This window comes from Engystomops pustulosus, chromosome 7 (genome assembly GCF_040894005.1).
Source record: "Engystomops pustulosus chromosome 7, aEngPut4.maternal, whole genome shotgun sequence".
In the NCBI taxonomy this organism is placed as follows: Eukaryota; Metazoa; Chordata; class Amphibia; order Anura; family Leptodactylidae; genus Engystomops; species Engystomops pustulosus.
In genome coordinates, this window is record NC_092417.1 from 70,039,728 (window position 1) to 70,100,675 (window position 60,948).

The following is a 60,948-nucleotide window of genomic DNA, read 5'->3' on the forward strand; positions in this document are numbered from 1 at the left end:
CTAATGTACCAATGGGGGGGTATTGGTGCTAATGTACCAATGGGGGGGTATTGGTGCTAATGTACCAATGGGGGGTATTGGTGCTAATGTACCAATGGGGGGGTATTGGTGCTAATGTACCAATGGGGGGGTATTGGTGCTAATGTACCAATGGGGGGGTATTGGTGCTAATGTACCAATGGGGGGGTATTGGTGCTAATGTACCAATGGGGGGGTATTGGTGCTAATGTACCAATGGGGGGGTATTGGTGCTAATGTACCAATGGGGGGGTATTGGTGCTAATGTACCAATGGGGGGGTATTGGTGCTAATGTACCAATGGGGGGGTATTGGTGCTAATGTACCAATGGGGGGGTATTGGTGCTAATGTACCAATGGGGGGGTATTGGTGCTAATGTACCAATGGGGGGGTATTGGTGCTAATGTACCAATGGGGGGGTATTGGTGCTAATGTACCAATGGGGGGGTATTGGTGCTAATGTACCAATGGGGGGGTATTGGTGCTAATGTACCAATGGGGGGGTATTGGTGCTAATGTACCAATGGGGGGGTATTGGTGCTAATGTACCAATGGGGGGGTATTGGTGCTAATGTACCAATGGGGGGGTATTGGTGCTAATGTACCAATGGGGGGGTATTGGTGCTAATGTACCAATGGGGGGGTATTGGTGCTAATGTACCAATGGGGGGGTATTGGTGCTAATGTACCAATGGGGGGGTATTGGTGCTAATGTACCAATGGGGGGGTATTGGTGCTAATGTACCAATGGGGGGGTATTGGTGCTAATGTACCAATGGGGGGGTATTGGTGCTAATGTACCAATGGGGGGGTATTGGTGCTAATGTACCAATGGGGGGGTATTGGTGCTAATGTACCAATGGGGGGGTATTGGTGCTAATGTACCAATGGGGGGGTATTGGTGCTAATGTACCAATGGGGGGGTATTGGTGCTAATGTACCAATGGGGGGGTATTGGTGCTAATGTACCAATGGGGGGGTATTGGTGCTAATGTACCAATGGGGGGGTATTGGTGCTAATGTACCAATGGGGGGGTATTGGTGCTAATGTACCAATGGGGGGGTATTGGTGCTAATGTACCAATGGGGGGGTATTGGTGCTAATGTACCAATGGGGGGGTATTGGTGCTAATGTACCAATGGGGGGGTATTGGTGCTAATGTACCAATGGGGGGGTATTGGTGCTAATGTACCAATGGGGGGGTATTGGTGCTAATGTACCAATGGGGGGGTATTGGTGCTAATGTACCAATGGGGGGGTATTGGTGCTAATGTACCAATGGGGGGGTATTGGTGCTAATGTACCAATGGGGGGGTATTGGTGCTAATGTACCAATGGGGGGGTATTGGTGCTAATGTACCAATGGGGGGGTATTGGTGCTAATGTACCAATGGGGGGTATTGGTGCTAATGTACCAATGGGGGGGTATTGGTGCTAATGTACCAATGGGGGGGTATTGGTGCTAATGTACCAATGGGGGGGTATTGGTGCTAATGTACCAATGGGGGGGTATTGGTGCTAATGTACCAATGGGGGGGTATTGGTGCTAATGTACCAATGGGGGGGTATTGGTGCTAATGTACCAATGGGGGGTATTGGTGCTAATGTACCAATGGGGGGGTATTGGTGCTAATGTACCAATGGGGGGGTATTGGTGCTAATGTACCAATGGGGGGGTATTGGTGCTAATGTACCAATGGGGGGGTATTGGTGCTAATGTACCAATGGGGGGGTATTGGTGCTAATGTACCAATGGGGGGGTATTGGTGCTAATGTACCAATGGGGGGGTATTGGTGCTAATGTACCAATGGGGGGGTATTGGTGCTAATGTACCAATGGGGGGGTATTGGTGCTAATGTACCAATGGGGGGGTATTGGTGCTAATGTACCAATGGGGGGGTATTGGTGCTAATGTACCAATGGGGGGGTATTGGTGCTAATGTACCAATGGGGGGGTATTGGTGCTAATGTACCAATGGGGGGTATTGGTGCTAATGTACCAATGGGGGGGTATTGGTGCTAATGTACCAATGGGGGGGTATTGGTGCTAATGTACCAATGGGGGGGTATTGGTGCTAATGTACCAATGGGGGGGTATTGGTGCTAATGTACCAATGGGGGGGTATTGGTGCTAATGTACCAATGGGGGGGTATTGGTGCTAATGTACCAATGGGGGGGTATTGGTGCTAATGTACCAATGGGGGGGTATTGGTGCTAATGTACCAATGGGGGGGTATTGGTGCTAATGTACCAATGGGGGGGTATTGGTGCTAATGTACCAATGGGGGGGTATTGGTGCTAATGTACCAATGGGGGGGTATTGGTGCTAATGTACCAATGGGGGGGTATTGGTGCTAATGTACCAATGGGGGGTATTGGTGCTAATGTACCAATGGGGGGGTATTGGTGCTAATGTACCAATGGGGGGGTATTGGTGCTAATGTACCAATGGGGGGGTATTGGTGCTAATGTACCAATGGGGGGGTATTGGTGCTAATGTACCAATGGGGGGGTATTGGTGCTAATGTACCAATGGGGGGGTATTGGTGCTAATGTACCAATGGGGGGTATTGGTGCTAATGTACCAATGGGGGGGTATTGGTGCTAATGTACCAATGGGGGGGTATTGGTGCTAATGTACCAATGGGGGGGTATTGGTGCTAATGTACCAATGGGGGGGTATTGGTGCTAATGTACCAATGGGGGGGTATTGGTGCTAATGTACCAATGGGGGGTATTGGTGCTAATGTACCAATGGGGGGGTATTGGTGCTAATGTACCAATGGGGGGGTATTGGTGCTAATGTACCAATGGGGGGGTATTGGTGCTAATGTACCAATGGGGGGGTATTGGTGCTAATGTACCAATGGGGGGGTATTGGTGCTAATGTACCAATGGGGGGGTATTGGTGCTAATGTACCAATGGGGGGGTATTGGTGCTAATGTACCAATGGGGGGTATTGGTGCTAATGTACCAATGGGGGGGTATTGGTGCTAATGTACCAATGGGGGGGTATTGGTGCTAATGTACCAATGGGGGGGTATTGGTGCTAATGTACCAATGGGGGGGTATTGGTGCTAATGTACCAATGGGGGGGTATTGGTGCTAATGTACCAATGGGGGGGTATTGGTGCTAATGTACCAATGGGGGGGTATTGGTGCTAATGTACCAATGGGGGGGTATTGGTGCTAATGTACCAATGGGGGGGTATTGGTGCTAATGTACCAATGGGGGGGTATTGGTGCTAATGTACCAATGGGGGGGTATTGGTGCTAATGTACCAATGGGGGGGTATTGGTGCTAATGTACCAATGGGGGGGTATTGGTGCTAATGTACCAATGGGGGGGTATTGGTGCTAATGTACCAATGGGGGGGTATTGGTGCTAATGTACCAATGGGGGGTATTGGTGCTAATGTACCAATGGGGGGGTATTGGTGCTAATGTACCAATGGGGGGGTATTGGTGCTAATGTACCAATGGGGGGGTATTGGTGCTAATGTACCAATGGGGGGGTATTGGTGCTAATGTACCAATGGGGGGGTATTGGTGCTAATGTACCAATGGGGGGTATTGGTGCTAATGTACCAATGGGGGGGTATTGGTGCTAATGTACCAATGGGGGGTATTGGTGCTAATGTACCAATGGGGGGTATTGGTGCTAATGTACCAATGGGGGGGTATTGGTGCTAATGTACCAATGGGGGGGTATTGGTGCTAATGTACCAATGGGGGGGTATTGGTGCTAATGTACCAATGGGGGGGTATTGGTGCTAATGTACCAATGGGGGGGTATTGGTGCTAATGTACCAATGGGGGGGTATTGGTGCTAATGTACCAATGGGGGGGTATTGGTGCTAATGTACCAATGGGGGGGTATTGGTGCTAATGTACCAATGGGGGGGTATTGGTGCTAATGTACCAATGGGGGGGTATTGGTGCTAATGTACCAATGGGGGGGTATTGGTGCTAATGTACCAATGGGGGGGTATTGGTGCTAATGTACCAATGGGGGGGTATTGGTGCTAATGTACCAATGGGGGGGTATTGGTGCTAATGTACCAATGGGGGGGTATTGGTGCTAATGTACCAATGGGGGGGTATTGGTGCTAATGTACCAATGGGGGGGTATTGGTGCTAATGTACCAATGGGGGGGTATTGGTGCTAATGTACCAATGGGGGGGTATTGGTGCTAATGTACCAATGGGGGGGTATTGGTGCTAATGTACCAATGGGGGGGTATTGGTGCTAATGTACCAATGGGGGGTATTGGTGCTAATGTACCAATGGGGGGGTATTGGTGCTAATGTACCAATGGGGGGTATTGGTGCTAATGTACCAATGGGGGGGTATTGGTGCTAATGTACCAATGGGGGGGTATTGGTGCTAATGTACCAATGGGGGGGTATTGGTGCTAATGTACCAATGGGGGGGTATTGGTGCTAATGTACCAATGGGGGGGTATTGGTGCTAATGTACCAATGGGGGGGTATTGGTGCTAATGTACCAATGGGGGGGTATTGGTGCTAATGTACCAATGGGGGGGTATTGGTGCTAATGTACCAATGGGGGGGTATTGGTGCTAATGTACCAATGGGGGGGTATTGGTGCTAATGTACCAATGGGGGGGTATTGGTGCTAATGTACCAATGGGGGGGTATTGGTGCTAATGTACCAATGGGGGGGTATTGGTGCTAATGTACCAATGGGGGGGTATTGGTGCTAATGTACCAATGGGGGGGTATTGGTGCTAATGTACCAATGGGGGGGTATTGGTGCTAATGTACCAATGGGGGGGTATTGGTGCTAATGTACCAATGGGGGGGTATTGGTGCTAATGTACCAATGGGGGGGTATTGGTGCTAATGTACCAATGGGGGGGTATTGGTGCTAATGTACCAATGGGGGGTATTGGTGCTAATGTACCAATGGGGGGGTATTGGTGCTAATGTACCAATGGGGGGGTATTGGTGCTAATGTACCAATGGGGGGGTATTGGTGCTAATGTACCAATGGGGGGGTATTGGTGCTAATGTACCAATGGGGGGTATTGGTGCTAATGTACCAATGGGGGGGTATTGGTGCTAATGTACCAATGGGGGGGTATTGGTGCTAATGTACCAATGGGGGGGTATTGGTGCTAATGTACCAATGGGGGGGTATTGGTGCTAATGTACCAATGGGGGGGTATTGGTGCTAATGTACCAATGGGGGGGTATTGGTGCTAATGTACCAATGGGGGGGTATTGGTGCTAATGTACCAATGGGGGGTATTGGTGCTAATGTACCAATGGGGGGGTATTGGTGCTAATGTACCAATGGGGGGGTATTGGTGCTAATGTACCAATGGGGGGGTATTGGTGCTAATGTACCAATGGGGGGTATTGGTGCTAATGTACCAATGGGGGGTATTGGTGCTAATGTACCAATGGGGGGGTATTGGTGCTAATGTACCAATGGGGGGGTATTGGTGCTAATGTACCAATGGGGGGGTATTGGTGCTAATGTACCAATGGGGGGGTATTGGTGCTAATGTACCAATGGGGGGGTATTGGTGCTAATGTACCAATGGGGGGGTATTGGTGCTAATGTACCAATGGGGGGGTATTGGTGCTAATGTACCAATGGGGGGGTATTGGTGCTAATGTACCAATGGGGGGGTATTGGTGCTAATGTACCAATGGGGGGGTATTGGTGCTAATGTACCAATGGGGGGGTATTGGTGCTAATGTACCAATGGGGGGGTATTGGTGCTAATGTACCAATGGGGGGGTATTGGTGCTAATGTACCAATGGGGGGGTATTGGTGCTAATGTACCAATGGGGGGTATTGGTGCTAATGTACCAATGGGGGGGTATTGGTGCTAATGTACCAATGGGGGGGTATTGGTGCTAATGTACCAATGGGGGGGTATTGGTGCTAATGTACCAATGGGGGGGTATTGGTGCTAATGTACCAATGGGGGGGTATTGGTGCTAATGTACCAATGGGGGGGTATTGGTGCTAATGTACCAATGGGGGGGTATTGGTGCTAATGTACCAATGGGGGGGTATTGGTGCTAATGTACCAATGGGGGGGTATTGGTGCTAATGTACCAATGGGGGGGTATTGGTGCTAATGTACCAATGGGGGGGTATTGGTGCTAATGTACCAATGGGGGGGTATTGGTGCTAATGTACCAATGGGGGGGTATTGGTGCTAATGTACCAATGGGGGGGTATTGGTGCTAATGTACCAATGGGGGGGTATTGGTGCTAATGTACCAATGGGGGGGGTATTGGTGCTAATGTACCAATGGGGGGGTATTGGTGCTAATGTACCAATGGGGGGGTATTGGTGCTAATGTACCAATGGGGGGGTATTGTGCTAATGTACCAATGGGGGGGTATTGGTGCTAATGTACCAATGGGGGGGTATTGGTGCTAATGTACCAATGGGGGGGTATTGGTGCTAATGTACCAATGGGGGGGTATTGGTGCTAATGTACCAATGGGGGGTATTGGTGCTAATGTACCAATGGGGGGGTATTGGTGCTAATGTACCAATGGGGGGGTATTGGTGCTAATGTACCAATGGGGGGGTATTGGTGCTAATGTACCAATGGGGGGGTATTGGTGCTAATGTACCAATGGGGGGGTATTGGTGCTAATGTACCAATGGGGGGGTATTGGTGCTAATGTACCAATGGGGGGGTATTGGTGCTAATGTACCAATGGGGGGGTATTGGTGCTAATGTACCAATGGGGGGTATTGGTGCTAATGTACCAATGGGGGGTATTGGTGCTAATGTACCAATGGGGGGGTATTGGTGCTAATGTACCAATGGGGGGGTATTGGTGCTAATGTACCAATGGGGGGTATTGGTGCTAATGTACCATGGTGGTGCTAATGTACCAATGGGGGGGTATTGGTGCTAATGTACCAATGGGGGGGTATTGGTGCTAATGTACCAATGGGGGGGTATTGGTGCTAATGTACCAATGGGGGGGTATTGGTGCTAATGTACCAATGGGGGGGTATTGGTGCTAATGTACCAATGGGGGGGTATTGGTGCTAATGTACCAATGGGGGGGTATTGGTGCTAATGTACCAATGGGGGGGTATTGGTGCTAATGTACCAATGGGGGGGTATTGGTGCTAATGTACCAATGGGGGGGTATTGGTGCTAATGTACCAATGGGGGGTATTGGTGCTAATGTACCAATGGGGGGGTATTGGTGCTAATGTACCAATGGGGGGTATTGGTGCTAATGTACCAATGGGGGGGTATTGGTGCTAATGTACCAATGGGGGGGTATTGGTGCTAATGTACCAATGGGGGGGTATTGGTGCTAATGTACCAATGGGGGGGTATTGGTGCTAATGTACCAATGGGGGGGTATTGGTGCTAATGTACCAATGGGGGGGTATTGGTGCTAATGTACCAATGGGGGGGTATTGGTGCTAATGTACCAATGGGGGGGTATTGGTGCTAATGTACCAATGGGGGGGTATTGGTGCTAATGTACCAATGGGGGGGTATTGGTGCTAATGTACCAATGGGGGGGTATTGGTGCTAATGTACCAATGGGGGGGTATTGGTGCTAATGTACCAATGGGGGGGGGTATTGGTGCTAATGTACCAATGGGGGGGTATTGGTGCTAATGTACCAATGGGGGGGGTATTGGTGCTAATGTACCAATGGGGGGGTATTGGTGCTAATGTACCAATGGGGGGGTATTGGTGCTAATGTACCAATGGGGGGTATTGGTGCTAATGTACCAATGGGGGGGTATTGGTGCTAATGTACCAATGGGGGGGTATTGGTGCTAATGTACCAATGGGGGGGTATTGGTGCTAATGTACCAATGGGGGGGTATTGGTGCTAATGTACCAATGGGGGGGTATTGGTGCTAATGTACCAATGGGGGGGTATTGGTGCTAATGTACCAATGGGGGGGTATTGGTGCTAATGTACCAATGGGGGGGTATTGGTGCTAATGTACCAATGGGGGGGTATTGGTGCTAATGTACCAATGGGGGGGCATTGGTGCTAATGTACCAATGGGGGGGCATTGGTGCTAATGTACCAATGGGGGGGCATTGGTGCTAATGTACCAATGGGGGGGCATTGGTGCTAATGTACCAATGGGGGGGTATTGGTGCTAATGTACCAATGGGGGGGTATTGGTGCTAATGTACCAATGGGGGGGTATTGGTGCTAATGTACCAATGGGGGGGTATTGGTGCTAATGTACCAATGGGGAGGGGGGGTTATTGGTGCTAATGTACCAATGGGGGGGGGGGGGTTATTGGTGCTAATGTACCAATGGGGGGGGGGGGGGGTTATTGGTGCTAATGTACCAATGGGGGGGGGGTTATTGGTGCTAATGTACCAATGGGGGGGGGGGTTATTGGTGCTAATGTACCAATGGGGGGGGGGGGTTATTGGTGCTAATGTACCAATGGGGGGGGGGGGGTATTGGTGCTAATGTACCAATGGGGGGGGGTTTATTGGTGCTAATGTACCAATGGGGGGGGGTTTATTGGTGCTAATATACCAATGGGGGGGGGGGTTTATTGGTGCTAATGTACCAATGGGGGGGGGGGTTTATTGGTGCTAATGTACCAATGGGGGGGGGGGGGAGCAACATCATGTGTGTGTGTGTGGGGGGGGGGGGGAGTACCGAGAAGTTCAGATATGTAGGGGAAAACACTCACCGACGGCACAGCTGCACGAAGTGCATTAAGAACCCCGCATGGTGCGCACTCACCCCAATAACGCAGCCGTGGCCCGCGTACATGATAGTGGATGAAGCCACGTTCTCGCTCACTAACCCGCCGGACAGCAGCTTCTGCTCGGTTATCCCGGCCGAGTGGATCTCATTGGCGGGAAACATGAAGCACACGGCGAACACCACGTGTAAACGTCCGCCAAACTCTCCATTGCTGTGAGACGGCGGGAACATGTGCACACTTCCGGCCATGAAGGCGGCCGGGCATCGTGGGAGTTTTTATGTTGACATGGCAACCAATCACAGAACCGCATTCATTTCTTTTGGAAATGAAAACTGATCTGTGATTGGTTCTTATAGACAACAAGGATAGTTTTGTTTTTTTAATGACAGAATGTATAAACTGTACTGTATGTATCCATGTATAAAGAAAAAGACTGCAGATCATCACTGAGTTCAGTCTTTAATAAGAGAATTGTTTTAAATAAAGGAGCCTAATCTGCTCCAAGTCTATTATAATATGGTCAGACCACTTGGACTGGTCAGTGTGAACATGATCTCTTGATGGTGCTCTGGCAATACTTGCATACTTGAAAAAATGCATCTTATTTGCATGTTGGCTTTTTTAATGGGTTTTTGGTTAAAGTGTCTTAATTTGGCATTTTTGTCTGTGTTTTTTGGAGAGGCGTTTTTATTTCGGTCGTCAAAGCAGTTGAAAACGCATGTGTTTGTGGTCTCCGTTTTGAAACGCATGCGATTACATGCACAAAGCATAGAAAAAAAGATCACTGGTCTTTTACAAAGTCCAAGAGACACAGCTGAATGCAATTAATAAACATCAAGCAATGCATTTGAACATTTGAAAAACCGCATAAGGCTGGCGCCACACGTAGCGCTTTGTCTGCGCTCGCAAACGCAGCCAAAGTCGCGCCCATCGGAGCGGGCCTCGGCCCGATCGCATCGGCGTTTCTATGGAAACGCCTACCCTCGGGAACGAGCCGCCGGTGTTTTGCTTTAATTTAACGCGAAACACCGGCGGCTCGTTCCCGATCGCAGGCGTTTCCCTGGAAACGCATGTGCGTTCGGGCCGAGGACCTTCCCCTGTGCGCTAGCGTCGCGTTTTGACGGACGCCTAGCGGTACGCGTGACCGCGGCCTAAGTGTCAAGTCACACGTGGCGTTTTTAGATTGTTTTTAGGTAGTGCGTTTTCAGATCGTTAAAACACGCATTGGTTTTTTTTAAATGCATGTGTTTTTTTGAAAACGCAGCCGTTTTTGTTCGGAAAACCAAACCAAATTCGGAAAACCAGACAAAAACAGATGCGTTTTCAAAAAACGGATGCCTTTTTTAACGATTTAACTAAAACCAACTAAAAATGTAACTTAAAAAGGCCGTTTTTGGGCCGTTTTTAAGCAGTCCGTTAAAATCCGCATGCGGTTTTTTTTAATGCATCCATTGATCACCTTTCCTCAGCTGTTGTATATGCGTTTCAAACGCAATGAAAACGCGGGTCAAAACACAACGTATGAACGCGCCCGTACAATGAGCGGTGGCTCACTGTAATGAATGATATGCAAAAACACCATATACTGCAATACAGTAGCATTGCAGTATATGGTAGGAACAATCGAACCATCTAGGGTTAATGTACCCTAGAGGGTCTAAAAAATTGTGAAAAACAACAAGAAAAAAAAAAAAATGTAGAAAATTAATAAAATATTCAAAATTCAAATCACGCCCTTTTCCCTAGAACTGATCTAAAATATAATAAACAGTAAAAAAAAATCACAGACACATTAGGTATCGCCGCGTCCCAAAATGCCCAATCTATCAAAATATATAACGGTTATGACCGGCGGTGACCTCCGAAACGGGAAATGTCGCCAAATGTCTGAAATGCGACTTTTACACCTTTTAACATGACATAAAAAAATTTAATGAAAAGTGATCAAAATGTTGCACAGTCCTCAAAATGGTAGCAATGAAAACGTCGGCTCATTTCTCAAAAAATGACACCTCCCCCAGCTCCGTAAACCAAAATTAAACATTCGTTTAATTTTTGAAAATGTATTAAAACGCAATAAAACCTGTATAAATTTGGTATCACCGCGATCGTACCGAACCAAAGAATACAGTAGAGGTGTTATTTGGAGCGCAGAGTGAAAGTCGTAAAAACTGAGCCCACAAGAACATGACGCACATGCATATTTTTTTTCAATTTTTCTGCATTTTTTTTTGTTAATAAATAACATCACAGGAAAGTAAAGTTTGTTCCGCACAAAATAAGCCCTCACACAGCTCTGTACACGGAAAAATTAAAAAGTTGTGGATTTTTGAAGGTAGAGAACGAGAAATGAGCAAAAAAATCCTGCGTCCTTAAAGGGGTATTCCCATCTGGGCATTTACATTTAATTAAATTCATTTGCCATATGTAAACATTTCTTCAATTGGATGTTATTAAAAAAAAATGTTCCTGTGTGAAGATAATTTCTCATAAATGTAGTTATTCTGTCCCTTAGAAACGAGATAGCTTCCTCGGATACGACCACGTCACACTCTGGCAGCGGTGGCCAGACTTGCGCTATAGAGCCCTGCCAGACCACCAGGATTCAGCAATCATTACCACAGGACGGCTGTAGGACCTGCAGCAACTCCCCAGACATTTCATATACAATAAGCTTTTTTTCTTTGTGCACTCAATCTATCAGACGTGGCCGTATCCGAGGAAGCTATCTCGTTTCTAAGGGACAACATGGTTACATTTATGAGAAATTATCTTCACACAGGAACATTTCTTTTAATAACATCCAATTGAAGAAATGTTTATATTTGGCCGATTAATGAAACTGAATGTAAGTGCCCAGATGAGAATACCCCTTTAAGGGGTTAAAATAGCGTTAACACATATGTTTGTGAAACACGTGTGTTAACACTGTGTTAAGGCCGGTGATGCATGTGGCATTTATGTTGCGATATTGAAAACGCATGTGCTTGATGTAGGTTATTTGCATGCAGTTGTGTATCTTGGAATTTGTAAAAACACAGTGATTGTGTTCTCCATGCTGTTTGAGCATGTAATCACATGAGTTCCAAACGCAGATCACAAACACATGCGTTTTCAAAAACCAATATGAAAAGCAAGGATGCAAACATGAAAAGAAAAAAATGCACCTAAAACAGCACGTGTGTCACCGGCGTAACACATGCATTTTGTAAACACAATAGGGCACATTTACTTACACGGTTCATTCACAATCCAGCGGCGCGTTCTCCGACGCTGATTCGGGCTCTGCCAGGATTCACTAAGGTCATGCGCCCGATGTCCACCAGGTGTCGCTGCTGCTCTGAAGTACGCCGGAGTTCACCTCCTCCGTTTCGGTGTATGTGAGTGCTATTCTAGCGACACAAATTCTTTTTTAAATTCCACGTTTTTTCCTAGTGGTATTTTCACAAAATGACACCAGCTAGCAGCTTGTGTCGTTTTGGCCACCCACTGCATCTATCAATAGGCCTAAACCAGCGTATGATAAATCTCCCCCAATATGAGCATATGGTAGAGTTATGCAACTTTATTCTTTTATTACTTTTCCACACAATGGTGGACAGTTTCACAGTTGATTAATGTATTTACCTTTCTTCCCAGCCACCATGGTGAATATTATTACACATATCCGAGAAGGGTGGACGTATGCACTGGTGCCCCTAGGAGCTGTTGTTGGATACTATCTTGATAGATGGAATGATTCCAGGATGAGTCTTTTCAAGAATAAAAAGTAAACTTTTCCAGAGGTAAGGCCATCCTTGTTTTCTTTGGGGTCTGGCAATGTGCATAGTACTGGTATGCTGGAAGTGTTGTACCACAGAAAAATAATATCATACACATAAAATATAGTCTTTGTGTAATGAAAACTTCATCAAATTTCTGAGGCTTGACATTTCATATTGCAACACTACAGTAATATATATATCATATTCAATTAAAAACACTCTTGTAATGATTCATAGATTTTGTTACAGTTGTATGCAGTTTAGACAACCCTCTCGGAGGTGAACAGAGCAGACACACTTTACTTGCACACCTACATTGTAACATACTACAGACCCTATTCTTGATTTACTGTTTTTTTGTTTTCTTATTCCTTTTTTTTTTCTTCTCTCTGCAGGGAACTGAAACACAATGAAGAGGCATGGAAGTAAAACTAGGAGGCTGCTACAGCAATATTGTAATGATCAAAAGTCATGTTCTTCAAAGTTTAAAGCACACAATATAATAAATGGTATTTGGAGTAAAAGTATATCCTCAATATTACTTGGTGAAGATAGACAATGTTCACCTGGTTCTTGTCTAGGTCTCCTGCAATGTGCTGTTTTGATGCCACATGAGGGGGGCAACCTGGGCTCAAATAAAGAAAAAATGTTTATCATTCAATGTTTTTTGTTTGTTTGTTTTTTTTCTGGGTGGTCTAGAATCCACTCTTACCCTAATAAGAGCTTTTCTTAGTACTGACCTTCGCTCTACCTGGGCCTCAAGATTTGATAATACTTGGAGCTCCAATCTTGGCTCATAGTGTCATACCCCGATACGGTGGTGTTGCACACTGGGATGTTTGGAGTTAACATGTTTTTAACATGTAACATGACTTTGTTTTCTTTGAAGTCACTAAGATCTCTCATAAATTGGTATTTTTTCCAATTTTGTATAAATGTAAGTTAATAAATTATGTACATCGACTTTTGTAAAATCTTTTCTTTCAACTCAAACAAAGCTTGCTCCCACAATAGCCAACATAGAAACGGTGATCTTACAGTAGGAAATATTGTTATAGTAGTACCACAGTAGCCAATATAGTAACTGTGCCTCCATATTAACAAATAAAGAGGGTGTAAGAAAAAGTGTGGAATGGTGGAATACATAGCAAAATACACATTGGATTGAAAAAATTAAAAAATGTGTCATATATTTTTCAAAAATCTATCCAATGAAACCAAGCACCTCATCTGCCCATCCCTTAGGCGGGGGCAACTTAAAAACCTTAAAGGAAACCTACCATTTCAAATGGTAGGTTTAAGCTGTAAACACCGAGCACCAGCTCAGGGTGAGCTGGTGCCGGTGCTTAGTTTCGTTAAGCTTTTTAAACTTTATAGCAGAAGCCGCTTCGGCTTGCGGCATTTCCTATGTAGGCGCGCGCACGATCGTGCGCACGCAGCGCCGAAGCAGTTTATGCTATAAAGTTTAAAAAGTGTTAAAACCGCGATACCGCGGTTTTAACACTAACGAAACTAAGCACCGGCACCAGCTCACCCTGAGCTGGTGCTCGGTGTTTACAGCTTAAACCTACCATTTGAAACGGTAGGTTTCCTTTAAAGGGTATCTACTACTAGGATGAAGGATTGTATGCAAATGAACCTGAGGGGCTCCATTGGTATTAATGGAGCGTGGAGCCCCACAGACTCATTTCTATACAGTTTTTCATCCTGGTGGTAGATGTCCTTTAAATGGGAACCCCCATTTTTATCACAGTTTCAGATTCCCCAGGAAAAATTACATTGATTTAACCTAGAGCTTTTTCAATTTTGGTGACGGCTGGCACTCCCAACGCCAAAAGTCCAAATGTGTTGAAAAAGGGGTTATTTCGATAAATACACGAGATTCAAAATCTGAAAATAGACATATGCAATTCTTTTTCTAAGAGCCATGTTACCAAATTTAAGCACTTATAGAAAATCCCCATCTTCAGAAGGGAGGAAATTTAAAGTGTAACCGTCATTCTGAGCAAAAAAAAAAACTAAAATACATAATTCTGCTCTAGGTGTCCCTGGGAATCATTCCTCAAAGTATTTTGCCTCTCGGTCCTCATTTAGTACCTTTTTTTGGCCCATAACAACCAGGGTTTCCAGCTCTCAAAAAAAAACTACAATCGGCAAGATGGAGGACTTCTCCCGAGCTGCACCAATTCCATGGAATACCGAACCCCCAAAGCTTCAAACGTGCTCTTAAAACCCATTTATTGAGGCAGGCCTATCACACTCGCTAACCGCATGCAACCTGTAACTCTCTTTATTAACCAATTCTAGGTACTTCTCATGTCTGTTTTCCAGAAAATGTCAGGTTCCTATTGTTTCATATGACGGTTTGTACTCAGTAATGTCTTGTTTTATTTGAATATGCTCCCCAGAATCTGTCACTTTCTAAAGATTCTTATAGTGTCCAGTCATACAAGAGAATAGAACACATATGTATTGCATTAGGAGGTGGCGGTATTGGGGGTTCTATGGCGATTATGTGAGCCTCACGGTTTTATAGTTCAGGTGCAGTACTGCCGACAACCAACACCCCGATTTATTTGTTGTGCCATAAGGATGTACATACATCCCCACAATTGTTGTGTGAATGCAGCTTAATTGTGAAGGCCCAGTTTTATCCTCTTAATGCGTTATTACCTTCACGTATATCATAATTCCATTAAAGGGAACCTACCACCACGATTCTACCTATAAAAGGTAGAACAGGTGGTAGGTGGATGTAAGGGTCGTGAGGATAGCTCTTTTTAGAGCTAATCCTCACGTCCCCGCTAACTTTTGGTAAACTTTATTGAACTAATATGGAAATTTAGTTATGCGGCTACTGGGGCGTACAGTAGCCGGGCACGAGGCTACACAGCGCGGCTACTCCACGCCCCAGTAGCGACATTACTCCTCCTACCCTGTTGTGTGCGGCGCACAGCTCCTCGTAGCTGCGCGCCCTCATCCGTCATGATGGCGTTCTGCGCATGCGCAGGGTAGGAGGAGTAACGTCGCTACTGGGGCGTGGAGTAGCCGCACTGTGTAGCCTCCTGCCCAGCTACTCCACGCCCCAGTAGCCGCAAAACTAAATTTACATATTACTTCAATAAAGTTTACCAAAAGTTAGCGGGGACGTGAGGATTAACTCTAAAAAGAGCTATCCTCGCGTCCCTTACATCCACCTACCACCCGTTCTACCTTTATAGGTAGAATCGTGGTGGTAGGTTCCCTTTAAATATGTATGAAGAGGGTTGACAAGCGGTACCCTCTCCATACACGGTGAGCAGTGGTGGATTAAGTGTCCCATTGCCTTTTCACACAACTAGGGCCCCCTCCCCACCGCCCAAACCAACATGTGCCCAGATGTTAGGACTTTGAATACTACTCTATATCCTTAATCCTACAATGTTCATAAAAGTAATTTAATGATGAACTTCAAACCTGCCCTTATAACCCGTCTACTTAGGAAAGCCAATCACATGTATTAGATATGGACTTTTGCTGTGTGCCAAGGTTGATGCCACACATGGCATTTTTGCTCTGTTTGTAAGCATCTTAATAGATGAACAGATTCAAAGCTGCCAAATGCATGGTATGGTTTTTAAAACGCATGCTTAACCCCTTTCCGATTTTAGGGCACTTCTATAAAGAAAAGAGGAGACTCAATAAGGAAGACACTTTAATATAACAGATTTTATTACACATTTTGTTAATAGAGTCAGTAATTGATTATTTTACATAGTAAAACAATTCCTGCTCTGCTACATGGAACTACAAGTCCCAGCATGACTTGTAGTTACATCCTGGACAGATCTCCAGAAAGCTAAATGCAATGATGTACAAGTGATTGCTTTAGAGAAATGTTTTCTCCCAATATGAGGGCTCCATAAGGTTTTTGGCCATTTTAAAACTCCATTGCAGTGATCCTTATTTTTCAATACCTCATTTCAATCCCCCACAAAGTAGATAACCCCATACAAGGGCCATTACACTCCTCCTGTTCAGCCATATGTAAGTTGAGGCAGGCCCCGCTGGTCAGATCTTCCCAACGTCCATGGACCTATTAGAACACTGAGCATCTTAAAAAAAGAAACTTTATAAGATATAAAATCACATAAACAGCATAAAGGAGAGTTCACTGTATAATGCAAACATCCACTATAAACAATCTGGCGGGACAGGAGGGGCGTAGAAATTTGCTGGACAAGCAGGTCTCTGGATGATGCTGTTCCGGGCGCTTGAACCACTTGCCCCTACAGGTCAGGCACCACACGGGTTGGCAGTAGAACTGCTGGCACTCTCCTTTGTTGGGCACGTAGCAGTACTTCACAAGCTTGATGTTGGCGTTAGTCTGCATACAGCCGATACAGGGCTCCAGTTGCCGGAATGAGTAGTTACAGGTATAACTTGTACGTACCTGATGACAAAGGGGATATGCAACACCCCTGCCAATATATGGGCAGAGGAGTAGCGAATAAGGCCCTCAACCTGTTAGAACCCATCTAGTGAGTCTGATCAACTCATAAAGAGGGAATGCAGTAACTCTCAGGTAATCAGCAGCTGTAGATTCTGCCTGAACAGGCAAGGGTTAAATGGATGCGATTCTGTCTACCAATTGTATTGCACCATGTACACTGGAGTGTCATTGGAGAGTTAGCCACCGCCTGACCAGGATAACAAAACCCCTGAAAAGGGAGGGGCAAGTCCTCTTTTCCAGCCACCTCTGACCAGAGAGGTCAGTCAGTTCCAGAGATCTTAGCGCACATGCTCTTACCACAGGCCTCAGCTCTCACTATAGAGCACATCATGTCAGAGGAGAGAAACTGTCTGCGCACCATCAGCACTAACACTCAGCTAAACCCAGGATAAAAGCTGCACCTTCCACAACTGAACACAGCTCCATCCCAGCCTGCATCTGCTACCAGGCTGGTGACCCAATTCCTGAGGACCACTCCAGTAGTTTGTAATGTACCAATGGGGGGGGTATTGGTGCTAATGTACCAATGGGGGGGGTATTGGTGCTAATGTACCAATGGGGGGGGGTATTGGTGCTAATGTACCAATGGGGGGGGTATTGGTGCTAATGTACCAATGGGGGGGGTATTGGTGCTAATGTACCAATGGGGGGGGTATTGGTGCTAATGTACCAATGGGGGGGGTATTGGTGCTAATGTACCAATGGGGGGGGTATTGGTGCTAATGTACCAATGGGGGGGGTATTGGTGCTAATGTACCAATGGGGGGGGTATTGGAGCTAATGTACCAATGGGGGGGGTATTGGTGCTAATGTACCAATGGGGGGGGTATTGGAGCTAATGTACCAATGGGGGGGGTATTGGTGCTAATGTACCAATGGGGGGGGTATTGGTGCTAATGTACCAATGGGGGGGGTATTGGTGCTAATGTACCAATGGGGGGGGTATTGGTGCTAATGTACCAATGGGGGGGGTATTGGTGCTAATGTACCAATGGGGGGGGTATTGGTGCTAATGTACCAATGGGGGGGGTATTGGTGCTAATGTACCAATGGGGGGGGTATTGGTGCTAATGTACCAATGGGGGGGTATTGGTGCTAATGTACCAATGGGGGGGGTATTGGTGCTAATGTACCAATGGGGGGGGTATTGGTGCTAATGTACCAATGGGGGGGGTATTGGTGCTAATGTACCAATGGGGGGGGTATTGGTGCTAATGTACCAATGGGGGGGGTATTGGTGCTAATGTACCAATGGGGGGGGTATTGGTGCTAATGTACCAATGGGGGGGGTATTGGTGCTAATGTACCAATGGGGGGGGTATTGGTGCTAATGTACCAATGGGGGGGGTATTGGTGCTAATGTACCAATGGGGGGGGTATTGGTGCTAATGTACCAATGGGGGGGGTATTGGTGCTAATGTACCAATGGGGGGGGTATTGGTGCTAATGTACCAATGGGGGGGGTATTGGTGCTAATGTACCAATGGGGGGGGTATTGGTGCTAATGTACCAATGGGGGGGGTATTGGTGCTAATGTACCAATGGGGGGGGTATTGGTGCTAATGTACCAATGGGGGGGGTATTGGTGCTAATGTACCAATGGGGGGGTATTGGTGCTAATGTACCAATGGGGGGGTATTGGTGCTAATGTACCAATGGGGGGGTATTGGTGCTAATGTACCAATGGGGGGGTATTGGTGCTAATGTACCAATGGGGGGGTATTGGTGCTAATGTACCAATGGGGGGGTATTGGTGCTAATGTACCAATGGGGGGGTATTGGTGCTAATGTACCAATGGGGGGGTATTGGTGCTAATGTACCAATGGGGGGTATTGGTGCTAATGTACCAATGGGGGGGTATTGGTGCTAATGTACCAATGGGGGGGTATTGGTGCTAATGTACCAATGGGGGGGTATTGGTGCTAATGTACCAATGGGGGGGTATTGGTGCTAATGTACCAATGGGGGGGTATTGGTGCTAATGTACCAATGGGGGGGTATTGGTGCTAATGTACCAATGGGGGGGTATTGGTGCTAATGTACCAATGGGGGGGTATTGGTGCTAATGTACCAATGGGGGGGTATTGGTGCTAATGTACCAATGGGGGGGTATTGGTGCTAATGTACCAATGGGGGGGTATTGGTGCTAATGTACCAATGGGGGGGTATTGGTGCTAATGTACCAATGGGGGGGTATTGGTGCTAATGTACCAATGGGGGGGTATTGGTGCTAATGTACCAATGGGGGGGTATTGGTGCTAATGTACCAATGGGGGGGTATTGGTGCTAATGTACCAATGGGGGGGTATTGGTGCTAATGTACCAATGGGGGGGTATTGGTGCTAATGTACCAATGGGGGGGTATTGGTGCTAATGTACCAATGGGGGGGTATTGGTGCTAATGTACCAATGGGGGGGTATTGGTGCTAATGTACCAATGGGGGGGTATTGGTGCTAATGTACCAATGGGGGGGTATTGGTGCTAATGTACCAATGGGGGGGTATTGGTGCTAATGTACCAATGGGGGGGTATTGGTGCTAATGTACCAATGGGGGGGTATTGGTGCTAATGTACCAATGGGGGGGTATTGGTGCTAATGTACCAATGGGGGGGTATTGGTGCTAATGTACCAATGGGGGGGTATTGGTGCTAATGTACCAATGGGGGGGTATTGGTGCTAATGTACCAATGGGGGGGTATTGGTGCTAATGTACCAATGGGGGGGTATTGGTGCTAATGTACCAATGGGGGGGTATTGGTGCTAATGTACCAATGGGGGGGTATTGGTGCTAATGTACCAATGGGGGGGTATTGGTGCTAATGTACCAATGGGGGGGTATTGGTGCTAATGTACCAATGGGGGGGTATTGGTGCTAATGTACCAATGGGGGGGTATTGGTGCTAATGTACCAATGGGGGGGTATTGGTGCTAATGTACCAATGGGGGGGTATTGGTGCTAATGTACCAATGGGGGGGTATTGGTGCTAATGTACCAATGGGGGGGTATTGGTGCTAATGTACCAATGGGGGGGTATTGGTGCTAATGTACCAATGGGGGGGTATTGGTGCTAATGTACCAATGGGGGGGTATTGGTGCTAATGTACCAATGGGGGGGTATTGGTGCTAATGTACCAATGGGGGGGTATTGGTGCTAATGTACCAATGGGGGGGTATTGGTGCTAATGTACCAATGGGGGGGTATTGGTGCTAATGTACCAATGGGGGGGTATTGGTGCTAATGTACCAATGGGGGGGTATTGGTGCTAATGTACCAATGGGGGGGGGGGGGGTTATTGGTGCTAATGTACCAATGGGGGGGGGGGGGTTACTGGTGCTAATGTACCAATGGGGGGGGGGTTACTGGTGCTAATGTACCAATGGGGGGGGGGGGTTATTGGTGCTAATGTACCAATGGGGGGGGGGGTTTATTGGTGCTAATGTACCAATGGGGGGGGGGGGTTTATTGGTGCTAATGTACCAATGGGGGGGGGGGGGTATTGGTGCTAATGTACCAATGGGGGGGGGGAGCAACATCATGTGTGTGTGTGTGGGGGGGGGGGGGGAGTACCGAGAAGTTCAGATATGTAGGGGAAAACACTCACCGACGGCACAGCTGCACGAAGTGCATTAAGAACCCCGCATGGTGCGCACTCACCCCAATAACGCAGCCGTGGCCCGCGTACATGATAGTGGATGAAGCCACGTTCTCGCTCACTAACCCGCCGGACAGCAGCTTCTGCTCGGTTATCCCGGCCGAGTGGATCTCATTGGCGGGAAACATGAAGCACACGGCGAACACCACGTGTAAACGTCCCGCCAAACTCTCCATTGCTGTGAGACGGCGGGAACATGTGCACACTTCCGGCCATGAAGGCGGCCGGGCATCGTGGGAGTTTTTATGTTGACATGGCAACCAATCACAGAACCGCATTCATTTCTTTTGGAAATGAAAACTGATCTGTGATTGGTTCTTATAGACAACAAGGATAGTTTTGTTTTTTTAATGACAGAATGTATAAACTGTACTGTATGTATCCATGTATAAAGAAAAAGACTGCAGATCATCACTGAGTTCAGTCTTTAATAAGAGAATTGTTTTAAATAAAGGAGCCTAATCTGCTCCAAGTCTATTATAATATGGTCAGACCACTTGGACTGGTCAGTGTGAACATGATCTCTTGATGGTGCTCTGGCAATACTTGCATACTTGAAAAAATGCATCTTATTTGCATGTTGGCTTTTTTAATGGGTTTTTGGTTAAAGTGTCTTAATTTGGCATTTTTGTCTGTGTTTTTTGGAGAGGCGTTTTTATTTCGGTCGTCAAAGCAGTTGAAAACGCATGTGTTTGTGGTCTCCGTTTTGAAACGCATGCGATTACATGCACAAAGCATAGAAAAAAAGATCACTGGTCTTTTACAAAGTCCAAGAGACACAGCTGAATGCAATTAATAAACATCAAGCAATGCATTTGAACATTTGAAAAACCGCATAAGGCTGGCGCCACACGTAGCGCTTTGTCTGCGCTCGCAAACGCAGACAAAGTCGCGCCCATCGGAGCGGGCCTCGGCCCGATCGCATCGGCGTTTCTATGGAAACGCCTACCCTCGGGAACGAGCCGCCGGTGTTTTGCTTTAATTTAACGCGAAACACCGGCGGCTCGTTCCCGATCGCAGGCGTTTCCCTGGAAACGCATGTGTGTTCGGGCCGAGGACCTTCCCCTGTGCGCTAGCGTCGCGTTTTGACGGACGCCTAGCGGTACGCGTGACCGCGGCCTAAGTGTCAAGTCACACGTGGCGTTTTTAGATTGTTTTTAGGTAGTGCGTTTTCAGATCGTTAAAACACGCATTGGTTTTTTTTTAAATGCATGTGTTTTTTTGAAAACGCAGCCGTTTTTGTTCGGAAAACCAAACCAAATTCGGAAAACCAGACAAAAACAGATGCGTTTTCAAAAAACGGATGCCTTTTTTAACGATTTAACTAAAACCAACTAAAAATGTAACTTAAAAAGGCCGTTTTTGGGCCGTTTTTAAGCAGTCCGTTAAAATCCGCATGCGGTTTTTTTTTAATGCATCCATTGATCACCTTTCCTCAGCTGTTGTATATGCGTTTCAAACGCAATGAAAACGCGGGTCAAAACACAACGTATGAACGCGCCCGTACAATGAGCGGTGGCTCACTGTAATGAATGATATGCAAAAACACCATATACTGCAATACAGTAGCATTGCAGTATATGGTAGGAACAATCGAACCATCTAGGGTTAATGTACCCTGGAGGGTCTAAAAAATTGTGAAAAACAACAAGAAAAAAAAAAAATGTAGAAAATTAATAAAATATTCAAAATTCAAATCACGCCCTTTTCCCTAGAACTGATCTAAAATATAATAAACAGTAAAAAAAAATCACAGACACATTAGGTATCGCCGCGTCCCAAAATGCCCAATCTATCAAAATATATAACGGTTATGACCGGCGGTGACCTCCGAAACGGGAAATGTCGCCAAATGTCTGAAATGCGACTTTTACACCTTTTAACATGACATAAAAAAATGTAATGAAAAGTGATCAAAATGTTGCACAGTCCTCAAAATGGTAGCAATGAAAACGTCGGCTCATTTCTCAAAAAATGACACCTCCCCCAGCTCCGTAAACCAAAATTAAACATTCGTTTAATTTTTGAAAATGTATTAAAACGCAATAAAACCTGTATAAATTTGGTATCACCGCGATCGTACCGAACCAAAGAATACAGTAGAGGTGTTATTTGGAGCGCAGAGTGAAAGTCGTAAAAACTGAGCCCACAAGAACATGACGCACATGCATATTTTTTTTCAATTTTTCTGCATTTTTTTTTGTTAATAAATAACATCACAGGAAAGTAAAGTTTGTTCCGCACAAAATAAGCCCTCACACAGCTCTGTACACGGAAAAATTAAAAAGTTGTGGATTTTTGAAGGTAGAGAACGAGAAATGAGCAAAAAAATCCTGCGTCCTTAAAGGGGTATTCTCATCTGGGCATTTACATTTAATTAAATTCATTTGCCATATGTAAACATTTCTTCAATTGGATGTTATTAAAAAAAAATGTTCCTGTGTGAAGATAATTTCTCATAAATGTAGTTATTCTGTCCCTTAGAAACGAGATAGCTTCCTCGGATACGACCACGTCACACTCTGGCAGCGGTGGCCAGACTTGCGCTATAGAGCCCTGCCAGACCACCAGGATTCAGCAATCATTACCACAGGACGGCTGACTCAATCTATCAGACGTGGCCGTATCCGAGGAAGCTATCTCGTTTCTAAGGGACAACATGGTTACATTTATGAGAAATTATCTTCACACAGGAACATTTCTTTTAATAACATCCAATTGAAGAAATGTTTATATTTGGCCGATTAATGAAACTGAATGTAAGTGCCCAGATGAGAATACCCCTTTAAGGGGTTAAAATAGCGTTAACACATATGTTTGTGAAACACGTGTGTTAACACTGTGTTAAGGCCGGTGATGCATGTGGCATTTATGTTGCGATATTGAAAACGCATGTGCTTGATGTAGGTTATTTGCATGCAGTTGTGTATCTTGGAATTTGTAAAAACACAGTGATTGTGTTCTCCATGCTGTTTGAGCATGTAATCACATGAGTTCCAAAACGCAGATCACAAACACATGCGTTTTCAAAAACCAATATGAAAAGCAAGGATGCAAACATGAAAAGAAAAAAATGCACCTAAAACAGCACGTGTGTCACCGGCGTAACACATGCATTTTGTAAACACAATAGGGCACATTTACTTACACGGTTCATTCACAATCCAGCGGCGCGTTCTCCGACGCTGATTCGGGCTCTGCCAGGATTCACTAAGGTCATGCGCCCGATGTCCACCAGGTGTCGCTGCTGCTCTGAAGTACGCCGGAGTTCACCTCCTCCGTTTCGGTGTATGTGAGTGCTATTCTAGCGACACAAATTCTTTTTTAAATTCCACGTTTTTTCCTAGTGGTATTTTCACAAAATGACACCAGCTAGCAGCTTGTGTCGTTTTGGCCACCCACTGCATCTATCAATAGGCCTAAACCAGCGTATGATAAATCTCCCCCAATATGAGCATATGGTAGAGTTATGCAACTTTATTCTTTTATTACTTTTCCACACAATGGTGGACAGTTTCACAGTTGATTAATGTATTTACCTTTCTTCCCAGCCACCATGGTGAATATTATTACACATATCCGAGAAGGGTGGACGTATGCACTGGTGCCCCTAGGAGCTGTTGTTGGATACTATCTTGATAGATGGAATGATTCCAGGATGAGTCTTTTCAAGAATAAAAGTAAACTTTTCCAGAGGTAAGGCCATCCTTGTTTTCTTTGGGGTCTGGCAATGTGCATAGTACTGGTATGCTGGAAGTGTTGTACCACAGAAAAATAATATCATACACATAAAATATAGTCTTTGTGTAATGAAAACTTCATCAAATTTCTGAGGCTTGACATTTCATATTGCAACACTACAGTAATATATATATCATATTCAATTAAAAACACTCTTGTAATGATTCATAGATTTTGTTACAGTTGTATGCAGTTTAGACAACCCTCTCGGAGGTGAACAGAGCAGACACACTTTACTTGCACACCTACATTGTAACATACTACAGACCCTATTCTTGATTTACTGTTTTTTTGTTTTCTTATTCCTTTTTTTTTTCTTCTCTCTGCAGGGAACTGAAACACAATGAAGAGGCATGGAAGTAAAACTAGGAGGCTGCTACAGCAATATTGTAATGATCAAAAGTCATGTTCTTCAAAGTTTAAAGCACACAATATAATAAATGGTATTTGGAGTAAAAGTATATCCTCAATATTACTTGGTGAAGATAGACAATGTTCACCTGGTTCTTGTCTAGGTCTCCTGCAATGTGCTGTTTTGATGCCACATGAGGGGGGCAACCTGGGCTCAAATAAAGAAAAAATGTTTATCATTCAATGTTTTTTGTTTGTTTGTTTTTTTTCTGGGTGGTCTAGAATCCACTCTTACCCTAATAAGAGCTTTTCTTAGTACTGACCTTCGCTCTACCTGGGCCTCAAGATTTGATAATACTTGGAGCTCCAATCTTGGCTCATAGTGTCATACCCCGATACGGTGGTGTTGCACACTGGGATGTTTGGAGTTAACATGTTTTTAACATGTAACATGACTTTGTTTTCTTTGAAGTCACTAAGATCTCTCATAAATTGGTATTTTTTCCAATTTTGTATAAATGTAAGTTAATAAATTATGTACATCGACTTTTGTAAAATCTTTTCTTTCAACTCAAACAAAGCTTGCTCCCACAATAGCCAACATAGAAACGGTGATCTTACAGTAGGAAATATTGTTATAGTAGTACCACAGTAGCCAATATAGTAACTGTGCCTCCATATTAACAAATAAAGAGGGTGTAAGAAAAAGTGTGGAATGGTGGAATACATAGCAAAATACACATTGGATTGAAAAAATTAAAAAATGTGTCATATATTTTTCAAAAATCTATCCAATGAAACCAAGCACCTCATCTGCCCATCCCTTAGGCGGGGGCAACTTAAAAACCTTAAAGGAAACCTACCATTTCAAATGGTAGGTTTAAGCTGTAAACACCGAGCACCAGCTCAGGGTGAGCTGGTGCCGGTGCTTAGTTTCGTTAAGCTTTTTAAACTTTATAGCAGAAGCCGCTTCGGCTTGCGGCATTTCCTATGTAGGCGCGCGCACGATCGTGCGCACGCAGCGCCGAAGCAGTTTATGCTATAAAGTTTAAAAAGTGTTAAAACCGCGATACCGCGGTTTTAACACTAACGAAACTAAGCACCGGCACCAGCTCACCCTGAGCTGGTGCTCGGTGTTTACAGCTTAAACCTACCATTTGAAACGGTAGGTTTCCTTTAAAGGGTATCTACTACTAGGATGAAGGATTGTATGCAAATGAACCTGAGGGGCTCCATAGGTATTAATGGAGCGTGGAGCCCCACAGACTCATTTCTATACAGTTTTTCATCCTGGTGGTAGATGTCCTTTAAATGGGAACCCCCATTTTTATCACAGTTTCAGATTCCCCAGGAAAAATTACATTGATTTAACCTAGAGCTTTTTCAATTTTGGTGACGGCTGGCACTCCCAACGCCAAAAGTCCAAATGTGTTGAAAAAGGGGTTATTTCGATAAATACACGAGATTCAAAATCTGAAAATAGACATATGCAATTCTTTTTCTAAGAGCCATGTTACCAAATTTAAGCACTTATAGAAAATCCCCATCTTCAGAAGGGAGGAAATTTAAAGTGTAACCGTCATTCTGAGCAAAAAAAAAAACTAAAATACATAATTCTGCTCTAGGTGTCCCTGGGAATCATTCCTCAAAGTATTTTGCCTCTCGGTCCTCATTTAGTACCTTTTTTTGGCCCATAACAACCAGGGTTTCCAGCTCTCAAAAAAAAACTACAATCGGCAAGATGGAGGACTTCTCCCGAGCTGCACCAATTCCATGGAATACCGAACCCCCAAAGCTTCAAACGTGCTCTTAAAACCCATTTATTGAGGCAGGCCTATCACACTCGCTAACCGCATGCAACCTGTAACTCTCTTTATTAACCAATTCTAGGTACTTCTCATGTCTGTTTTCCAGAAAATGTCAGGTTCCTATTGTTTCATATGACGGTTTGTACTCAGTAATGTCTTGTTTTATTTGAATATGCTCCCCAGAATCTGTCACTTTCTAAAGATTCTTATAGTGTCCAGTCATACAAGAGAATAGAACACATATGTATTGCATTAGGAGGTGGCGGTATTGGGGGTTCTATGGCGATTATGTGAGCCTCACGGTTTTATAGTTCAGGTGCAGTACTGCCGACAACCAACACCCCGATTTATTTGTTGTGCCATAAGGATGTACATACATCCCCACAATTGTTGTGTGAATGCAGCTTAATTGTGAAGGCCCAGTTTTATCCTCTTAATGCGTTATTACCTTCACGTATATCATAATTCCATTAAAGGGAACCTACCACCACGATTCTACCTATAAAAGGTAGAACAGGTGGTAGGTGGATGTAAGGGTCGTGAGGATAGCTCTTTTTAGAGCTAATCCTCACGTCCCCGCTAACTTTTGGTAAACTTTATTGAACTAATATGGAAATTTAGTTATGCGGCTACTGGGGCGTACAGTAGCCGGGCACGAGGCTACACAGCGCGGCTACTCCACGCCCCAGTAGCGACATTACTCCTCCTACCCTGTTGTGTGCGGCGCACAGCTCCTCGTAGCTGCGCGCCCTCATCCGTCATGATGGCGTTCTGCGCATGCGCAGGGTAGGAGGAGTAACGTCGCTACTGGGGCGTGGAGTAGCCGCACTGTGTAGCCTCCTGCCCAGCTACTCCACGCCCCAGTAGCCGCAAAACTAAATTTACATATTACTTCAATAAAGTTTACCAAAAGTTAGCGGGGACGTGAGGATTAACTCTAAAAAGAGCTATCCTCGCGTCCCTTACATCCACCTACCACCCGTTCTACCTTTATAGGTAGAATCGTGGTGGTAGGTTCCCTTTAAATATGTATGAAGAGGGTTGACAAGCGGTACCCTCTCCATACACGGTGAGCAGTGGTGGATTAAGTGTCCCATTGCCTTTTCACACAACTAGGGCCCCCTCCCCACCGCCCAAACCAACATGTGCCCAGATGTTAGGACTTTGAATACTACTCTATATCCTTAATCCTACAATGTTCATAAAAGTAATTTAATGATGAACTTCAAACCTGCCCTTATAACCCGTCTACTTAGGAAAGCCAATCACATGTATTAGATATGGACTTTTGCTGTGTGCCAAGGTTGCTGCCACACATGGCATTTTTGCTCTGTTTGTAAGCATCTTAATAGATGAACAGATTCAAAGCTGCCAAATGCATGGTATGGTTTTTAAAACGCATGCTTAACCCCTTTCCGATTTTAGGGCACTTCTATAAAGAAAAGAGGAGACTCAATAAGGAAGACACTTTAATATAACAGATTTTATTACACATTTTGTTAATAGAGTCAGTAATTGATTATTTTACATAGTAAAACAATTCCTGCTCTGCTACATGGAACTACAAGTCCCAGCATGACTTGTAGTTACATCCTGGACAGATCTCCAGAAAGCTAAATGCAATGATGTACAAGTGATTGCTTTAGAGAAATGTTTTCTCCCAATATGAGGGCTCCATAAGGTTTTTGGCCATTTTAAAACTCCATTGCAGTGATCCTTATTTTTCAATACCTCATTTCAATCCCCCACAAAGTAGATAACCCCATACAAGGGCCATTACACTCCTCCTGTTCAGCCATATGTAAGTTGAGGCAGGCCCCGCTGGTCAGATCTTCCCAACGTCCATGGACCTATTAGAACACTGAGCATCTTAAAAAAAGAAACTTTATAAGATATAAAATCACATAAACAGCATAAAGGAGAGTTCACTGTATAATGCAAACATCCACTATAAACAATCTGGCGGGACAGGAGGGGCGTAGAAATTTGCTGGACAAGCAGGTCTCTGGATGATGCTGTTCCGGGCGCTTGAACCACTTGCCCCTACAGGTCAGGCACCACACGGGTTGGCAGTAGAACTGCTGGCACTCTCCTTTGTTGGGCACGTAGCAGTACTTCACAAGCTTGATGTTGGCGTTAGTCTGCATACAGCCGATACAGGGCTCCAGTTGCCGGAATGAGTAGTTACAGGTATAACTTGTACGTACCTGATGACAAAGGGGATATGCAACACCCCTGCCAATATATGGGCAGAGGAGTAGCGAATAAGGCCCTCAACCTGTTAGAACCCATCTAGTGAGTCTGATCAACTCATAAAGAGGGAATGCAGTAAGTCTCAGGTAATCAGCAGCTGTAGATTCTGCCTGAACAGGCAAGGGTTAAATGGATGCGATTCTGTCTACCAATTGTATTGCACCATGTACACTGGAGTGTCATTGGAGAGTTAGCCACCGCCTGACCAGGATAACAAAACCCCTGAAAAGGGAGGGGCAAGTCCTCTTTTCCAGCCACCTCTGACCAGAGAGGTCAGTCAGTTCCAGAGATCTTAGCGCACATGCTCTTACCACAGGCCTCAGCTCTCACTATAGAGCACATCATGTCAGAGGAGAGAAACTGTCTGCGCACCATCAGCACTAACACTCAGCTAAACCCAGGATAAAAGCTGCACCTTCCACAACTGAACACAGCTCCATCCCAGCCTGCATCTGCTACCAGGCTGGTGACCCAATTCCTGAGGACCACTCCAGTAGTCTGTAATGTACCAATGGGGGGGTATTGGTGCTAATGTACCAATGGGGGGGTATTGGTGCTAATGTACCAATGGGGGGGTATTGGTGCTAATGTACCAATGGGGGGGTATTGGTGCTAATGTACCAATGGGGGGGTATTGGTGCTAATGTACCAATGGGGGGGTATTGGTGCTAATGTACCAATGGGGGGGTATTGGTGCTAATGTACCAATGGGGGGGTATTGGTGCTAATGTACCAATGGGGGGGTATTGGTGCTAATGTACCAATGGGGGGGTATTGGTGCTAATGTACCAATGGGGGGGTATTGGTGCTAATGTACCAATGGGGGGGTATTGGTGCTAATGTACCAATGGGGGGGGTATTGGTGCTAATGTACCAATGGGGGGGGGGTATTGGTGCTAATGTACCAATGGGGGGGGTATTGGTGCTAATGTACCAATGGGGGGGGTATTGGTGCTAATGTACCAATGGGGGGGGTATTGGTGCTAATGTACCAATGGGGGGGGGTATTGGTGCTAATGTACCAATGGGGGGGGTATTGGTGCTAATGTACCAATGGGGGGGGTATTGGTGCTAATGTACCAATGGGGGGGGTATTGGTGCTAATGTACCAATGGGGGGGGTATTGGTGCTAATGTACCAATGGGGGGGGTATTGGTGCTAATGTACCAATGGGGGGGGTATTGGTGCTAATGTACCAATGGGGGGGGGGTATTGGTGCTAATGTACCAATGGGGGGGGTATTGGTGCTAATGTACCAATGGGGGGGGTATTGGTGCTAATGTACCAATGGGGGGGGTATTGGTGCTAATGTACCAATGGGGGGGGTATTGGTGCTAATGTACCAATGGGGGGGTATTGGTGCTAATGTACCAATGGGGGGGGTATTGGTGCTAATGTACCAATGGGGGGGGTATTGGTGCTAATGTACCAATGGGGGGGGTATTGGTGCTAATGTACCAATGGGGGGGGTATTGGTGCTAATGTACCAATGGGGGGGGTATTGGTGCTAATGTACCAATGGGGGGGGTATTGGTGCTAATGTACCAATGGGGGGGGTATTGGTGCTAATGTACCAATGGGGGGGGTATTGGTGCTAATGTACCAATGGGGGGGGTATTGGTGCTAATGTACCAATGGGGGGGGTATTGGTGCTAATGTACCAATGGGGGGGGTATTGGTGCTAATGTACCAATGGGGGGGGTATTGGTGCTAATGTACCAATGGGGGGGGTATTGGTGCTAATGTACCAATGGGGGGGGTATTGGTGCTAATGTACCAATGGGGGGGGTATTGGTGCTAATGTACCAATGGGGGGGGTATTGGTGCTAATGTACCAATGGGGGGGGTATTGGTGCTAATGTACCAATGGGGGGGGTATTGGTGCTAATGTACCAATGGGGGGGGTATTGGTGCTAATGTACCAATGGGGGGGGTATTGGTGCTAATGTACCAATGGGGGGGGTATTGGTGCTAATGTACCAATGGGGGGGGTATTGGTGCTAATGTACCAATGGGGGGGGTATTGGTGCTAATGTACCAATGGGGGGGGTATTGGTGCTAATGTACCAATGGGGGGGGGTATTGGTGCTAATGTACCAATGGGGGGGGGGTATTGGTGCTAATGTACCAATGGGGGGGGTATTGGTGCTAATGTACCAATGGGGGGGGTATTGGTGCTAATGTACCAATGGGGGGGGTATTGGTGCTAATGTACCAATGGGGGGGGTATTGGTGCTAATGTACCAATGGGGGGGGTATTGGTGCTAATGTACCAATGGGGGGGGGTATTGGTGCTAATGTACCAATGGGGGGGTATTGGTGCTAATGTACCAATGGGGGGGTATTGGTGCTAATGTACCAATGGGGGGGGTATTGGTGCTAATGTACCAATGGGGGGGTATTGGTGCTAATGTACCAATGGGGGGGTATTGGTGCTAATGTACCAATGGGGGGGTATTGGTGCTAATGTACCAATGGGGGGGTATTGGTGCTAATGTACCAATGGGGGGGTATTGGTGCTAATGTACCAATGGGGGGGTATTGGTGCTAATGTACCAATGGGGGGGTATTGGTGCTAATGTACCAATGGGGGGGTATTGGTGCTAATGTACCAATGGGGGGGTATTGGTGCTAATGTACCAATGGGGGGGTATTGGTGCTAATGTACCAATGGGGGGGTATTGGTGCTAATGTACCAATGGGGGGGTATTGGTGCTAATGTACCAATGGGGGGGTATTGGTGCTAATGTACCAATGGGGGGGTATTGGTGCTAATGTACCAATGGGGGGGTATTGGTGCTAATGTACCAATGGGGGGGTATTGGTGCTAATGTACCAATGGGGGGGTATTGGTGCTAATGTACCAATGGGGGGGTATTGGTGCTAATGTACCAATGGGGGGGTATTGGTGCTAATGTACCAATGGGGGGGTATTGGTGCTAATGTACCAATGGGGGGGTATTGGTGCTAATGTACCAATGGGGGGGTATTGGTGCTAATGTACCAATGGGGGGGTATTGGTGCTAATGTACCAATGGGGGGGTATTGGTGCTAATGTACCAATGGGGGGGTATTGGTGCTAATGTACCAATGGGGGGGTATTGGTGCTAATGTACCAATGGGGGGGTATTGGTGCTAATGTACCAATGGGGGGGTATTGGTGCTAATGTACCAATGGGGGGGTATTGGTGCTAATGTACCAATGGGGGGGTATTGGTGCTAATGTACCAATGGGGGGGTATTGGTGCTAATGTACCAATGGGGGGGTATTGGTGCTAATGTACCAATGGGGGGGTATTGGTGCTAATGTACCAATGGGGGGGTATTGGTGCTAATGTACCAATGGGGGGGTATTGGTGCTAATGTACCAATGGGGGGGTATTGGTGCTAATGTACCAATGGGGGGGTATTGGTGCTAATGTACCAATGGGGGGGTATTGGTGCTAATGTACCAATGGGGGGGTATTGGTGCTAATGTACCAATGGGGGGGTATTGGTGCTAATGTACCAATGGGGGGGTATTGGTGCTAATGTACCAATGGGGGGGTATTGGTGCTAATGTACCAATGGGGGGGGTATTGGTGCTAATGTACCAATGGGGGGGGTATTGGTGCTAATGTACCAATGGGGGGGGTATTGGTGCTAATGTACCAATGGGGGGGGTATTGGTGCTAATGTACCAATGGGGGGGTATTGGTGCTAATGTACCAATGGGGGGGTATTGGTGCTAATGTACCAATGGGGGGGTATTGGTGCTAATGTACCAATGGGGGGGTATTGGTGCTAATGTACCAATGGGGGGGTATTGGTGCTAATGTACCAATGGGGGGGTATTGGTGCTAATGTACCAATGGGGGGGTATTGGTGCTAATGTACCAATGGGGGGGTATTGGTGCTAATGTACCAATGGGGGGGTATTGGTGCTAATGTACCAATGGGGGGGTATTGGTGCTAATGTACCAATGGGGGGGTATTGGTGCTAATGTACCAATGGGGGGGTATTGGTGCTAATGTACCAATGGGGGGGTATTGGTGCTAATGTACCAATGGGGGGGTATTGGTGCTAATGTACCAATGGGGGGGTATTGGTGCTAATGTACCAATGGGGGGGTATTGGTGCTAATGTACCAATGGGGGGGCATTGGTGCTAATGTACCAATGGGGGGGTATTGGTGCTAATGTACCAATGGGGGGGTATTGGTGCTAATGTACCAATGGGGGGGTATTGGTGCTAATGTACCAATGGGGGGGTATTGGTGCTAATGTACCAATGGGGGGGTATTGGTGCTAATGTACCAATGGGGGGGTATTGGTGCTAATGTACCAATGGGGGGGGGGGTTATTGGTGCTAATGTACCAATGGGGGGGGGGGGGTTATTGGTGCTAATGTACCAATGGGGGGGGGGGGGTTACTGGTGCTAATGTACCAATGGGGGGGGGGGTTTCTGGTGCTAATGTACCAATGGGGGGGGGGGGGTTATTGGTGCTAATGTACCAATGGGGGGGGGGGGGTTATTGGTGCTAATGTACCAATGGGGGGGGGGTTTATTGGTGCTAATGTACCAATGGGGGGGGGGGGTATTGGTGCTAATGTACCAATGGGGGGGGGGAGCAACATCATGTGTGTGTGTGGGGGGGGGGGGAGTACCGAGAAGTTCAGATATGTAGGGGAAAACACTCACCGACGGCACAGCTGCACGAAGTGCATTAAGAACCCCGCATGGTGCGCACTCACCCCAATAACGCAGCCGTGGCCCGCGTACATGATAGTGGATGAAGCCACGTTCTCGCTCACTAACCCGCCGGACAGCAGCTTCTGCTCGGTTATCCCGGCCGAGTGGATCTCATTGGCGGGAAACATGAAGCACACGGCGAACACCACGTGTAAACGTCCCGCCAAACTCTCCATTGCTGTGAGACGGCGGGAACATGTGCACACTTCCGGCCATGAAGGCGGCCGGGCATCGTGGGAGTTTTTATGTTGACATGGCAACCAATCACAGAACCGCATTCATTTCTTTTGGAAATGAAAACTGATCTGTGATTGGTTCTTATAGACAACAAGGATAGTTTTGTTTTTTTAATGACAGAATGTATAAACTGTACTGTATGTATCCATGTATAAAGAAAAAGACTGCAGATCATCACTGAGTTCAGTCTTTAATAAGAGAATTGTTTTAAATAAAGGAGCCTAATCTGCTCCAAGTCTATTATAATATGGTCAGACCACTTGGACTGGTCAGTGTGAACATGATCTCTTGATGGTGCTCTGGCAATACTTGCATACTTGAAAAAATGCATCTTATTTGCATGTTGGCTTTTTTAATGGGTTTTTGGTTAAAGTGTCTTAATTTGGCATTTTTGTCTGTGTTTTTTGGAGAGGCGTTTTTATTTCGGTCGTCAAAGCAGTTGAAAACGCATGTGTTTGTGGTCTCCGTTTTGAAACGCATGCGATTACATGCACAAAGCATAGAAAAAAAGATCACTGGTCTTTTACAAAGTCCAAGAGACACAGCTGAATGCAATTAATAAACATCAAGCAATGCATTTGAACATTTGAAAAACCGCATAAGGCTGGCGCCACACGTAGCGCTTTGTCTGCGCTCGCAAACGCAGACAAAGTCGCGCCCATCGGAGCGGGCCTCGGCCCGATCGCATCGGCGTTTCTATGGAAACGCCTACCCTCGGGAACGAGCCGCCGGTGTTTTGCTTTAATTTAACGCGAAACACCGGCGGCTCGTTCCCGATCGCAGGCGTTTCCCTGGAAACGCATGTGCGTTCGGGCCGAGGACCTTCCCCTGTGCGCTAGCGTCGCGTTTTGACGGACGCCTAGCGGTACGCGTGACCGCGGCCTAAGTGTCAAGTCACACGTGGCGTTTTTAGATTGTTTTTAGGTAGTGCGTTTTCAGATCGTTAAAACACGCATTGGTTTTTTTTTAAATGCATGTGTTTTTTTGAAAACGCAGCCGTTTTTGTTCGGAAAACCAAACCAAATTCGGAAAACCAGACAAAAACAGATGCGTTTTCAAAAAACGGATGCCTTTTTTAACGATTTAACTAAAACCAACTAAAAATGTAACTTAAAAAGGCCGTTTTTGGGCCGTTTTTAAGCAGTCCGTTAAAATCCGCATGCGGTTTTTTTTTAATGCATCCATTGATCACCTTTCCTCAGCTGTTGTATATGCGTTTCAAACGCAATGAAAACGCGGGTCAAAACACAACGTATGAACGCGCCCGTACAATGAGCGGTGGCTCACTGTAATGAATGATATGCAAAAACACCATATACTGCAATACAGTAGCATTGCAGTATATGGTAGGAACAATCGAACCATCTAGGGTTAATGTACCCTAGAGGGTCTAAAAAATTGTGAAAAACAACAAGAAAAAAAAAAAATGTAGAAAATTAATAAAATATTCAAAATTCAAATCACGCCCTTTTCCCTAGAACTGATCTAAAATATAATAAACAGTAAAAAAAAATCACAGACACATTAGGTATCGCCGCGTCCCAAAATGCCCAATCTATCAAAATATATAACGGTTATGACCGGCGGTGACCTCCGAAACGGGAAATGTCGCCAAATGTCTGAAATGCGACTTTTACACCTTTTAACATGACATAAAAAAATGTAATGAAAAGTGATCAAAATGTTGCACAGTCCTCAAAATGGTAGCAATGAAAACGTCGGCTCATTTCTCAAAAAATGACACCTCCCCCAGCTCCGTAAACCAAAATTAAACATTCGTTTAATTTTTGAAAATGTATTAAAACGCAATAAAACCTGTATAAATTTGGTATCACCGCGATCGTACCGAACCAAAGAATACAGTAGAGGTGTTATTTGGAGCGCAGAGTGAAAGTCGTAAAAACTGAGCCCACAAGAACATGACGCACATGCATATTTTTTTTCAATTTTTCTGCATTTTTTTTTGTTAATAAATAACATCACAGGAAAGTAAAGTTTGTTCCGCACAAAATAAGCCCTCACACAGCTCTGTACACGGAAAAATTAAAAAGTTGTGGATTTTTGAAGGTAGAGAACGAGAAATGAGCAAAAAAATCCTGCGTCCTTAAAGGGGTATTCTCATCTGGGCATTTACATTTAATTAAATTCATTTGCCATATGTAAACATTTCTTCAATTGGATGTTATTAAAAAAAAATGTTCCTGTGTGAAGATAATTTCTCATAAATGTAGTTATTCTGTCCCTTAGAAACGAGATAGCTTCCTCGGATACGACCACGTCACACTCTGGCAGCGGTGGCCAGACTTGCGCTATAGAGCCCTGCCAGACCACCAGGATTCAGCAATCATTACCACAGGACGGCTGTAGGACCTGCAGCAACTCCCCAGACATTTCATATACAATAAGCTTTTTTTTCTTTGTGCACTCAATCTATCAGACGTGGCCGTATCCGAGGAAGCTATCTCGTTTCTAAGGGACAACATGGTTACATTTATGAGAAATTATCTTCACACAGGAACATTTCTTTTAATAACATCCAATTGAAGAAATGTTTATATTTGGCCGATTAATGAAACTGAATGTAAGTGCCCAGATGAGAATACCCCTTTAAGGGGTTAAAATAGCGTTAACACATATGTTTGTGAAACACGTGTGTTAACACTGTGTTAAGGCCGGTGATGCATGTGGCATTTATGTTGCGATATTGAAAACGCATGTGCTTGATGTAGGTTATTTGCATGCAGTTGTGTATCTTGGAATTTGTAAAAACACAGTGATTGTGTTCTCCATGCTGTTTGAGCATGTAATCACATGAGTTCCAAAACGCAGATCACAAACACATGCGTTTTCAAAAACCAATATGAAAAGCAAGGATGCAAACATGAAAAGAAAAAAATGCACCTAAAACAGCACGTGTGTCACCGGCGTAACACATGCATTTTGTAAACACAATAGGGCACATTTACTTACACGGTTCATTCACAATCCAGCGGCGCGTTCTCCGACGCTGATTCGGGCTCTGCCAGGATTCACTAAGGTCATGCGCCCGATGTCCACCAGGTGTCGCTGCTGCTCTGAAGTACGCCGGAGTTCACCTCCTCCGTTTCGGTGTATGTGAGTGCTATTCTAGCGACACAAATTCTTTTTTAAATTCCACGTTTTTTCCTAGTGGTATTTTCACAAAATGACACCAGCTAGCAGCTTGTGTCGTTTTGGCCACCCACTGCATCTATCAATAGGCCTAAACCAGCGTATGATAAATCTCCCCCAATATGAGCATATGGTAGAGTTATGCAACTTTATTCTTTTATTACTTTTCCACACAATGGTGGACAGTTTCACAGTTGATTAATGTATTTACCTTTCTTCCCAGCCACCATGGTGAATATTATTACACATATCCGAGAAGGGTGGACGTATGCACTGGTGCCCCTAGGAGCTGTTGTTGGATACTATCTTGATAGATGGAATGATTCCAGGATGAGTCTTTTCAAGAATAAAAGTAAACTTTTCCAGAGGTAAGGCCATCCTTGTTTTCTTTGGGGTCTGGCAATGTGCATAGTACTGGTATGCTGGAAGTGTTGTACCACAGAAAAATAATATCATACACATAAAATATAGTCTTTGTGTAATGAAAACTTCATCAAATTTCTGAGGCTTGACATTTCATATTGCAACACTACAGTAATATATATATCATATTCAATTAAAAACACTCTTGTAATGATTCATAGATTTTGTTACAGTTGTATGCAGTTTAGACAACCCTCTCGGAGGTGAACAGAGCAGACACACTTTACTTGCACACCTACATTGTAACATACTACAGACCCTATTCTTGATTTACTGTTTTTTTGTTTTCTTATTCCTTTTTTTTTTCTTCTCTCTGCAGGGAACTGAAACACAATGAAGAGGCATGGAAGTAAAACTAGGAGGCTGCTACAGCAATATTGTAATGATCAAAAGTCATGTTCTTCAAAGTTTAAAGCACACAATATAATAAATGGTATTTGGAGTAAAAGTATATCCTCAATATTACTTGGTGAAGATAGACAATGTTCACCTGGTTCTTGTCTAGGTCTCCTGCAATGTGCTGTTTTGATGCCACATGAGGGGGGCAACCTGGGCTCAAATAAAGAAAAAATGTTTATCATTCAATGTTTTTTGTTTGTTTGTTTTTTTTCTGGGTGGTCTAGAATCCACTCTTACCCTAATAAGAGCTTTTCTTAGTACTGACCTTCGCTCTACCTGGGCCTCAAGATTTGATAATACTTGGAGCTCCAATCTTGGCTCATAGTGTCATACCCCGATACGGTGGTGTTGCACACTGGGATGTTTGGAGTTAACATGTTTTTAACATGTAACATGACTTTGTTTTCTTTGAAGTCACTAAGATCTCTCATAAATTGGTATTTTTTCCAATTTTGTATAAATGTAAGTTAATAAATTATGTACATCGACTTTTGTAAAATCTTTTCTTTCAACTCAAACAAAGCTTGCTCCCACAATAGCCAACATAGAAACGGTGATCTTACAGTAGGAAATATTGTTATAGTAGTACCACAGTAGCCAATATAGTAACTGTGCCTCCATATTAACAAATAAAGAGGGTGTAAGAAAAAGTGTGGAATGGTGGAATACATAGCAAAATACACATTGGATTGAAAAAATTAAAAAATGTGTCATATATTTTTCAAAAATCTATCCAATGAAACCAAGCACCTCATCTGCCCATCCCTTAGGCGGGGGCAACTTAAAAACCTTAAAGGAAACCTACCATTTCAAATGGTAGGTTTAAGCTGTAAACACCGAGCACCAGCTCAGGGTGAGCTGGTGCCGGTGCTTAGTTTCGTTAAGCTTTTTAAACTTTATAGCAGAAGCCGCTTCGGCTTGCGGCATTTCCTATGTAGGCGCGCGCACGATCGTGCGCACGCAGCGCCGAAGCAGTTTATGCTATAAAGTTTAAAAAGTGTTAAAACCGCGATACCGCGGTTTTAACACTAACGAAACTAAGCACCGGCACCAGCTCACCCTGAGCTGGTGCTCGGTGTTTACAGCTTAAACCTACCATTTGAAACGGTAGGTTTCCTTTAAAGGGTATCTACTACTAGGATGAAGGATTGTATGCAAATGAACCTGAGGGGCTCCATAGGTATTAATGGAGCGTGGAGCCCCACAGACTCATTTCTATACAGTTTTTCATCCTGGTGGTAGATGTCCTTTAAATGGGAACCCCCATTTTTATCACAGTTTCAGATTCCCCAGGAAAAATTACATTGATTTAACCTAGAGCTTTTTCAATTTTGGTGACGGCTGGCACTCCCAACGCCAAAAGTCCAAATGTGTTGAAAAAGGGGTTATTTCGATAAATACACGAGATTCAAAATCTGAAAATAGACATATGCAATTCTTTTTCTAAGAGCCATGTTACCAAATTTAAGCACTTATAGAAAATCCCCATCTTCAGAAGGGAGGAAATTTAAAGTGTAACCGTCATTCTGAGCAAAAAAAAAAACTAAAATACATAATTCTGCTCTAGGTGTCCCTGGGAATCATTCCTCAAAGTATTTTGCCTCTCGGTCCTCATTTAGTACCTTTTTTTGGCCCATAACAACCAGGGTTTCCAGCTCTCAAAAAAAAACTACAATCGGCAAGATGGAGGACTTCTCCCGAGCTGCACCAATTCCATGGAATACCGAACCCCCAAAGCTTCAAACGTGCTCTTAAAACCCATTTATTGAGGCAGGCCTATCACACTCGCTAACCGCATGCAACCTGTAACTCTCTTTATTAACCAATTCTAGGTACTTCTCATGTCTGTTTTCCAGAAAATGTCAGGTTCCTATTGTTTCATATGACGGTTTGTACTCAGTAATGTCTTGTTTTATTTGAATATGCTCCCCAGAATCTGTCACTTTCTAAAGATTCTTATAGTGTCCAGTCATACAAGAGAATAGAACACATATGTATTGCATTAGGAGGTGGCGGTATTGGGGGTTCTATGGCGATTATGTGAGCCTCACGGTTTTATAGTTCAGGTGCAGTACTGCCGACAACCAACACCCCGATTTATTTGTTGTGCCATAAGGATGTACATACATCCCCACAATTGTTGTGTGAATGCAGCTTAATTGTGAAGGCCCAGTTTTATCCTCTTAATGCGTTATTACCTTCACGTATATCATAATTCCATTAAAGGGAACCTACCACCACGATTCTACCTATAAAAGGTAGAACAGGTGGTAGGTGGATGTAAGGGTCGTGAGGATAGCTCTTTTTAGAGCTAATCCTCACGTCCCCGCTAACTTTTGGTAAACTTTATTGAACTAATATGGAAATTTAGTTATGCGGCTACTGGGGCGTACAGTAGCCGGGCACGAGGCTACACAGCGCGGCTACTCCACGCCCCAGTAGCGACATTACTCCTCCTACCCTGTTGTGTGCGGCGCACAGCTCCTCGTAGCTGCGCGCCCTCATCCGTCATGATGGCGTTCTGCGCATGCGCAGGGTAGGAGGAGTAACGTCGCTACTGGGGCGTGGAGTAGCCGCACTGTGTAGCCTCCTGCCCAGCTACTCCACGCCCCAGTAGCCGCAAAACTAAATTTACATATTACTTCAATAAAGTTTACCAAAAGTTAGCGGGGACGTGAGGATTAACTCTAAAAAGAGCTATCCTCGCGTCCCTTACATCCACCTACCACCCGTTCTACCTTTATAGGTAGAATCGTGGTGGTAGGTTCCCTTTAAATATGTATGAAGAGGGTTGACAAGCGGTACCCTCTCCATACACGGTGAGCAGTGGTGGATTAAGTGTCCCATTGCCTTTTCACACAACTAGGGGCCCCTCCCCACCGCCCAAACCAACATGTGCCCAGATGTTAGGACTTTGAATACTACTCTATATCCTTAATCCTACAATGTTCATAAAAGTAATTTAATGATGAACTTCAAACCTGCCCTTATAACCCGTCTACTTAGGAAAGCCAATCACATGTATTAGATATGGACTTTTGCTGTGTGCCAAGGTTGATGCCACACATGGCATTTTTGCTCTGTTTGTAAGCATCTTAATAGATGAACAGATTCAAAGCTGCCAAATGCATGGTATGGTTTTTAAAACGCATGCTTAACCCCTTTCCGATTTTAGGGCACTTCTATAAAGAAAAGAGGAGACTCAATAAGGAAGACACTTTAATATAACAGATTTTATTACACATTTTGTTAATAGAGTCAGTAATTGATTATTTTACATAGTAAAACAATTCCTGCTCTGCTACATGGAACTACAAGTCCCAGCATGACTTGTAGTTACATCCTGGACAGATCTCCAGAAAGCTAAATGCAATGATGTACAAGTGATTGCTTTAGAGAAATGTTTTCTCCCAATATGAGGGCTCCATAAGGTTTTTGGCCATTTTAAAACTCCATTGCAGTGATCCTTATTTTTCAATACCTCATTTCAATCCCCCACAAAGTAGATAACCCCATACAAGGGCCATTACACTCCTCCTGTTCAGCCATATGTAAGTTGAGGCAGGCCCCGCTGGTCAGATCTTCCCAACGTCCATGGACCTATTAGAACACTGAGCATCTTAAAAAAAGAAACTTTATAAGATATAAAATCACATAAACAGCATAAAGGAGAGTTCACTGTATAATGCAAACATCCACTATAAACAATCTGGCGGGACAGGAGGGGCGTAGAAATTTGCTGGACAAGCAGGTCTCTGGATGATGCTGTTCCGGGCGCTTGAACCACTTGCCCCTACAGGTCAGGCACCACACGGGTTGGCAGTAGAACTGCTGGCACTCTCCTTTGTTGGGCACGTAGCAGTACTTCACAAGCTTGATGTTGGCGTTAGTCTGCATACAGCCGATACAGGGCTCCAGTTCCCGGAATGAGTAGTTACAGGTATAACTTGTACGTACCTGATGACAAAGGGGATATGCAACACCCCTGCCAATATATGGGCAGAGGAGTAGCGAATAAGGCCCTCAACCTGTTAGAACCCATCTAGTGAGTCTGATCAACTCATAAAGAGGGAATGCAGTAAGTCTCAGGTAATCAGCAGCTGTAGATTCTGCCTGAACAGGCAAGGGTTAAATGGATGCGATTCTGTCTACCAATTGTATTGCACCATGTACACTGGAGTGTCATTGGAGAGTTAGCCACCGCCTGACCAGGATAACAAAACCCCTGAAAAGGGAGGGGCAAGTCCTCTTTTCCAGCCACCTCTGACCAGAGAGGTCAGTCAGTTCCAGAGATCTTAGCGCACATGCTCTTACCACAGGCCTCAGCTCTCACTATAGAGCACATCATGTCAGAGGAGAGAAACTGTCTGCGCACCATCAGCACTAACACTCAGCTAAACCCAGGATAAAAGCTGCACCTTCCACAACTGAACACAGCTCCATCCCAGCCTGCATCTGCTACCAGGCTGGTGACCCAATTCCTGAGGACCACTCCAGTAGTCTGTAATGTACCAATGGGGGGGGGGTATTGGTGCTAATGTACCAATGGGGGGGGTATTGGTGCTAATGTACCAATGGGGGGGGGGTATTGGTGCTAATGTACCAATGGGGGGGGTATTGGTGCTAATGTACCAATGGGGGGGGGGTATTGGTGCTAATGTACCAATGGGGGGGGGTATTGGTGCTAATGTACCAATGGGGGGGGGGTATTGGTGCTAATGTACCAATGGGGGGGGGTATTGGTGCTAATGTACCAATGGGGGGGGGTATTGGTGCTAATGTACCAATGGGGGGGGGGTATTGGTGCTAATGTACCAATGGGGGGGGGGTATTGGTGCTAATGTACCAATGGGGGGGGGTATTGGTGCTAATGTACCAATGGGGGGGGGGTATTGGTGCTAATGTACCAATGGGGGGGGGTATTGGTGCTAATGTACCAATGGGGGGGTATTGGTGCTAATGTACCAATGGGGGGGTATTGGTGCTAATGTACCAATGGGGGGGTATTGGTGCTAATGTACCAATGGGGGGGTATTGGTGCTAATGTACCAATGGGGGGGTATTGGTGCTAATGTACCAATGGGGGGGTATTGGTGCTAATGTACCAATGGGGGGGTATTGGTGCTAATGTACCAATGGGGGGGTATTGGTGCTAATGTACCAATGGGGGGGTATTGGTGCTAATGTACCAATGGGGGGGTATTGGTGCTAATGTACCAATGGGGGGGTATTGGTGCTAATGTACCAATGGGGGGGTATTGGTGCTAATGTACCAATGGGGGGGTATTGGTGCTAATGTACCAATGGGGGGGTATTGGTGCTAATGTACCAATGGGGGGGTATTGGTGCTAATGTACCAATGGGGGGGTATTGGTGCTAATGTACCAATGGGGGGGTATTGGTGCTAATGTACCAATGGGGGGGTATTGGTGCTAATGTACCAATGGGGGGGTATTGGTGCTAATGTACCAATGGGGGGGTATTGGTGCTAATGTACCAATGGGGGGGTATTGGTGCTAATGTACCAATGGGGGGGTATTGGTGCTAATGTACCAATGGGGGGGTATTGGTGCTAATGTACCAATGGGGGGGTATTGGTGCTAATGTACCAATGGGGGGGTATTGGTGCTAATGTACCAATGGGGGGGTATTGGTGCTAATGTACCAATGGGGGGGTATTGGTGCTAATGTACCAATGGGGGGGTATTGGTGCTAATGTACCAATGGGGGGGTATTGGTGCTAATGTACCAATGGGGGGGTATTGGTGCTAATGTACCAATGGGGGGGTATTGGTGCTAATGTACCAATGGGGGGGTATTGGTGCTAATGTACCAATGGGGGGGTATTGGTGCTAATGTACCAATGGGGGGGTATTGGTGCTAATGTACCAATGGGGGGGTATTGGTGCTAATGTACCAATGGGGGGGTATTGGTGCTAATGTACCAATGGGGGGGTATTGGTGCTAATGTACCAATGGGGGGGTATTGGTGCTAATGTACCAATGGGGGGGTATTGGTGCTAATGTACCAATGGGGGGGTATTGGTGCTAATGTACCAATGGGGGGGTATTGGTGCTAATGTACCAATGGGGGGGTATTGGTGCTAATGTACCAATGGGGGGGGGTTTATTGGTGCTAATGTACCAATGGGGTGGGGGGGGGGGGTATTGGTGCTAATGTACCAATGGGGGGGGGGGAGCAACATCATGTGTGTGTGGGGGGGAGTACCGAGAAGTTCAGATATGTAGGGGAAAACACTCACCGACGGCACAGCTGCACGAAGTGCATTAAGAACCCCGCATGGTGCGCACTCACCCCAATAACGCAGCCGTGGCCCGCGTACATGATAGTGGATGAAGCCACGTTCTCGCTCACTAACCCGCCGGACAGCAGCTTCTGCTCGGTTATCCCGGCCGAGTGGATCTCATTGGCGGGAAACATGAAGCACACGGCGAACACCACGTGTAAACGTCCCGCCAAACTCTCCATTGCTGTGAGACGGCGGGAACATGTGCACACTTCCGGCCATGAAGGCGGCCGGGCATCGTGGGAGTTTTTATGTTGACATGGCAACCAATCACAGAACCGCATTCATTTCTTTTGGAAATGAAAACTGATCTGTGATTGGTTCTTATAGACAACAAGGATAGTTTTGTTTTTTTAATGACAGAATGTATAAACTGTACTGTATGTATCCATGTATAAAGAAAAAGACTGCAGATCATCACTGAGTTCAGTCTTTAATAAGAGAATTGTTTTAAATAAAGGAGCCTAATCTGCTCCAAGTCTATTATAATATGGTCAGACCACTTGGACTGGTCAGTGTGAACATGATCTCTTGATGGTGCTCTGGCAATACTTGCATACTTGAAAAAATGCATCTTATTTGCATGTTGGCTTTTTTAATGGGTTTTTGGTTAAAGTGTCTTAATTTGGCATTTTTGTCTGTGTTTTTTGGAGAGGCGTTTTTATTTCGGTCGTCAAAGCAGTTGAAAACGCATGTGTTTGTGGTCTCCGTTTTGAAACGCATGCGATTACATGCACAAAGCATAGAAAAAAAGATCACTGGTCTTTTACAAAGTCCAAGAGACACAGCTGAATGCAATTAATAAACATCAAGCAATGCATTTGAACATTTGAAAAACCGCATAAGGCTGGCGCCACACGTAGCGCTTTGTCTGCGCTCGCAAACGCAGACAAAGTCGCGCCCATCGGAGCGGGCCTCGGCCCGATCGCATCGGCGTTTCTATGGAAACGCCTACCCTCGGGAACGAGCCGCCGGTGTTTTGCTTTAATTTAACGCGAAACACCGGCGGCTCGTTCCCGATCGCAGGCGTTTCCCTGGAAACGCATGTGCGTTCGGGCCGAGGACCTTCCCCTGTGCGCTAGCGTCGCGTTTTGACGGACGCCTAGCGGTACGCGTGACCGCGGCCTAAGTGTCAAGTCACACGTGGCGTTTTTAGATTGTTTTTAGGTAGTGCGTTTTCAGATCGTTAAAACACGCATTGTTTTTTTTTTAAATGCATGTGTTTTTTTGAAAACGCAGCCGTTTTTGTTCGGAAAACCAAACCAAATTCGGAAAACCAGACAAAAACAGATGCGTTTTCAAAAAACGGATGCCTTTTTTAACGATTTAACTAAAACCAACTAAAAATGTAACTTAAAAAGGCCGTTTTTGGGCCGTTTTTAAGCAGTCCGTTAAAATCCGCATGCGTTTTTTTTTTAATGCATCCATTGATCACCTTTCCTCAGCTGTTGTATATGCGTTTCAAACGCAATGAAAACGCGGGTCAAAACACAACGTATGAACGCGCCCGTACAATGAGCGGTGGCTCACTGTAATGAATGATATGCAAAAACACCATATACTGCAATACAGTAGCATTGCAGTATATGGTAGGAACAATCGAACCATCTAGGGTTAATGTACCCTAGAGGGTCTAAAAAATTGTGAAAAACAACAAGAAAAAAAAAAATGTAGAAAATTAATAAAATATTCAAAATTCAAATCACGCCCTTTTCCCTAGAACTGATCTAAAATATAATAAACAGTAAAAAAAAATCACAGACACATTAGGTATCGCCGCGTCCCAAAATGCCCAATCTATCAAAATATATAACGGTTATGACCGGCGGTGACCTCCGAAACGGGAAATGTCGCCAAATGTCTGAAATGCGACTTTTACACCTTTTAACATGACATAAAAAAATTTAATGAAAAGTGATCAAAATGTTGCACAGTCCTCAAAATGGTAGCAATGAAAACGTCGGCTCATTTCTCAAAAAATGACACCTCCCCCAGCTCCGTAAACCAAAATTAAACATTCGTTTAATTTTTGAAAATGTATTAAAACGCAATAAAACCTGTATAAATTTGGTATCACCGCGATCGTACCGAACCAAAGAATACAGTAGAGGTGTTATTTGGAGCGCAGAGTGAAAGTCGTAAAAACTGAGCCCACAAGAACATGACGCACATGCATATTTTTTTTCAATTTTTCTGCATTTTTTTTTGTTAATAAATAACATCACAGGAAAGTAAAGTTTGTTCCGCACAAAATAAGCCCTCACACAGCTCTGTACACGGAAAAATTAAAAAGTTGTGGATTTTTGAAGGTAGAGAACGAGAAATGAGCAAAAAAATCCTGCGTCCTTAAAGGGGTATTCTCATCTGGGCATTTACATTTAATTAAATTCATTTGCCATATGTAAACATTTCTTCAATTGGATGTTATTAAAAAAAAATGTTCCTGTGTGAAGATAATTTCTCATAAATGTAGTTATTCTGTCCCTTAGAAACGAGATAGCTTCCTCGGATACGACCACGTCACACTCTGGCAGCGGTGGCCAGACTTGCGCTATAGAGCCCTGCCAGACCACCAGGATCCAGCAATCATTACCACAGGACGGCTGTAGGACCTGCAGCAACTCCCCAGACATTTCATATACAATAAGCTTTTTTTTCTTTGTGCACTCAATCTATCAGACGTGGCCGTATCCGAGGAAGCTATCTCGTTTCTAAGGGACAACATGGTTACATTTATGAGAAATTATCTTCACACAGGAACATTTCTTTTAATAACATCCAATTGAAGAAATGTTTATATTTGGCCGATTAATGAAACTGAATGTAAGTGCCCAGATGAGAATACCCCTTTAAGGGGTTAAAATAGCGTTAACACATATGTTTGTGAAACACGTGTGTTAACACTGTGTTAAGGCCGGTGATGCATGTGGCATTTATGTTGCGATATTGAAAACGCATGTGCTTGATGTAGGTTATTTGCATGCAGTTGTGTATCTTGGAATTTGTAAAAACACAGTGATTGTGTTCTCCATGCTGTTTGAGCATGTAATCACATGAGTTCCAAAACGCAGATCACAAACACATGCGTTTTCAAAAACCAATATGAAAAGCAAGGATGCAAACATGAAAAGAAAAAAATGCACCTAAAACAGCACGTGTGTCACCGGCGTAACACATGCATTTTGTAAACACAATAGGGCACATTTACTTACACGGTTCATTCACAATCCAGCGGCGCGTTCTCCGACGCTGATTCGGGCTCTGCCAGGATTCACTAAGGTCATGCGCCCGATGTCCACCAGGTGTCGCTGCTGCTCTGAAGTACGCCGGAGTTCACCTCCTCCGTTTCGGTGTATGTGAGTGCTATTCTAGCGACACAAATTCTTTTTTAAATTCCACGTTTTTTCCTAGTGGTATTTTCACAAAATGACACCAGCTAGCAGCTTGTGTCGTTTTGGCCACCCACTGCATCTATCAATAGGCCTAAACCAGCGTATGATAAATCTCCCCCAATATGAGCATATGGTAGAGTTATGCAACTTTATTCTTTTATTACTTTTCCACACAATGGTGGACAGTTTCACAGTTGATTAATGTATTTACCTTTCTTCCCAGCCACCATGGTGAATATTATTACACATATCCGAGAAGGGTGGACGTATGCACTGGTGCCCCTAGGAGCTGTTGTTGGATACTATCTTGATAGATGGAATGATTCCAGGATGAGTCTTTTCAAGAATAAAAGTAAACTTTTCCAGAGGTAAGGCCATCCTTGTTTTCTTTGGGGTCTGGCAATGTGCATAGTACTGGTATGCTGGAAGTGTTGTACCACAGAAAAATAATATCATACACATAAAATATAGTCTTTGTGTAATGAAAACTTCATCAAATTTCTGAGGCTTGACATTTCATATTGCAACACTACAGTAATATATATATCATATTCAATTAAAAACACTCTTGTAATGATTCATAGATTTTGTTACAGTTGTATGCAGTTTAGACAACCCTCTCGGAGGTGAACAGAGCAGACACACTTTACTTGCACACCTACATTGTAACATACTACAGACCCTATTCTTGATTTACTGTTTTTTTGTTTTCTTATTCCTTTTTTTTTTCTTCTCTCTGCAGGGAACTGAAACACAATGAAGAGGCATGGAAGTAAAACTAGGAGGCTGCTACAGCAATATTGTAATGATCAAAAGTCATGTTCTTCAAAGTTTAAAGCACACAATATAATAAATGGTATTTGGAGTAAAAGTATATCCTCAATATTACTTGGTGAAGATAGACAATGTTCACCTGGTTCTTGTCTAGGTCTCCTGCAATGTGCTGTTTTGATGCCACATGAGGGGGGCAACCTGGGCTCAAATAAAGAAAAAATGTTTATCATTCAATGTTTTTTGTTTGTTTGTTTTTTTTCTGGGTGGTCTAGAATCCACTCTTACCCTAATAAGAGCTTTTCTTAGTACTGACCTTCGCTCTACCTGGGCCTCAAGATTTGATAATACTTGGAGCTCCAATCTTGGCTCATAGTGTCATACCCCGATACGGTGGTGTTGCACACTGGGATGTTTGGAGTTAACATGTTTTTAACATGTAACATGACTTTGTTTTCTTTGAAGTCACTAAGATCTCTCATAAATTGGTATTTTTTCCAATTTTGTATAAATGTAAGTTAATAAATTATGTACATCGACTTTTGTAAAATCTTTTCTTTCAACTCAAACAAAGCTTGCTCCCACAATAGCCAACATAGAAACGGTGATCTTACAGTAGGAAATATTGTTATAGTAGTACCACAGTAGCCAATATAGTAACTGTGCCTCCATATTAACAAATAAAGAGGGTGTAAGAAAAAGTGTGGAATGGTGGAATACATAGCAAAATACACATTGGATTGAAAAAATTAAAAAATGTGTCATATATTTTTCAAAAATCTATCCAATGAAACCAAGCACCTCATCTGCCCATCCCTTAGGCGGGGGCAACTTAAAAACCTTAAAGGAAACCTACCATTTCAAATGGTAGGTTTAAGCTGTAAACACCGAGCACCAGCTCAGGGTGAGCTGGTGCCGGTGCTTAGTTTCGTTAAGCTTTTTAAACTTTATAGCAGAAGCCGCTTCGGCTTGCGGCATTTCCTATGTAGGCGCGCGCACGATCGTGCGCACGCAGCGCCGAAGCAGTTTATGCTATAAAGTTTAAAAAGTGTTAAAACCGCGATACCGCGGTTTTAACACTAACGAAACTAAGCACCGGCACCAGCTCACCCTGAGCTGGTGCTCGGTGTTTACAGCTTAAACCTACCATTTGAAACGGTAGGTTTCCTTTAAAGGGTATCTACTACTAGGATGAAGGATTGTATGCAAATGAACCTGAGGGGCTCCAGGTTCCATAGGTATTAATGGAGCGTGGAGCCCCACAGACTCATTTCTATACAGTTTTTCATCCTGGTGGTAGATGTCCTTTAAATGGGAACCCCCATTTTTATCACAGTTTCAGATTCCCCAGGAAAAATTACATTGATTTAACCTAGAGCTTTTTCAATTTTGGTGACGGCTGGCACTCCCAACGCCAAAAGTCCAAATGTGTTGAAAAAGGGGTTATTTCGATAAATACACGAGATTCAAAATCTGAAAATAGACATATGCAATTCTTTTTCTAAGAGCCATGTTACCAAATTTAAGCACTTATAGAAAATCCCCATCTTCAGAAGGGAGGAAATTTAAAGTGTAACCGTCATTCTGAGCAAAAAAAAAAACTAAAATACATAATTCTGCTCTAGGTGTCCCTGGGAATCATTCCTCAAAGTATTTTGCCTCTCGGTCCTCATTTAGTACCTTTTTTTGGCCCATAACAACCAGGGTTTCCAGCTCTCAAAAAAAAACTACAATCGGCAAGATGGAGGACTTCTCCCGAGCTGCACCAATTCCATGGAATACCGAACCCCCAAAGCTTCAAACGTGCTCTTAAAACCCATTTATTGAGGCAGGCCTATCACACTCGCTAACCGCATGCAACCTGTAACTCTCTTTATTAACCAATTCTAGGTACTTCTCATGTCTGTTTTCCAGAAAATGTCAGGTTCCTATTGTTTCATATGACGGTTTGTACTCAGTAATGTCTTGTTTTATTTGAATATGCTCCCCAGAATCTGTCACTTTCTAAGGATTATTATAGTGTCCAGTCATACAAGAGAATAGAACACATATGTATTGCATTAGGAGGTGGCGGTATTGGGGGTTCTATGGCGATTATGTGAGCCTCACGGTTTTATAGTTCAGGTGCAGTACTGCCGACAACCAACACCCCGATTTATTTGTTGTGCCATAAGGATGTACATACATCCCCACAATTGTTGTGTGAATGCAGCTTAATTGTGAAGGCCCAGTTTTATCCTCTTAATGCGTTATTACCTTCACGTATATCATAATTCCATTAAAGGGAACCTACCACCACGATTCTACCTATAAAAGGTAGAACAGGTGGTAGGTGGATGTAAGGGTCGTGAGGATAGCTCTTTTTAGAGCTAATCCTCACGTCCCCGCTAACTTTTGGTAAACTTTATTGAACTAATATGTAAATTTAGTTATGCGGCTACTGTACCAATACCCCCCCCCCATTGGTACATTAGCACCAATACCCCCCCATTGGTACATTAGCACCAATACCCCCCCATTGGTACATTAGCACCAATACCCCCCCATTGGTACATTAGCACCAATACCCCCCCATTGGTACATTAGCACCAATACCCCCCCATTGGTACATTAGCACCAATACCCCCCCATTGGTACATTAGCACCAATACCCCCCCATTGGTACATTAGCACCAATACCCCCCCATTGGTACATTAGCACCAATACCCCCCCATTGGTACATTACAGACTACTGGAGTGGTCCTCAGGAATTGGGTCACCAGCCTGGTAGCAGATGCAGGCTGGGATGGAGCTGTGTTCAGTTGTGGAAGGTGCAGCTTTTATCCTGGGTTTAGCTGAGTGTTAGTGCTGATGGTGCGCAGACAGTTTCTCTCCTCTGACATGATGTGCTCTATAATGAGAGCTGAGGCCTGTGGTAAGAGCATGTGCGCTAAGATCTCTGGAACTGACTGACCTCTCTGGTCAGAGGTGGCTGGAAAAGAGGACTTGCCCCTCCCTTTTCAGGGGTTTTGTTATCCTGGTCAGGGGGTGGCTAACTCTCCAATGACACTCCAGTGTACATGGTGCAATACAATTGGTAGACAGAATCGCATCCATTTAACCCTTGCCTGTTCAGGCAGAATCTACAGCTGCTGATTACCTGAGACTTACTGCATTCCCTCTTTATGAGTTGATCAGACTCACTAGATGGGTTCTAACAGGTTGAGGGCCTTATTCGCTACTCCTCTGCCCATATATTGGCAGGGGTGTTGCATATCCCCTTTGTCATCAGGTACGTACAAGTTATACCTGTAACTACTCATTCCGGGAACTGGAGCCCTGTATCGGCTGTATGCAGACTAACGCCAACATCAAGCTTGTGAAGTACTGCTACGTGCCCAACAAAGGAGAGTGCCAGCAGTTCTACTGCCAACCCGTGTGGTGCCTGACCTGTAGGGGCAAGTGGTTCAAGCGCCCGGAACAGCATCATCCAGAGACCTGCTTGTCCAGCAAATTTCTACGCCCCTCCTGTCCCGCCAGATTGTTTATAGTGGATGTTTGCATTATACAGTGAACTCTCCTTTATGCTGTTTATGTGATTTTATATCTTATAAAGTTTCTTTTTTTAAGATGCTCAGTGTTCTAATAGGTCCATGGACGTTGGGAAGATCTGACCAGCGGGGCCTGCCTCAACTTACATATGGCTGAACAGGAGGAGTGTAATGGCCCTTGTATGGGGTTATCTACTTTGTGGGGGATTGAAATGAGGTATTGAAAAATAAGGATCACTGCAATGGAGTTTTAAAATGGCCAAAAACCTTATGGAGCCCTCATATTGGGAGAAAACATTTCTCTAAAGCAATCACTTGTACATCATTGCATTTAGCTTTCTGGAGATCTGTCCAGGATGTAACTACAAGTCATGCTGGGACTTGTAGTTCCATGTAGCAGAGCAGGAATTTTTCATTAGATTATACATGAAGTGACAAGTGATCAACTGTTTTACTATGTAAAATAATCAATTACTGACTCTATTAACAAAATGTGTAATAAAATCTGTTATATTAAAGTGTCTTCCTTATTGAGTCTCCTCTTTTCTTTATAGAAGTGCCCTAAAATCGGAAAGGGGTTAAGCATGCGTTTTAAAAACCATACCATGCATTTGGCAGCTTTGAATCTGTTCATCTATTAAGATGCTTACAAACGGAGCAAAAATGCCATGTGTGGCATCAACCTTGGCACACAGCAAAAGTCCATATCTAATACATGTGATTGGCTTTCCTAAGTAGACGGGTTATAAGGGCAGGTTTGAAGTTCATCATTAAATTACTTTTATGAACATTGTAGGATTAAGGATATAGAGTAGTATTCAAAGTCCTAACATCTGGGCACATGTTGGTTTGGGCGGTGGGGAGGGGGCCCTAGTTGTGTGAAAAGGCAATGGGACACTTAATCCACCACTGCTCACCGTGTATGGAGAGGGTACCGCTTGTCAACCCTCTTCATACATATTTAAAGGGAACCTACCACCACGATTCTACCTATAAAGGTAGAACGGGTGGTAGGTGGATGTAAGGGACGCGAGGATAGCTCTTTTTAGAGTTAATCCTCACGTCCCCGCTAACTTTTGGTAAACTTTATTGAATTAATATGTAAATTTAGTTTTGCGGCTACTGGGGCGTGGAGTAGCTGGGCAGGAGGCTACACAGTGCGGCTACTCCACGCCCCAGTAGCGACGTTACTCCTCCTACCCTGTTGGACAAGCCGGCTACTGCTCAGCCGCGGGCCTGCGTTCTGCGCATGCGCAGAACGCCATCATGACGGATAAGGGCGCGCAGCTACGAGGAGCTGTGCGCCGCACACAACAGGGTAGGAGGAGTAATGTCGCTACTGGGGCGTGTGGAGTAGCCGCGCTGTGTAGCCTCGTGCCCGGCTACTGTACGCCCCAGTAGCCGCATAACTAAATTTCCATATTAGTTCAATAAAGTTTACCAAAAGTTAGCGGGGACGTGAGGATTAGCTCTAAAAAGAGCTATCCTCACGACCCTTACATCCACCTACCACCTGTTCTACCTTTTATAGGTAGAATCGTGGTGGTAGGTTCCCTTTAATGGAATTATGATATACGTGAAGGTAATAACGCATTAAGAGGATAAAACTGGGCCTTCACAATTAAGCTGCATTCACACAACAATTGTGGGGATGTATGTACATCCTTATGGCACAACAAATAAATCGGGGTGTTGGTTGTCGGCAGTACTGCACCTGAACTATAAAACCGTGAGGCTCACATAATCGCCATAGAACCCCCCAATACCGCCACCTCCTAATGCAATACATATGTGTTCTATTCTCTTGTATGACTGGACACTATAATAATCTTTAGAAAGTGACAGATTCTGGGGAGCATATTCAAATAAAACAAGACATTACTGAGTACAAACCGTCATATGAAACAATAGGAACCTGACATTTTCTGGAAAACAGACATGAGAAGTACCTAGAATTGGTTAATAAAGAGAGTTACAGGTTGCATGCGGTTAGCGAGTGTGATAGGCCTGCCTCAATAAATGGGTTTTAAGAGCACGTTTGAAGCTTTGGGGGTTCGGTATTCCATGGAATTGGTGCAGCTCGGGAGAAGTCCTCCATCTTGCCGATTGTAGTTTTTTTTTGAGAGCTGGAAACCCTGGTTGTTATGGGCCAAAAAAAGGTACTAAATGAGGACCGAGAGGCAAAATACTTTGAGGAATGATTCCCAGGGACACCTAGAGCAGAATTATGTATTTTAGTTTTTTTTTTTGCTCAGAATGACGGTTACACTTTAAATTTCCTCCCTTCTGAAGATGGGAATTTTCTATAAGTGCTTAAATTTGGTAACATGGCTCTTAGAAAAAGAATTGCATATGTCTATTTTCAGATTTTGAATCTCGTGTATTTATCGAAATAACCCCTTTTTCAACACATTTGGACTTTTGGCGTTGGGAGTGCCAGCCGTCACCAAAATTGAAAAAGCTCTAGGTTAAATCAATGTAATTTTTCCTGGGGAATCTGAAACTGTGATAAAAATGGGGGTTCCCATTTAAAGGACATCTACCACCAGGATGAAAAACTGTATAGAAATGAGTCTGTGGGGCTCCACGCTCCATTAATACCTATGGAACCTGGAGCCCCTCAGGTTCATTTGCATACAATCCTTCATCCTAGTAGTAGATACCCTTTAAAGGAAACCTACCGTTTCAAATGGTAGGTTTAAGCTGTAAACACCGAGCACCAGCTCAGGGTGAGCTGGTGCCGGTGCTTAGTTTCGTTAGTGTTAAAACCGCGGTATCGCGGTTTTAACACTTTTTAAACTTTATAGCATAAACTGCTTCGGCGCTGCGTGCGCACGATCGTGCGCGCGCCTACATAGGAAATGCCGCAAGCCGAAGCGGCTTCTGCTATAAAGTTTAAAAAGTGTTAAAACCGCGATACCGCGGTTTTAACACTAACGAAACTAAGCACCGGCACCAGCTCACCCTGAGCTGGTGCTCGGTGTTTACAGCTTAAACCTACCATTTGAAATGGTAGGTTTCCTTTAAGGTTTTTAAGTTGCCCCCGCCTAAGGGATGGGCAGATGAGGTGCTTGGTTTCATTGGATAGATTTTTGAAAAATATATGACACATTTTTTAATTTTTTTCAATCCAATGTGTATTTTGCTATGTATTCCACCATTCCACACTTTTTCTTACACCCTCTTTATTTGTTAATATGGAGGCACAGTTACTATATTGGCTACTGTGGTACTACTATAACAATATTTCCTACTGTAAGATCACCGTTTCTATGTTGGCTATTGTGGGAGCAAGCTTTGTTTGAGTTGAAAGAAAAGATTTTACAAAAGTCGATGTACATAATTTATTAACTTACATTTATACAAAATTGGAAAAAATACCAATTTATGAGAGATCTTAGTGACTTCAAAGAAAACAAAGTCATGTTACATGTTAAAAACATGTTAACTCCAAACATCCCAGTGTGCAACACCACCGTATCGGGGTATGACACTATGAGCCAAGATTGGAGCTCCAAGTATTATCAAATCTTGAGGCCCAGGTAGAGCGAAGGTCAGTACTAAGAAAAGCTCTTATTAGGGTAAGAGTGGATTCTAGACCACCCAGAAAAAAAACAAACAAACAAAAAACATTGAATGATAAACATTTTTTCTTTATTTGAGCCCAGGTTGCCCCCCTCATGTGGCATCAAAACAGCACATTGCAGGAGACCTAGACAAGAACCAGGTGAACATTGTCTATCTTCACCAAGTAATATTGAGGATATACTTTTACTCCAAATACCATTTATTATATTGTGTGCTTTAAACTTTGAAGAACATGACTTTTGATCATTACAATATTGCTGTAGCAGCCTCCTAGTTTTACTTCCATGCCTCTTCATTGTGTTTCAGTTCCCTGCAGAGAGAAGAAAAAAAAAAGGAATAAGAAAACAAAAAAACAGTAAATCAAGAATAGGGTCTGTAGTATGTTACAATGTAGGTGTGCAAGTAAAGTGTGTCTGCTCTGTTCACCTCCGAGAGGGTTGTCTAAACTGCATACAACTGTAACAAAATCTATGAATCATTACAAGAGTGTTTTTAATTGAATATGATATATATATTACTGTAGTGTTGCAATATGAAATGTCAAGCCTCAGAAATTTGATGAAGTTTTCATTACACAAAGACTATATTTTATGTGTATGATATTATTTTTCTGTGGTACAACACTTCCAGCATACCAGTACTATGCACATTGCCAGACCCCAAAGAAAACAAGGATGGCCTTACCTCTGGAAAAGTTTACTTTTATTCTTGAAAAGACTCATCCTGGAATCATTCCATCTATCAAGATAGTATCCAACAACAGCTCCTAGGGGCACCAGTGCATACGTCCACCCTTCTCGGATATGTGTAATAATATTCACCATGGTGGCTGGGAAGAAAGGTAAATACATTAATCAACTGTGAAACTGTCCACCATTGTGTGGAAAAGTAATAAAAGAATAAAGTTGCATAACTCTACCATATGCTCATATTGGGGGAGATTTATCATACGCTGGTTTAGGCCTATTGATAGATGCAGTGGGTGGCCAAAACGACACAAGCTGCTAGCTGGTGTCATTTTGTGAAAATACCACTAGGAAAAAACGTGGAATTTAAAAAAGAATTTGTGTCGCTAGAATAGCACTCACATACACCGAAACGGAGGAGGTGAACTCCGGCGTACTTCAGAGCAGCAGCGACACCTGGTGCACATCGGGCGCATGACCTTAGTGAATCCTGGCAGAGCCCGAATCAGCGTCGGAGAACGCGCCGCTGGATTGTGAATGAACCGTGTAAGTAAATGTGCCCTATTGTGTTTACAAAATGCATGTGTTACGCCGGTGACACACGTGCTGTTTTAGGTGCATTTTTTTCTTTTCATGTATGCATCCTTGCTTTTCATATTGGTTTTTGAAAACGCATGTGTTTGTGATCTGCGTTTTGGAACTCATGTGATTACATGCTCAAACAGCATGGAGAACACAATCACTGTGTTTTTACAAATTCCAAGATACACTGCATGCAAATAACCTACATCAAGCACATGCGTTTTCAATATCGCAACATAAATGCCACATGCATCACCGGCCTTAACACAGTGTTAACACACGTGTTTCACAAACATATGTGTTAACGCTATTTTAACCCCTTAAGGACGCAGGATTTTTTTGCTCATTTCTCGTTCTCTACCTTCAAAAATCCACAACTTTTTAATTTTTCCGTGTACAGAGCTGTGTGAGGGCTTATTTTGTGCGGAACAAACTTTACTTTCCTGTGATGTTATTTATTATAACATGCCATGTACTGGGAAACAGGAAAAAAATGCGGAAAAATTGAAAAAAAAATATGCATGTGCGTCATGTTCTTGTGGGCTCAGTTTTTACGACTTTCACTCTGCGCTCCAAATAACACGTCTACTGTATTCTTTGGTTCGGTACAATCGCAGTGATACCAAATTTATACAGGTTTTATTGCGTTTTAATACATTTTCAAAAATTAAACGAATGTTTAATTTTGGTTTACAGAGCTGGGGGAGGTGTCATTTTTTGAGAAATGAGCCGACGTTTTCATTGCTACCATTTTGAGGACTGTGCAACATTTTGATCACTTTTCATTAATTTTTTTATGTCATGTTAAAAGGTGTAAAAGTCGCATTTCAGACATTTGGCGACATTTCCCGTGTCGGAGGTCACCGCCGGTCATAACCGTTTATATATTTTGATAGATTGGGCATTTTGGGACGCGGCGATACCTAATGTGTCTGTGATTTTTGTACTGTTTATTATATTTTAGATCAGTTCTAGGGAAAAGGGCGTGATTTGAATTTTTAATATTTTATTAATTTTCTAAATTTTTTCTTGTTGTTTTTCACAATTTTTTAGACCCTCTAGGGTACATTAACCCTAGATGGTTCGATTGTTCCTACCATATACTGCAATGCTACTGTATTGCAGTATATGGCGTTTTTGCATATCCTTCATTACAATGAGCCACGGCTCATTGTACGGGCGCGTTCATACGTTGTGTTTTGACCAGCGTTTTCATTGCGTTTGAAACGCATGCACAACAGCTGAGGAAAGGTGATTTGCCTTATTACATCACTGTTAACATTTCTGTTTACAGAAATCGTCATGAAGATGGTGGCTCCCATGCACCGACATCTTTTTGAAGCCGCTGGCCATAACCCAAACTTCCAGCTAAGTCCGAAAATAATTCAAGCGCATCTTAATCAATAAAAGGATCCTGAACATAGCTTTTACCATTGCATTTTGTAAAAAATTCAAACCAAAGAGCTAAATATTCCTTCAATTCTTTCGTAAGTCTGAAATGTGACTTTGTATTTTGCGACGAGGGCTAAAATCTCCAACCTTTTAAAAAATACTCTTCCCATGGGTATTATTCTGTTAGCAAAGTTCAAAAAAACCAAAACTGATTGTAACTCTCTAAACACACACTTTTTTTTTTCTTTTAATCCAACAAACTGCCCAAAAATTTTTCCATCTTATCAATCTTTTAATCCGGTAACGAAAATTCCAACTTTGTGCTATCAATTTTGACACATAAAATCTAAAACATAACAAGGATAAGCCGTCTGTTCCTCTGCTAAAAGTATATCAAATAACTTGGCCATCTGAACAAAACCGTCTAAGGCCCTGCTGCATAAGTCCGAATCACTATCACCTACAAATAAAATTATCTAGATAATGCTGAATACCAGCACTTATTAGAAAAAGATTCAAAATAAGAACAGGATAAAGTAAAAACCCATAGGCAGACACTTGTCAAAGTAATATTCATTATCAAAATAAAAACCCAAAGAGTTAAAACCCTCAGGATCCACAGGCAATAACCGGAAAGTAGACTTAATATCTGCTTTAGCCATCATGTATTAACTCCAAATTTTAGATAATAACTCCACCGCCTGGTGAAAAGATGCATACTGAACACTTGCAAAATTTTTGTCAATGTCATCATTTAATGTACTTTCTCTGGGTAAGATATGACCAAGCAATCCTATTCATTTTTAACTATTTTGACAATTTTTCCCTTACAACATCGTAATGAAACACAGATTTTAAATTCTTCACAACCTTTACCAGAAAAGGCAGGAACATGAAAAACATGCTGAAAACCTTTAGTTATTAACTCCGCCTTCTCCCTGTCTGGATACACCTCTATAAATGGTAGCATTTGGATAGCCTCACTGGAGTCAATGCTCTTTGCCACTTGCTCCTTTGTACTTGGAGCATGCTATGACTGACTGGCTTTTTTGGGTGAGTTCCTGCACAGAATGAGCACTCACACCTATAGCAGCAGTTGGCTGGCCACTTACATTGCGACTCATTGTATGCCAAGCACACCCCTTTTCGAAAAGTACTTTGACTGGAGCTCTGACTGACACTAGATTGTCTGTTAAGAAACAGCTATGGAGGCAACAACACATCTAACCACAAACCAATATCCTTAATTCCCCATCTTAAAGATGGATACACTGCAAGCTTTTGCTAAAATGATTCATCATATGTGATCCAAGCCGAATCACCAAATTATCTATATGCGTCTTGAATAATATCCGCCTGCTGAAACAAACCACTACATAGATGCGGTTGTTTTAAAATGGCAGCATAAATACAAAAAGTTTAAAACAATTATGAAAAGACATATATGGAACTTTTTTCTTGTCATCTTCTGACCTATCAGACTTATCTAATTTAACCAAATTCTCCTTTTTAGAAGGAAGCAAACTCCAAATGTCAATATACTCATTTCTCCAAATCTTCTCTTTAACTGGCACTTGTAAATGAAAACCTAACGGTGTTAATACACATGCAAAACCTCCTTTACACAACTCTGAGACACTCCAGCACCTTTTTCAATAATAGGCAAATTAACTGATTCAACATCATCAGTATCAATTGTATTACCTTCAAACATTTCTTTCAGGTGAATTAATCCATAGTTCAGCTGGCAAATTAAACGCCACTGATTACTCATAAAATCTGAAAAAGAATTCATAAAACTAGCCATCCTATTAAATTTATCTTGAAAACATTCAATAGAATAGGATTTCTCAATTAAATCATACTTCAGCTGGCGAATTATGTGCCACTGATTACCTCATAAAATCTGAAAAAGAATTCACAAAACTAACCATCCTATTAAATTTATCTTGAAAACATTCAATAGAAAATGATTTATCACCAGATCCACTAGATGGCGCCAAAAACTCCATGTCCTCCCTCACTGTCTCCTCTCTGCATCCTATCCAGCTGATGCTGCTGGGTTTGACGCTCCTGCCTCTCACTCGTCCGCTCTTTAGGACTCAGCAGTTACTTACCAGAGCCGGATAAAGGATGAGAGTAAACATGCTTTACCTCCCTGATCCACTTAGCAGGTAACACTTCCATCTCAGGCCCTCTCCCACCCCTGCCTTCTCCATAACTCCTGCCTGACCTGCTTCCAAAGTAACCACTCCATGCGATGATCCAGCTGCCACAGGCTGAGCAAAACACACCGCTCACCTGCTTCATTACCTTCTTGCCAGGCCTCTGTTCTGTTGCTGTTATAGGCACCTGACTGCAGCACGGTGCAGCCTCACTCCTTCTGCCGGCTTCACTCCCCTCAGAGACTTCTTCTTGTGCCACATCCCAGACGTGGCTCCCAGATGCTTTATCCTCACGTCCGTCTTTAACCAAAACTGCAATTCTGGAGCCAGTCTTCTTTTCCTCTGCTTTCTGCCTTCTTTAGCATTCCTTTCAGCAAGTCTTCCATGACGATAACTGTTTCTTCTTTTCTAGCTGGACTTGAAGAACTTCTCTCTCCAGCTTCACCTGATGAACTGATTGACCAGGCAGAATTCCTTTCATTTATCACCTTCTGTGTTTCCTGCCTAAACACAGCTGCCAATCAGCTGTTCAGTTCCAGATGTTTTGCCCAGTAACTGGAAGCTTCCAGAGAAGACTATACCAACTACTGTACTAGGGAAATAAAACTTCACACTTAGCACAGCAACAGCACATACCATTCTTAAACTATCTCTATTAACCCTATACATACCAAACTCCTACAAAATCACTAAAGCTATACTTACATATACTAACTAATGACAGAAGGGGGGGGGGGGGGGGCTGTGATACCATGCGTCCCCCAGCTTACAACTGGGGGG

At 44.1% G+C, this 60,948-nt stretch overlaps 5 protein-coding genes across 8 annotated transcripts; 3 read left to right on the forward strand and 2 right to left on the reverse strand.

The window, feature by feature from the left end:
• Nucleotides 1-23,930: 23,930 nt before the first annotated feature.
• LOC140068814 (NADH dehydrogenase [ubiquinone] 1 beta subcomplex subunit 1-like) lies at nt 23,931-24,994 on the forward strand. Its single transcript, XM_072114199.1, has 2 exons — nt 23,931-24,354; nt 24,729-24,994. The coding sequence occupies exons 1-2, from the start codon at nt 24,188-24,190 to the stop codon at nt 24,760-24,762; spliced, it is 201 nt and encodes a 66-aa protein (XP_071970300.1). The 5' UTR covers nt 23,931-24,187; the 3' UTR covers nt 24,763-24,994.
• An 11,881-nt stretch (nt 24,995-36,875) lies between these two features.
• LOC140068815 (NADH dehydrogenase [ubiquinone] 1 beta subcomplex subunit 1-like) lies at nt 36,876-37,939 on the forward strand. The gene is made up of 2 exons (XM_072114200.1): nt 36,876-37,299; nt 37,674-37,939. The coding sequence occupies exons 1-2, from the start codon at nt 37,133-37,135 to the stop codon at nt 37,705-37,707; spliced, it is 201 nt and encodes a 66-aa protein (XP_071970301.1). The 5' UTR covers nt 36,876-37,132; the 3' UTR covers nt 37,708-37,939.
• A 3,109-nt stretch (nt 37,940-41,048) lies between these two features.
• On the reverse strand, nt 41,049-44,308 carry LOC140068816 (E3 ubiquitin-protein ligase TM129-like). Of its 3 annotated transcripts, none has more exons than XR_011848575.1 (2): nt 44,070-44,308; nt 41,049-41,738 (listed from the first exon to the last, which is right to left on the reverse strand). XR_011848575.1 is itself a non-coding variant. In XM_072114201.1 (2 exons), the coding sequence occupies exons 1-2, from the start codon at nt 44,241-44,243 to the stop codon at nt 41,429-41,431; spliced, it is 456 nt and encodes a 151-aa protein (XP_071970302.1). In that variant the 5' UTR covers nt 44,244-44,308; the 3' UTR covers nt 41,049-41,428. The 3 variants fall into 3 exon arrangements, 1 of the variants encoding a protein (XP_071970302.1); XR_011848576.1 differs by having other exon boundaries at nt 44,017-44,308; XM_072114201.1 differs by having other exon boundaries at nt 41,049-41,710.
• Nucleotides 44,309-47,396: 3,088 nt separating this feature from the next.
• On the forward strand, nt 47,397-48,461 carry LOC140068817 (NADH dehydrogenase [ubiquinone] 1 beta subcomplex subunit 1-like). Its single transcript, XM_072114202.1, has 2 exons — nt 47,397-47,821; nt 48,196-48,461. The coding sequence occupies exons 1-2, from the start codon at nt 47,655-47,657 to the stop codon at nt 48,227-48,229; spliced, it is 201 nt and encodes a 66-aa protein (XP_071970303.1). The 5' UTR covers nt 47,397-47,654; the 3' UTR covers nt 48,230-48,461.
• Nucleotides 48,462-55,387: 6,926 nt separating this feature from the next.
• On the reverse strand, nt 55,388-60,641 carry LOC140068818 (NADH dehydrogenase [ubiquinone] 1 beta subcomplex subunit 1-like). Of its 2 annotated transcripts, none has more exons than XM_072114204.1 (3): nt 60,317-60,641; nt 56,028-56,172; nt 55,388-55,653 (listed from the first exon to the last, which is right to left on the reverse strand). In XM_072114204.1, the coding sequence occupies exons 2-3, from the start codon at nt 56,165-56,167 to the stop codon at nt 55,620-55,622; spliced, it is 174 nt and encodes a 57-aa protein (XP_071970305.1). In that variant the 5' UTR covers nt 56,168-56,172; nt 60,317-60,641; the 3' UTR covers nt 55,388-55,619. The 2 variants fall into 2 exon arrangements, with proteins under 2 accessions (XP_071970305.1, XP_071970304.1); XM_072114203.1 differs by having other exon boundaries at nt 60,305-60,326.
• Nucleotides 60,642-60,948: the final 307 nt, after the last annotated feature.

Bases quoted from the DNA above. Each gene is read 5' to 3' on its own strand.
- LOC140068814 (XM_072114199.1), top strand. From the start codon at position 24,188: ATGTATTTACCTTTCTTCCCAGCCACCATGGTGAATATTATTACACAT. The intron at 24,355-24,728 runs GTAAGGCCATCC...TTCTCTCTGCAG, and splicing joins AAAAGTAAACTTTTCCAGAG to GGAACTGAAACACAATGAAG.
- LOC140068815 (XM_072114200.1), top strand. From the start codon at position 37,133: ATGTATTTACCTTTCTTCCCAGCCACCATGGTGAATATTATTACACAT. The intron at 37,300-37,673 runs GTAAGGCCATCC...TTCTCTCTGCAG, and splicing joins AAAAGTAAACTTTTCCAGAG to GGAACTGAAACACAATGAAG.
- LOC140068816 (XM_072114201.1), bottom strand. From the start codon at position 44,243: ATGGAGAGTTTGGCGGGACGTTTACACGTGGTGTTCGCCGTGTGCTTC. The intron at 41,711-44,069 runs GTGAGTGCGCAC...CTTTGTCATCAG, and splicing joins GCCACGGCTGCGTTATTGGG to GTACGTACAAGTTATACCTG.
- LOC140068817 (XM_072114202.1), top strand. From the start codon at position 47,655: ATGTATTTACCTTTCTTCCCAGCCACCATGGTGAATATTATTACACAT. The intron at 47,822-48,195 runs GTAAGGCCATCC...TTCTCTCTGCAG, and splicing joins AAAAGTAAACTTTTCCAGAG to GGAACTGAAACACAATGAAG.
- LOC140068818 (XM_072114204.1), bottom strand. From the start codon at position 56,167: ATGGTGAATATTATTACACATATCCGAGAAGGGTGGACGTATGCACTG. The intron at 55,654-56,027 runs GTAAGGCCATCC...TTCTCTCTGCAG, and splicing joins AAAAGTAAACTTTTCCAGAG to GGAACTGAAACACAATGAAG.